At 38.2% G+C, this 60,948-nt stretch overlaps 4 protein-coding genes and 2 long non-coding RNA genes across 20 annotated transcripts; 2 read left to right on the top strand and 4 right to left on the bottom strand.

The window, feature by feature from the left end:
- Positions 1 to 1,576: 1,576 nt before the first annotated feature.
- Positions 1,577 to 5,306, bottom strand: LOC112167327. 3 transcript variants are annotated; one of them, XR_002923712.2, is made up of 6 exons: positions 5,180 to 5,306; positions 4,978 to 5,032; positions 4,634 to 4,819; positions 4,444 to 4,567; positions 4,232 to 4,347; positions 1,577 to 1,969 (listed from the first exon to the last, which is right to left on the bottom strand). It is a non-coding gene; the product is annotated as an uncharacterized LOC112167327 (long non-coding RNA). The 3 variants fall into 3 exon arrangements; XR_002923711.2 differs by having other exon boundaries at positions 4,444 to 4,551; positions 5,180 to 5,301; XR_005800228.1 differs by having other exon boundaries at positions 4,444 to 4,819.
- Positions 5,307 to 14,608: 9,302 nt separating this feature from the next.
- LOC112167127 (probable L-type lectin-domain containing receptor kinase S.7) lies at positions 14,609 to 17,054 on the top strand. Of its 2 annotated transcripts, none has more exons than XM_040505620.1 (2): positions 14,609 to 15,949; positions 16,010 to 17,054. In XM_040505620.1, the coding sequence occupies exons 1-2, from the start codon at positions 14,794 to 14,796 to the stop codon at positions 16,798 to 16,800; spliced, it is 1,947 nt and encodes a 648-aa protein (XP_040361554.1). In that variant the 5' UTR covers positions 14,609 to 14,793; the 3' UTR covers positions 16,801 to 17,054. The 2 variants fall into 2 exon arrangements, with proteins under 2 accessions (XP_040361554.1, XP_024159863.1); XM_024304095.2 differs by having other exon boundaries at positions 14,609 to 16,821; positions 16,866 to 17,054.
- Positions 17,055 to 21,962: 4,908 nt separating this feature from the next.
- On the bottom strand, positions 21,963 to 23,911 carry LOC112167363. Its single transcript, XR_002923743.2, has 3 exons — positions 23,556 to 23,911; positions 22,541 to 23,339; positions 21,963 to 22,441 (listed from the first exon to the last, which is right to left on the bottom strand). It is a non-coding gene; the product is annotated as an uncharacterized LOC112167363 (long non-coding RNA).
- Positions 23,912 to 24,959: 1,048 nt separating this feature from the next.
- Positions 24,960 to 30,222, bottom strand: LOC112167874 (poly(A)-specific ribonuclease PARN). 2 transcript variants are annotated; one of them, XM_024304963.2, is made up of 7 exons: positions 29,829 to 30,222; positions 28,481 to 28,611; positions 28,031 to 28,344; positions 27,611 to 27,724; positions 26,875 to 27,001; positions 26,524 to 26,794; positions 24,960 to 25,978 (listed from the first exon to the last, which is right to left on the bottom strand). In XM_024304963.2, the coding sequence occupies exons 1-7, from the start codon at positions 30,167 to 30,169 to the stop codon at positions 25,138 to 25,140; spliced, it is 2,139 nt and encodes a 712-aa protein (XP_024160731.1). In that variant the 5' UTR covers positions 30,170 to 30,222; the 3' UTR covers positions 24,960 to 25,137. The 2 variants fall into 2 exon arrangements, with proteins under 2 accessions (XP_024160731.1, XP_024160732.1); XM_024304964.2 differs by lacking the exon at positions 29,829 to 30,222 and having other exon boundaries at positions 28,031 to 28,361; positions 28,481 to 28,616.
- Positions 30,223 to 30,530: 308 nt separating this feature from the next.
- Positions 30,531 to 36,185, bottom strand: LOC112165846 (probable ribosomal RNA small subunit methyltransferase B). Of its 9 annotated transcripts, XR_005810935.1 has the most exons (21): positions 35,997 to 36,185; positions 35,778 to 35,840; positions 35,554 to 35,616; positions 35,233 to 35,387; positions 34,924 to 35,037; positions 34,541 to 34,606; positions 34,142 to 34,225; positions 33,974 to 34,060; positions 33,610 to 33,701; positions 33,419 to 33,479; positions 33,152 to 33,211; positions 32,840 to 32,900; positions 32,437 to 32,544; positions 32,192 to 32,310; positions 32,047 to 32,118; positions 31,871 to 31,956; positions 31,587 to 31,683; positions 31,275 to 31,414; positions 31,068 to 31,115; positions 30,837 to 30,935; positions 30,531 to 30,726 (listed from the first exon to the last, which is right to left on the bottom strand). XR_005810935.1 is itself a non-coding variant. In XM_040519756.1 (19 exons), the coding sequence occupies exons 1-18, from the start codon at positions 36,118 to 36,120 to the stop codon at positions 31,283 to 31,285; spliced, it is 1,644 nt and encodes a 547-aa protein (XP_040375690.1). In that variant the 5' UTR covers positions 36,121 to 36,185; the 3' UTR covers positions 30,531 to 31,115; positions 31,275 to 31,282. The 9 variants fall into 9 exon arrangements, 3 of the variants coding, with proteins under 3 accessions (XP_040375690.1, XP_040375691.1, XP_024158305.1); XR_005810933.1 differs by having other exon boundaries at positions 30,531 to 30,935; XR_005810934.1 differs by having other exon boundaries at positions 30,531 to 30,935; positions 31,281 to 31,414.
- A 6,748-nt stretch (positions 36,186 to 42,933) lies between these two features.
- On the top strand, positions 42,934 to 59,047 carry LOC112166717 (E3 ubiquitin-protein ligase UPL1). Of its 3 annotated transcripts, XM_024303606.2 has the most exons (17): positions 42,934 to 43,287; positions 44,026 to 44,121; positions 44,202 to 44,408; positions 44,728 to 52,219; positions 52,328 to 52,692; positions 52,782 to 53,099; positions 53,808 to 54,009; positions 54,099 to 54,385; positions 54,749 to 55,035; positions 55,171 to 56,305; positions 56,402 to 56,548; positions 56,740 to 56,820; positions 57,018 to 57,243; positions 57,328 to 57,467; positions 58,025 to 58,131; positions 58,260 to 58,428; positions 58,588 to 59,047. In XM_024303606.2, exons 1-16 carry the CDS (start codon positions 43,255 to 43,257, stop codon positions 58,360 to 58,362), a joined length of 11,226 nt encoding a protein of 3,741 aa, XP_024159374.1. In that variant the 5' UTR covers positions 42,934 to 43,254; the 3' UTR covers positions 58,363 to 58,428; positions 58,588 to 59,047. The 3 variants fall into 3 exon arrangements, with proteins under 3 accessions (XP_024159374.1, XP_024159373.1, XP_024159372.1); XM_024303605.2 differs by having other exon boundaries at positions 44,731 to 52,692; XM_024303604.2 differs by having other exon boundaries at positions 44,728 to 52,692.
- Positions 59,048 to 60,948: the final 1,901 nt, after the last annotated feature.

Below are 60,948 nucleotides of genomic sequence, written 5' to 3'. Positions count from 1 at the left end.
AAACTTCAGCCTCAAAATTCCAAGTTTGCCACCCAACACTTCTTAAGGGTCACACTCAAAATTCTCCAAACTGCTGACTCTGCCACCACAAAAATCGAGTCCAGAGATCCTAACTTCTGTTGAGTGAAGCGAGTGGTGTGATCGTAGCTTCTAGAAATCTTGAGAATTAGCCAAACTCACAGTCAAGTAATAAGAAGAGTAAGCAGGAAAAAGAAACAGAGAACATGGTAGCAGTGAGATTTATGGATGTTGATAAGAGTGTGAACGAGAAGGCCCATTCATCCACTTCAGTTGGGCCTGAACCAAAATTAAACCGACCGGAAAGTCAATAACCAACAGTTTCGGTACCAACTTCTTTGGCATGGTAGTGGTATTGAGTTTCAGCATACCGCCTGGTTCCGATCGGTAGTTGGCCTTGCCCCAAAAACCCCGTAACCGTACCACAACGAGCCCTAATATTTTTCATTAACTCCTGCACAAAATTAATGCGATTGATCGCCATGGCTTCCTGCTCTTAGTAAAATATACATTCTACTATTTACTTCAAAAGAAAAAAAACAAAAACAAAAACAAAAAACATAAAATATCTGCATTTTCAAGTAAAATTAGTCATTTTTTGACAGTTGGGTCTCTACGAATCTCTATTAGATTTCCCTAAAGACCTAATCGCCAATAAGTGACCTCATGTGAATTGATCACACATGCAGGCAAAAAGAAAAAGAAATTTATCACTAATAAAACTTTACTATAACCGGCATTTAGTTAGTGGTAAGTCATGTATTTTCAACAAAAATGTTGCTAGAGAAAAAAAAAAATATATATATATATATATATATATATATATATCACTCTTTGCTTTGATTAATTAGTGAAGCATTCTAAGAGAAAAAAATTGACCCAAAAAAATCCTAGAGAAAGAAAAAATTATGTAGCCTAGCTCACCATTCCCTATATAAAACTGCATTTTACCATAAATTACCCGAACCCAAAATTCTAAAACTGCAAAACTCTAATTACCAGGAATATCACGCCGGCGATCACTCAGACTCTCTCTCCAATCCCGCCGGCGATCACTCAAACTCAAATTGGGCAACTATTCGGTGAGTATGACTCTTTATTCTTGTCGTCTTCAAGGGGCCCAAATGTATTTGATTTGTGATTGTTTAACGGATTCCAGAATTTTTCGAATTGTTAATGCTGTTCTTGATTTCGTCTTCGAATTGTTTATCCTATTCTGATTTTGGCGCCAAAACGCCCAATCACAATCTGTGGATTTTTTATACAGAAAATTGGATTTATTAGTCTGTTCTTGATTTCCCGCGAAAACCCCATCACTATCAGAGTAGCGTCTACAGTGATCCAATTTCTTAATTCTGTTCTTGATTACGGGCCTAAAAACTCAGTATAGTAATTTGTATATGCAGATCTAAGTTTGTTTGGTGTCGCATAATCCCTGGTTTTTGGCCGAAAGATAGAAAAACAAAGACAATTCCATACCAAAGTTCTGTATAGTAATTTGTATATACAGATCTAAGTTTGTTTGGTGTTGAATAATCCCTGGTTTTTGGCCGAAAGATAGAAAAACAAAGACAATTCCATACCCCAGTTCTGTACCAAAATAAAGGAAATTCAAACCATAGTTATCGCAAAATTACAGATAATATATCCCTATATTCTTGATGCATTTCAGTCATCTTTGTAAAATTACAGAACAGAATGTGGTAAAAGATGATCTAGTAACTAATAAACCATTTGCTTTTGTACTTAAAGAGCATGGCTGTCCGTTGTCTACCTGGGAAGCTGAGAACATTAATGCAGAAATTGAGTACCCGTGAGTTCAATACAACTGATGCAGTTCAACATGTGGCAAAGCTCATCAGAAACAAGAATGTGAGAGGATACATTGCAAACGGGGCTGTTCAACATGTCGGAAAGCTCATCGAGGACAGATATGTGAGAGGGTTCAACACTGTTGGGCCAAATGAGTAAGAGAATGATGTGAGTATTTGCTGATATGTAACACTATACAAATGCTCAAAAAATTATTTACTCATGTAAAATAAACTTGTTTAACCAAGGACACTAGTTTTATATCTGCACTTAATACAATTGTAACAGGATGACAAGTACATAAACTGGGAACCCTATCTGAATGATGAAGTCAGAATGCAGGAGGATGGTAAATATCACAACTTTACTCATACTGCTTTACAATTAATATATTATCACATTCTGATATAAACTTGACTATAAAATTTTTAAATCATTAACAGATCATTGCTGGACCATTGGTCCAGTTGACTGCCTGGAATCTGTATACAAACTGTACACCAACGAGACTGTGGTATTGTCTGCCAGGCATATTGTAGACAAGGCACCAAGGGAGAAAGATAGGAGCAAATTTGAGGAGTATGAGAAGGGCCGCCGCTCAGAGGGAGGCTCAGTACGTGATGCGTATAACTTTATTGCAAGCAATGGAGTGGCACTAGAATCAGACTGGCCATATTCAAAGGGACCAATCAAGGTAAATAGACTAAATTTCAAAGTGTAACAAAATTTTATCCTTGTATAATCAATCGTAGTACAATCTGACTCATGTACCTCTATTTCTGATTTAAGGAGGACGGAAGAAAAATATTCATAGGAGGGTACAGGAGAGTAAAGGGAAGAACTGAAATAAAGAAGACGCTCAAATTTCATCCTGTAGTAGGGTGCACAGCAGTCCATCCTATATTGCAGTTTTACAAAGGTGGTGACATAATAGACTCGAGTCACCTACCATTTTTCGAGGGAACAAGATGGGCTGATAACGACCTCCCCCGGTGTAGATCCACCACATGTCCAAACAAAGGGAACCTTGTGTATAAATTCTGCCACATATGTGGCTATTCTAAGGGATACCATACTGTGGTTCTAACTGGATACAACACAAGGGTAGCTGGACAGCATCACTGGATCATTAGGAACACCCATGGAAAGGAGTGGGGGCAAAGGGGTTATGGATTCCTCAAAATGACTGAATCAAATGAGGATATAACTGAAGATGATGTTGATGAGGCAGTGAAGTAAAACCTACCACTTGGCGTGCTCAATGTTGAACACTTTGCAGTGTATCCTATTCCCCACTACAGTTGGAAGAAGAAAGACAGACTCAAATGGAATCACTACTAAAAGTACCTGTTCTCGAGAAGCCACTGCAGTTGCAGGAAGCTGTTGCTGGTGCAGGAGGCCGTACTGTTTAACTCAATGCACAATATTATTGCTACGATCAAATTCTAGTAGAAAATCTCCAGATTCCTATTTTCTTTTGACCTGATTCAGAATTTAATGCTAAGATGCTAAGTTCAAACAATTTAATATTTTCAGCTCTGCACTTTCTTCAGCTTAATACTGTGTTCCTATAATCTGTGAACTTGTGCTCTTCCCTTTGTGATCAACTCAATGCACAACATTTGAATATATTGCTGGTGCAGAAGGCCATACTGATCAACTTAATGCATGACATTAGGATATACTGCTAAGATCAGAAGAAAATCTCCGGACTCCTATTTTCTTTTGATCTGCTTCAGAATTATTGCCAAGTTCAAACACTTAGAATTTTTCAGCTCTTCGCTTTCTTCAGCTTAATACTGTGTTCCTAGAATCTGTGAACTTCTATTCTTCCCCTTCTGACTCAAAAACCTAGAACAGCTTGTATAGCTATGATGTTGCTTAGATTATTAGCCAATTTGTTGTGACCTCCATACACAACAGACTGACTAAATTAGAACCATTTACACCAGAGCATACAACTTACTCTAAAAATAGACAAAGTACTGCTAGAAGTACTGTAAATTACCATAGTGAAAAAAATGTTTCCCATAAGCAAATCCATGTTAAAAATTCCTAGCAAGCCACAACATCTGAATAAATAAACCACTTCCTTCCCATAAGCAATGTTGTTTCAAAAGGTATCAAACTAGCATGTTAGCTAAAGCTAACATGGATAAAGAGCTTGCCCCCAGACGAGAATACAGATGCCACAAAACCATAAACATCCAGTAGGAATTGGTATTTTTATATATCTACATATATACATATACATATATGTTTAACTATAAACCCCCTACTTCCAAGATGAAGTTGGAAGCACCATAATAAAAGCAGTAAGTGACAAAAGGAGAATATTGATATCTTAGCCATTCCATTTACAATTTTTTGCAGCAGGAGAGAGGGGGATAAGAAAAATTACCTACTAGGCGGAAGGGTTCTAGGTGGTAAGTTACTTGCTATTGTCACCTCATGTAGAACAAGGGCAGAAGAGATCAGGGCTTGCCCAACTTCACAATTGTCAGTTCACGAATAAACCTACAAGGAAACCACCAAGGGAAAAGTAAACAAATGACTGCAAGTCACCACAAGAAGCTGAAAACCACACAAACAGCAGACAACTAATTTTAGTACCAGCTAGGTAACACAGCATCTAAATGAAGTGACTGAATGCCACCCAGTCGAGGTGTGAACTAAAAGAAACAGTGGGCTTGGAATCATAACCAAAAAGAAGATCCATGGCTGCAAAAGCAATACTCTACACTCTAGTCAGAGGTTGAATAATCAAATTTGAAAACCAAAAGATGTTGGCTGAAAGATATACCTCGCTACAAAGGAACTGTGATATTGAAACTGAGATGAAGCCTAAACTTATCTAGCACCTTTGGCAAAACGCATCAAAGTGGGTCAATACTCAATCAATCAAGCAAAAAATCCCATCAGATTTAGCAATCGAGACATCGAAGCTGAGTTTCAACAGATGATACCTGGCCCTAGATTTATCTAGCACCTGGGCAGGAAAAACATAAAAAGTTGTAGACTTTAAACAACAGCATGACTGGGCATCAAAGTTGAAAACTTTAAATAACAAAGGCATCAAATCTGAATCAGAAATTATTGATAAAGAGTTTTACTGGGCTAATTGAGATGGTTGACTGAAAGATTTACCATGGGATGAGAATGAAGAGTACCCTTTTTTGCTTCTGAGAAGAAGAAGCCATTGCTGCAAACAAAAAGGAGAAGGAGGAAGATAAGATAGGTGCCCAAAGATGTAAACTTCAACAACAGATCCGTTGAAATCTGATTCGGAAGATGTTGATAAAGAATTTTACTGGGCGGATTGAGAGGCTTGACTGAGAGAGATTTTTACCTTGGATGAATGAAATTCAGGACCTTGAACACCTGTTGTCTGCGGTGAAAGATTGGGGCTTTTTTTTAGGGACTGAGTTTTTAAGATTAGGTTTTTGATTGAGGTTCTGGTCGGGTTGGGTCTCTATACTCCCTAAACGACAGGACACGTGGGCCTGACACATGTTTTGGTAATTTGCTTCTTTAAACTGCCCCTGTCCTTTGATTCTTCTTTTTTTTTTTTTATAATTAGTGTTATGCTGTAAATAAAGCTCTATTCTTTTATTTGACCAAAAAAGAAAAGAAAAAAAAAAGCTCTATTCTTTTATGTTATGCAGGTCCAAGTTTTTGGGTCCAACCATCTCTTCTTCCCCCAAGAGGCTTGTGTAGTTTGGAATTGGAGAGACTAGGTCTTGAAGGTCGGATGTTTAATCAAATTGGAGTGTTTCATATTAAAATTTCGAAATCGAGAGTCATCAAATTGATGATTTTTGCTACAAAGTTCTTTGCTTTTTTGAAAGACTCGTTTGGGTAAATGTTCATTTTGTTGCTTTTGATTGCCATTTGCTATTTTTCCTCTAGTAACTTTTTTAGATGATAAAGTAATGCAATTTACCTTGGATTGCCCAGAAGCTTTCAGATTTGGGTTTTATATTTGAAATTCACTAATTTGAAAGAGTAACTGAGAATGGCTTGAATGAGTGTACCAACAGTCTAACAACACACCACCTGTATGTAAATGTCCTTTGTCACTTTCATTGTTGGTGGGACTTGTTCCCATGGCTTATTTTTCATTCTCTTGCCTTCTTCATCAGTGTTGGACCAACAAGACCAAATGGTTCATTGGTTTGAGCACAGTGTTTTGCCACTTGCCATATCTAAATGTGACGTGCCTCCAATGGCGTTCCTCAAGATCATAGAGAAGAGGATTCTTATGTTTTATCTTAGACGCGGAGGCGAATCTTGAATGTTGTTGATGGTTATGCTGTGGTACTATTAGGTGTGTGATATCTTACCCCGTGGTCTGGAACTGGAAATGTTGATGACTTAAACTTCGGCAATCGTCTTGATGCAAGTGATAGTCATTCTGCTGGAAGAAGCAAATAGGCTAATTTCAGATTAAGGAAATTGATGCTGGACCATTTTCTCTGGTGAATTACAAGATCTAAAAGCTCTGGCCAACAGGACAGCTCTTTGAAGAAAGTGGCTCTCCCTGTATTGGTAGGAAAAACCGGGTACATTTGCAGATTCTATTGGGATAGGTCAAGTCTCATGATATCACTGGTGAATTGTTGAAGTTGGTGCACTCTGCTGACAGCTTAAAGGAAGATAGAGTTGGCAGTTCAAAGCAACAACCCAATTTTACATGTCGATGAAATTATGGGTGCAGTGCAATCTTGTGATGATATCACAACCAGTTGTGAGAACTGAAAACAAAACATTGGGATGCCACAGCAGGGAATTCACAACCAGTTGATCACTGTGGCAGGTAACAACATCAACAAGTTCTTCCCCGCCGCCAAACAATGTTAAAAATTTTCCGAAGCTAGTTAGCTGTTCTAGATTTTTCAAGGTTGATAGCGAAACAAGCATTCCTCTGGTTACTCAAAACAATTGCATTAGCCTTTGAATTGGAATAGGGGAGATACTGAATTCTGTGATCCACAGGCGTTTCAACTGTCCACTGTAATTTCTTACCTGCTAAGAGAAACTCTAAATCTATTGGTTATAAATGTGTCCAATCTTCTTTGTCAGAAGTGTATGTGCAAATGTGCAATCTACTTTTAAGGGTAAATTTCTAGTCATTCTTTAAACGTCATGAAAGTTCATGAGTGGATATTGAGTTTTCAGAAGAGTTCTTAGTGTCAAGATATACTTACCAAATTCAATTCTTTCCCTGAAATCCTATCTATAGCATTTGTTAGGTAATATATTTAGGCATTCTAATACAAGTTTGTTGTGAACTTAATATCTTGTTGTCAACTATCTTTCGATGAATATACCCATGTTTTGAATACTTGTAATGCAATATCACTATCTAAGGCCTAATTTGCAATGCTTAAATTTTGTATGAACTCGATGAGTTCAATGGTTTGACATTACTTGATGCTATAAACCGATTGCTACCAGATAGCAGCACATGGGAATGGTTTGTGAGGGCAGCACGACAGACTCCAAATAGCAGCATTGTTGATTCTGATATTACCAGCTCAATTTGTTTCCTAACCGGCATCTGCAGAGGCTCAATCTATGTCATAGTTGTGGCTGCTTGGACAGTCACACTGCACCAAAGTATAACAACCCCCATTTCCCTCCTTACATTCTTCATTGGGTACTACCTTATGATTGTGGCCATTATTTGACTAGTCTCCAGTCATACTGTCATTTATCTCATGCATATAAACAATAATGTGAACAAATTTTAGCTTCTTTATCACATGTTATATCCATACAATAGATCTAAGTTGATTTATGTTTATTGATTGGAGTTTTAGACCAGGATAGCAAGGGCACTACCCCATGCCATGCCTGTGTTTACCATGTTTACGATACTGAGATTCCAAACAACGAGTGTTGATAGCAAAATGAAGGATTGTCTTTGGTAGATGATATATGGTTGAGAACTTGAGATGTAGTCGTCCCATGCCTCGAGTCCTCTACCAGTTTGCAGCAAGGTGATGCTGGTAGTATTTGTTGAGTTCGGTGTAGTAAATGGAGAAATAAGAAATTCAAGTGAGAGAAATTGTGCTGAGCAGTATGTATCTTAAAGTACTAGGTCAGAGGCTGTGCATAATATTGAAAAATTGCAACAGAAATGATGCGAATCCTATATACATGGTCAAAGAGACAAACACTACCACTCAAGGTTTACCTGCATGATTCACATAGAACTCAAATATCTACTAGAAGGTTCATTCTTGTACAGAAGGATCTGGACCTGTGTCAACTGATTCCTCTGAAAAGGAAAATGATGCAGAACAGTATGATGTTAGTTAAGGAATGTCAATTGTCAAAGTCAATTGGCAGAAAAATTGAGTCAAGACCAGTTTGAGTTCTATGTGGGTATCAGGATATGTCGAGTAAAAGATGTACCCCCACTTTATGCCCAAACCAGTTTATAAGCTGTTAAGGCAGCAAGTGATGGATATATTGAACCCAAGTCTCGCTCTCAATCACTTGGAAGGTACTGTGCTCAAGAGTTGGAGTACGTGGAAGCTTTAGTCTTGAGGCAGCTAGCTGATCTATTGTAATGCATGTGTATGTGTAGCCACACAACCTCACCCGATAAAGTTCTTAAATGGAAGGGCAGTTTCATCCGTAAAGGTAACAATTGATGCTCACACGGATTAAGTTGTTAATACTATGGCAGAAAGTGGCAAAATTCTAAAACAGAAATGTTCTTTGAGAGATCACCCATCCAACACCTTGCAAGTTGCTTGGGATGGTTCAGTTCAAGGCCCATTAAAAGATTAATATCGGTTGGGTTCTATTTTGTCTAATGTTAATTAATGCAGCAAAACCAACTGCCTTGGGCTCAGAGGAGAGTGCACTCACTGCAGTGGATTCTCATTCCCTTGGTAATCCTAGCAAGTCAACAGATGTTTCACAATGCTTCAGAGGAGAGGTTTCTCCCACTCTGAAGAAATTAATGTTCTATGTGTGCAAACTTTGGAAAGAACACAGTCCAGTTGTGAGATGCTGTGAAATCAATATCACAAGGACTCCAGGCGAAGAGGTATATCCCTTGTGTCTTTGTTATTATACAAGTTGCTTGTTTGCTGTTATTTGATACTTAACAAGGCATAATATTCATCTTTAACAGGGTGGAATTGGCTTCGAAAATGTTCATACTTGCAAATGCGCCTTTGACCTTTATGCATAAAGAGTTAGAAGCATCCTTGGTCTTCTTCCAAATTTGATCAAGCAGCTGGCCGGCCATCCTCGAGATTGTTTGGAGGAATCAAATTACAGGATAGGAGATTAGGAGCAGCACATCTACCGTCGATGGAGGAGGTCAGTGCATATATAGAAGAGGATGCTGGGATTTATGACTTATACTGAAGAACCCATCCAGGAAAGAGATTTTGATATCGAAGGTAAAATTTTCAGTTGGTTCCCCACATGATCAGTCCTTGAAAATTTTCAATTGGTCCTCCATAAATCATTAAAGTATATTCGATCATCTTGACATATCAATCTTTGAAGTACCACTGCTATCATGATGTCATGCGATAAGGAGATCAAGCTTTTCAATATGACATATTCATCTCACCAATTATCTTCTCCTCAATTATTATTGATAGAGAGATTTAGGTAAAAAGTTTATGATCTTGTTGAAGAATCACTAAAGCACCACATGACGTTCTCATTTGCCTATTGAACAAACTCGCTTGTTGGTTAAACATTCTACCAAAAATTTCTGTAATTGTAGCCAATATCTTATTACAAATAATTCTGACAACTTCAGGAGAAAAAGAGGCATTCACTTATTACGGAGACGGTGAGGAGCCGTATGAGGTTGAATATCTCATGTACGGTTCTATAACGGAGATTCTTTGAATAGAATGACGACCATAACGGATGTCGGCTCAATCCGAAGGAAATTATGCGGAGGCTTTAAAAAATTATTATGGAGCTATGCAACTAGAAATTGGTCCTTATGATCGAAGTTATATACTCTATAACATAGGTCGTATCCATACAAGGAACGGAGAACGTACATACAAAAGCTTTAGAATATTATTTCAGGCACTAGAACGAAACCCCATTCTTACCACAAGCTTTTAATAATATGGTCGTGATCTGTCATTACCTGCGACTATCTCCACTATAGAAATAAAAAAAGGGAAAGAAAGAAGAAATCCGTTAATAAATACTATATAAAATGATAAAGAAAAGGTGGGCTTTCTACATATCTATCGTTCAAAACAATGATTTTTATCAGCTGTAGAAAGGAAATAAACTTCATAAAAATCGAAATATTAATATGAAGAAATAGGTATGCCTAAATACTTTATTCCATGGATAAAGGATCTAATTGATATAGGAAGCGCCGTAAAGATCAATTCACGAGGTTTTGGTCTGATACAATATGAACTGCTTACTTATGCCAAGATATATATGAGATAAAAGTTAGGAATCAACTTATGTAATAAAGTTCCAAGGTGTGAAGTAGAGAGAAGGGATTTCATAATTGGACTGGGGTTTTGAATAAGACAACCCTTTCATTTTTCATTTTTTTTCTTTTTCATATTGAAAAAGTAAAAAGAACGAAGGGTGTCTTTAATTTAGATTTGGAAAACCGTACACTAAAATATGATAAATGAAGCGAAATTTACTAAAGTATTACAAAGAATAATTAGTGGAATTCATGCCTATCGGGGTTATACTTACATTAACTGGTTGTGCACAGTTGTTGGGCCAGTCTTGGTAGATCATAGCTCCTTCTGATGATAGGAAATCTAGAATACAACAGATGCAATTTATGTTGCTGCACCTTCTGATGATACTTTCTGTTGAAAGTTCCACTTCTCTGCCTATGATTTTTAGTATCTTGTGTTCCATAAGGTGGACTGCTGCACTGACCATTGAATGTTCTAGTGTCCTGGTTGTGTTGGGCATCTTATGCTCTATGTCAAGAAGAGGCAAAGATGATATATATCTTGTTGGATACACCTACAAATTTACTAAAGTATTACAAAGAATAATTAGTGGAATTCATGCCTATCGGGGCTATACTTACATTAACTGGTTGTGCACAGTTGTTGGGCCAGTCTTGGTAGATCATAGCTCCTTCTGATGATAGGAAATCCAGAATACAACGGATGCAATTTATGTTGCTGCACCTTCTGATGATACTTTCTGTTGAAAGTTCCACTTCTCTGCCTGTGATTTTCAGTATCTTGTGTTCCATAAGGTGAAAATCTCATGTATGATTCTAGAATGGAGCTAGATTCTTTGAATTGAATGATGACCATAACGGATGTCGGCTCAATCCGAAGGAAATTATTGGGAAGCTTTAAAAAATTATTATGGAGCTATGCGACAGGAAATTGGTCCTTATGATCGAAGTTATATACTCTATAACATAGGTCGTATCCATACAATGAACGAAGAACATACAAAACCTTTAGAATATTATTTCGGGCACTAGAACGAAACCCGTTCTTAGCTTGTGCTTTTAATAATATGGCCGTGATTTGTCATTACCTGCGACTATCTCCACTATAGAAATAAAAAAAGGGAAAGAAAGAAGAAATCCGTTAATAAATACTATATAAAAGGATAAAGAAAGGGTAGGCTTTCTAAATATGTATCGTTCAAAACAACTATTTTTGTCAGCTGTAGAAAGGAAATAAACTTCATAAAAGTCGAAATATTAATATGAAGAAATAGGTGTGCCTAAATACTTTATTCATATATATGAGACAAAAGTTAGGAATCAACTTATGTAATAAAGTTCCGAGGTGTGAAGTGGAGAGAAGGGATTTCATAACTGGTCTAGGGTTTTGAATAAGACAACCCTTTCATTTTTCATTTTTTCTTTTTCATATTGAAAGTAATAAGAACAAGGGGTGTTAAGCCTTTTATCATCCTAGCGTCGAGCTATTTTTCCGCAAGACCTCTCCTACACTATCGTCACCACAGTAGAGTTTAACCACCAAGTTCGGGATGGATTGGTGTGGTTCCTCTACACCTAAGACACCAGAATATCAAACCATGAATGAAGAAAGGCATGAGAGAAAAGCATATTGGCTAGTGATTGTGAGGCCAAAATTCTTGCCTGGAGGGGACATCAAAGGCCTCTTCCCTCCCTTCTATCTATCAAAGGGATAGGAGGGCAGAGCTTTTGATTTTTCACGTTGTCAAAAAGTTGAACAATGGTTTTTTCGTGTTGCCAAAGAACTGAACAATGAATTTGTCCATGAATCTAAGAAATAGTGAGAATTCTTGATCTCTCTCAATTCGAAAATGCAGGATTTGAATTGATGCCCTTTCATTGAGTCCTCCTAAATTGCATTGATTTATCCCTAAAGATTTCATTTCAATTGGAATTTTATTATTCACCATGTATAAGGATCCCCGCTAGGCATCCATGGTTGAATAGTTATAGCGCCCAACTCATAATTGGCGAACTCATAGGTTCAATTCCTACTAGATGCATAGGTTCAACCTCTTTCAAATATATAACATGGATTATGGCAATGCAATGTAGTTGGACTCTCATATTGATCCGAATGAATTATCCTTTCCATGGAGGTAAATCTTTGCCTGCTAAGCAGGGGGATAGCAAGTTCCAAATTCTGTCTTGGTAGGACATGTATTTCTATTACTATGAGATTCATAAATCATAAATGAAGTAGTTAATGATAGGGTTACCATTATCCTTTTTGGAGTGACAAATATTGTATGTGTTCCTAAGAAAAAAAAAGGAATTTGTCCATTTTTCGAGGTCTCAAAAAGGCGTGGAAACACACAAGAACCTCTTGAATGAAAATGGAAAAGAAGTGTAACTCAAGTTTCTTCGAAAATGATAAGATCTTTGGCACAAGAAGAAGGAGCTGATCCATATCATTTTGACTTGGTTCTGATTTTTTTTTTTTTTTTTTTTTTTAAGAATACTGAGTCGGGCTCTTCTCTTACCTGTAATCCGGTATCGAATAGAACATGCTAAGCCAAATCTTCTTAATGTAAAACTTACTTTAATTTAGATCGAGAAAACCGTGCACTAAAATATGATAAATGAAGCTAAATTTACTAAAATCGGGGTATCAAAAAACACATCCACTTCACCGAATACTTCTCCTCAAATTTAGGGGAATATCTCCCTAAATTAATGTAACTATTATTAAAAGCTATACAGTTTGAGAAAGACACATGTAACTCTAATATTTTGTAACGGCTACATGACGTGTAGGTTTGTATTATTCCATTCCTTTTGTTTGAGCTATCCGCACATGTAGGTCTTGATCACATGATGGCCCTTCATATTTGTCATTATTGAAATATCTGTAGTTCTGGCTTTCTGGTCTGAAGTGCATAGTAATGGGGAAATAAAGTGAACAGAACTTTGATTTGAATGGAATTAACTAATCACGAGAAGAGAATACATCACGCTTGAGTTTCAGTGCCAACTGAGCCTCGCATCTTTTCTTAATCATTTTAGTTGCTTCGGTTGGCCAATCGCGAGTTAATGCGACTCTGTGCATGTTATTAATATTATACTTGGTTTTGCACAAGACGAAGCTAAACTATGGCAAAATCATTATAGTACTCCACTATTATGGGTAATCATACTCAATTCCATTCTTATGGTATCCTATGATCCCATGAACAATGTAGTAGGTTGGCAGTTGGCTAAGCTATTACTCTACTAGGCTACTAGCTAGCATAAGAATGTTACATTGTCATTGTTAGATTCTGAATTTAGCAATCACACCAATATTCAAAGAAAAAATCGATCAAAATTTGAGAAATTTTCGATTAATGCTAAAAAAATTTACAGTAGAAAGAAGAAATTTTGATTAACACTTCATATTTTTAGACCTCAATTAACATCTCCTTGAATTCTGATTACACTTACCTTTTAAATGAAAACTATCTAAATAATAGTCGTCACCCCCCCCCCCCCCCCCCAAAAAAAAAAAAAAATCCCTTAATCAATGTGTCTCTGTGACATGTACTTGGTTTTGCACAAAACTAACCTAAACTGTTAGCAAAATCATTATAATACTCCACTATTATGGGTAATCATACTCAATTCCATTTTCTTATGGGTATCCTATGAATAATGTAGTAGGTTGGCAGTTGGCTAAGCTACTACTCTACTAGCTAGCATAAGAACGGTACATTGTCATTCTTACATTTTGAATTTAGCAATCACATCACTATTAAAAAAAAGGACAAAAATTTATGACAATGTTCTAATTAAGGTCAGAAATTTTTGTAACAAGATGAATAAACTCTGATTAACACTTCATGCTTTCAAATCTCAGTCAACGTATCCGTGAAAACAATGCCTAAATCAAGATTTGACCATGTCAAAATCGTCTGAAAACAACGTCGTTTCCAACTCTTTCCACTACAAAAAGTCCTTAATTAACGCTTTATGCTTTCAAACTTCACAGACCTCGATTAACGTCGCCCTCAACCCCGATTAATGTCACATCCACTTTCCAATTAAGGCCAAAAAGTTTTACAACAGAAAGAATAATCTCCGATTAACGTCACCTCCATTTACCTTTTGAAAAGAAAACAATCTCAATAACAGTCATGTCCCCCCATCTTTAATCACAAAACAAAATCCCTAAATCAAGATTTGACCGTGTCAAAATCGTACCAAAACGCCGTCGTTTCCCCCTCTTCCCACTACAAAAAAAAGTCCCTCATTACCGTTATATAACCCCAACAAAGTCCAACAATCCCTTTCAAACCGACCCACTACGCTCCCTTTCTTTCTTCTCCAACCGTTTAAACCCCACTCCCTCTCTTTCCCTCCCTCCCTTAAACCCCTAAACACCACCCCCACAATCTCCACTCTCCATTCTCCAATCTTCAATCTTTTCCAAAACCCAGAAAACCCATTTCCTCTCTCTCTCTCTCTAACCCAAAAGGTCAAAAACCCAAGAAGCCATCATGAACCCAAGAAAGCTTCTTGCTTTCTTCTTTTTCTTCTTCTTCCGCCGCTTCTCCTCCGCCTCCGCCGAGAACCTCAGCTTCGACTTCCCCTCCTTCAACTTCCGCAACCTCACCTTCCTCGGCTCCTCCCACATCCGCAACGGCGTCGTCGGCCTCACCCGCGACCTCCCCGTCCCCACCTCCTCCGCCGGCTCCGTCCTCTACAACTCCCCCGTCCGCTTCTTCGACCCCGACTCCAACACCACCGCCTCCTTCTCCACCCGCTTCACCTTCTCCTTCTCCAACCTCAACCCCTCCTCCTCCGGCGACGGCATGTCGTTTTTCCTCTCCCCCAACAACCAGACCCTCGGCAGCTCCGGCGCCTACCTGGGTCTCCTCAACTCCTCCCTCCCCACCCTCAACCACTTCATCGCAGTCGAATTCGACACCCGGCAAGATACCCACTTTTCCGACCCGAACGACAACCACGTCGGTCTCGACATCGACACCTTGATCTCCATCAAGACCGCCGACCCCATTGACCAAGATGTTGACTTGAAGAGCGGGACGGCGATCACGGCCTGGATTGACTACAAGAACGACCAAGAAACGCTTAAGGTGTACCTGAGCTACTCCGGGTTCAAACCCGAGACCCCTGTTTTGAACGTGGGGATTGATCTTTCTGGGTATCTGAAGGAGGTTATGTATGTGGGTTTCTCTGCTTCTACTGAAGGAAGCACTGAGCTTCATGAGATTGAGAATTGGAGCTTCAGGACATCTGGGTTTGTGCCGAAAAGGCCCACATTGCATCCTCACAATGTGTCTGATACTTATGTGATTGTCAGTCCAAGGCTGCCGGCGCCGGAGAAGGGACACAAGAGGCGGCTGGGGCTGGGGCTTGGGATTGCCGGGCCGGCGTTCTTTTGTGTTGCGCTGGTGGTTTTCGGGTATGTGAGTGTGAGGAAGTGGAGGGAGGTGAGGAGGGTGAAGAGTTTTAAAGCAGAGGTGGTGGCAGGGCCGAGGCAGTTTAGCTATAGAGAGCTGAGGGCGGCTACAGGAGGGTTTCATGGGAGTAGGATTATTGGGCACGGTGCATTTGGGACTGTGTACAAGGCGTTTTTCGTGGCGTCGGGGACTATTGCGGCGGTGAAGAGGTCCAGGCATTCTCATGAAGGTAAGACTGAGTTTCTTGCTGAGTTGTCTATTATAGCTTGCTTGAGGCACAAGAATTTAGTGCATTTGCAAGGGTGGTGTGTTGAGAAAGGTGAGTTGCTGCTTGTGTATGATTTCATGCCGAATGGTAGTCTTGAGAGAGTGCTTTACCAAGAAAGTGAGGAGGGTAACCTGTTGGATTGGCCTCATAGGCAAAATGTTGCGATTGGTTTGGCGTCTGTTTTGACGTATATGCATCAAGAATGTGAGCAGCAAGTGATTCATAGGGATATTAAGACTGGTAATGTCTTGCTGGATGGGAATTTCAATGCAAAGCTTGGTGATTTTGGATTGGCAAAGCTCATGGATCATGATAAGAGCCCTGTTTCGACGCTGACAGCTGGAACAATGGGGTACCTTGCGCCCGAGTATCTCCAGTATGGAAAAGCAACTGAGAAGACTGATGCTTTCAGCTATGGTGTGGTTATACTTGAATTGGCTTGTGGGAGGAGACCAATTGAGAGAATTCCGGATTGTCACAAAATGGTGAATTTGGTTGATTGGGTTTGGGGACTGCATTCTGAAGGAAGGATTATTGATGCAGCTGATCAGAGGTTGGCTGGGGAGTTTGATGTGGAAGAAATGCGGAAGCTGTTGCTTGTCGGTTTGAGTTGTGCTAACCCAGATAGCTCCAAGAGGCCTACAATGAGGAGAGTTCTACAAATCTTGAGTAATGAGGCAGAACCTCCAGCTGTGCCGAGGGTTAAGCCAAGTCTCAGTTTCTCTTGTGGCGTGTCTTTGTCTGTTGATGACATTGTTTCAGATTGTGATGGCAGCCTCACCAGCTCAATGTGCGAGATTGTTGTCAACTGAAGCAGGTTTTATGGTGTTTTTTTATATTTTTTTTAGGCTATATGAGATTGCAGAATTTTAGGCAGTTCAATTCTTTTATTTGTTACGCTCCCTTTTACCTGCAATTTGAAGATTAGAGACTGTTAGAGTTCAATGGCCCAAGTTCAAGCCTACTTTTGAACTTTGTGGTCTCTGCTTAGATCCAGGATAAAAGAAGCTTGCTTGAATATATCAATTGTAATCCTCATTCAAGTAACATGTTTCCATAATGGCAATGAAAGGTCCTTGAATATTGATTTCTACACTATTTTGAGCTTGATCTGGTTGGTAGTTTCTAAAATTGAAGTTTATGATTCGGGGTTATTGACTCTTGAGTCGCTCTATTACTAGAAAAAGTAGATGTGCTGCTCTCAAAAGACTTTCACTGAAAAATAAGAGCTTTTTGATAGTGAAATGTTCAGGAAATAGATTATGCATGTATTGAGCACATATTTTCTTCAACCCTAGAAGACTTCAATCTGTGTTGAGCACATTGGTACTTGCAGCTTTTAAACTTTTCCAATCCCATTTAAAAATTTCCTTCAGAGAACTTAAGAATCTCGATCTCTGAATGCAGTCTGTCAGCCTCATATGCGGATAACGACCTAGGAAACCATGTACAAATGTTTCTTATAAAAAGAGGAACCAATTTCCAGCTTCTATCAATACTTGTTAATAAGATGAAAAAAATTGGTGAGCAGAAGTAAAGATTTGGATGAGTTTTTCTCAGCATATTGGCAGAATTCTTATATCTGATTACTCAAAGAGTGCAACAAATTGTCTGCATTGAATGTATAGAATTCTGTATGGTGCTAAATGTTAGGGGATTTAATCCCTCCACCACACAAGTACTAGAAATAGAGATGGAAAGAAGAAATAACCAAGCCAAGAAGACAACAAGATTTAATGAGGTTTGGCCAATATATATCATTGCCTACGGCGTCCTCGAAGAGTTTCACCTTCACTAATGAGAGAATTACACAAGTACAAGATTACATTGTTCAAGTTTACGCCCAACCCAAGCCCTTGTATCCAATAGGATAACCCCCTTGTATATCCTCTCTCAACCTAGAAGATCACTCTACCCCAAGATTCACACTCTTGAACACAACTCACTTTGCTTCTATACATGAACAAGGGCGGAGCCACGTTGGGGCACAGTGGCTCCCGTGCCCCACTAAGGTTTTAGTATATATATGTATCTGGTTTCATAACAACATTGAATGAAGCCTTGTTGTAGTGGTAGAGGCATATATGTATGTGAGGCTGGTCCCTGGTTCGAATTGTGGTAGCAGCATCGTGCTATTTTTATTTCTTTTCTTTTTTTTAACATTAATACCATTATTTCTTCTCAGCAATGTGCTAATATTTTTTTTTCTAACAATAATACTATTATTTTTCCTCAGCAAAAAAATATTAATAGTATTCTTTCATATAGTTTCAAAGTTCAAAGATAGATTATATTTCTATTATGAAAAATTGTCTAAAATCTAAAAACTATAAGTTTGATCAATAAAATATGTAATTTAAAAAAAAAATCGATCTTTTTTAGTACAAAAAAAAAATTTTGATCTTTTCATAAGCTTATTCTAATCATTATTTTTATTACAATTTTGATATATTTTAAGTTAAAGTTTCAATTAAACAAAAAAAAAAAAAAAAGCCTTTTGAGTGCCCCAGTTGAGATCAATTTCTGGCTCCGCCACTGTACATGAAGACCCTTAGAGTTGCTCTTTACCTCTCCTTGCTTGCCTCCACACAAGCTTCATCTATTTATACCATTGATGGAAGTCTCTAGACTCACTTTATCAATGTTCATACATGAATCAACCACCCATCTCCCACATTAACTCCGATCCCTAGGAAGACTAAAAAGGTCAAAACATGAATTTAGCTATGCATGCACTTGACTATGCATTTATACCCAATGCATGCACTTGACCATCACCAATTTTCCATGCATAACTTGTCACCTTGAATGCACAAACAATTAATACCATGCCATGCAATATCTCCACCAAGGAGGGATAGGCACCAAACCCAACACTAAAGTACTAGATCTCCTTAGTTAATTTCGATTCTGATTTTGTGCTTTTCTTCTCCGGAACATCTGCTGGTGGTGGTGCTGAAGTACTAGATCTCCTTCTGATAAATTGTGAAAGGTTGCTGTTACTGCTAGTGTTTTTTGTGATCATCATTTTCTGCAGCTAGTCCTAACCCTAACCTTGCTGTGGTTATTCTGATTCCCATACCTCCCCACAAGGCCTAATTCTTTTCTTGATAGTTGTCCTAGGCCCAAGCAGGTCTCAGTACGGTCAGCTTGGTCAATCCTATTACTCCGATTTTCAATTATAACGCTTAATCAACTAAAATCAATCTTTTCTTTGTAACAGCATTGAAGATCCTGGACTGATTTTATGCGAGCTTAGTTGGTTAACCTCAAAGCCTGAGAGATAAGTACTAAGAATAAGGTTCTATTGATCGTATTCAGTTGCCACAATGTGCAGCTAAACCGGAACTGAAAAGAATCTGGAAATGGGCTTAGCAGTCGCGAGTCAAAAAACACATCTAATTTCATACTCAGAGTGACTAAAGGTCGTTCATATATTATATATCCCTCCTAATAAAATTCAATACAGAACAATCTTACAGAAACATTGGTAATATAACTTGACCCAAGATATAAAACACCTGCCGGCTGATTGGCTGGCCACCAAGAACACCTCCGGAAATCCAAAGCAAGATCTTCATTCATCCTCATCATCATCCTTGGCACAAGTTCTTTCAATGCTACTCCTGTTATGTAGAGCACGATAAATCACAGTCCACACTCCACAATACCAAAATGAATCACATAAATACGGAATGAACAGCCCATCTTTCTTCACAAAGTAGGCCTAGTAATTAACCATGAAACCATTCATCTTCAGGACTGCTTGTAACAGATTACTGACATTTTCCTCACATATTACGTTGGGGTTTCCTGTAGTTAGAAGCCATTTTGTCCATCAGTCATAATTTTTAATCTTGTCAATCGTATCCATCTGATCTAGTTAATTAACAATTGCAATTAAAGCCATATCAAGACCACATTTATGACTACTTCAATCATTCTGAGTAGGCAACTACTATGATAAGCTTTGAGGCATTGAAATAGACTTGCAACTATTAATAACTAGGCACACCCACACGAATCAAAGTGAAAACCAATACAAACTATAGGGGTAAAGATATGGTATGTTAACATTTCTCATACATCAACTATTTTTACCCCTTTAAGGACTCATGTTATCACTTTGAGGACTAATATTACTATTTTCAGGACTCATATGGTAAACTAAGTAAATTTACCACTTTAAGAACTCATGTTACCACTTTGAGGACTCATATTACTATTTTGAGGACTCATGTGGTAACTAAGAAAATTTACCACTTTAAAGACTCATGTTACTACTTTGAAGACTAATATTACTATTTTGAGGACTCATTTTACCATTTTTAAGGCAATTGTATGCATATCATACGTTAACACATTGTATAATTTTCCCAAACTATAGATGCTAGCATTGTAATTTAGCATTTTTCGTGGCAGCAAATGAGAAAACATATTGACATGCAAAACCATGAAGAAAATGAAGTAGTCCAATAGCCAATGTCTCGTTACAAACTTTACCCAAAAAACAAGAGTCTTTGGATCTCACAATGTTCAGCAATGAATATCAGAAAGAAAAAGTGTGCCACATATTTTCTGTTCCATAATCAAGCTTTTGAGGACTTAGCACTTCCCATCCAACCAAGGACTGAAAAATCGATAAAATCCTTGAAATTTCCGCGATATTTCTTTTTTTTTTTAGGGTTTCGATATATCTTTGACTTACCAAGAGAATATCGGGAGAAATTTTTGAAATTTCATGATATTTTCTTGAAATTCCGAGATTATCGCCACCTCTCGCGATATGTGGCTCATGAAACCTAACTCTTGTTCTTATCCAATCCAACTAAACTGATAACATCTAAAGACGAAAACTTTAAAAATTTATAGGGTCATGTATTGTTCTTTGTGTCTTTTCCCTCCATGCTTATAAATCTTCTAATTATCTAATTTGCTAACTAGTAAACATTTGGCTTTATTAAAAAAAAAACTTTTCTATGTATTTCAATGGACCATTTTCTACTTCTTTTTCTGTTTATTTGAAGACCGATTTTTTTTTAACATATATATTTAATTGTAAAATATTATTATAATTAATAATTAACTCTCCTAATCTCTTATTTAAATCATTTTTGAGAATTCTCACGTAGAATTTCATATCTTTGTCATGTCAGTATATCTTATTATACTCTAAATACAATTAAGTTCATCAAACACTTGTTTTGAAATATTATAGGTAACTGATCATGTGAACATTTCATGAAAATTCATTAATGATTTCCGTGTTACTTTCTAAATTTCCATAATTTTTTTCAAAAATTTACTTGGATCGAAATTTCCTCGATATTTCCATCGAAATTTTCATTTTTTGGACTATTGATATTTCCTCGAGATTCGATATTTTAGTCCTTGCATCCAACAAGCAACAACCTTAGCCTACTAACCTACGGTACTTCACAGACTCAAGATATACGAGAAATAATAAGTCCTATAAGAGAGGACAACGGAGTCCAGGTTTATTAGCTTCTGTTTACGTCCAGTGTAGATCTCCTTTATAATCAGACTCGTTATCCAGGTAAAAGACTGACTCACTAAGACCAAAGAACTACATTATATATGCAGGCATACAAACATAAACATGGCCACACTCGAACCGCCAAACTATACACTTCCATGTACAGCGGCCAAACCACCAAACTTATATTGAAGGCGCGCAATGTTTTTAGACCCTATTTAACTAAAATTACCCTGTTTCGAGACAACTAATTGACCTTGTAAGGGTACTATTAGTAGTCTAGCATCTTCTTGGTGATAGACTGACATATAGATAAACTGTTGCAAGAAGGGTATGGTTCGTCATACAGGGTAAAGCTCTTGACTACTAGAAAAAGTAGATGTACTGGTAAGCTAACCAAACACAGAAGTAAAAATTTGGGTGAGTTTTTATGAGCAATATATATTTTCAAAATTGGCAGAATTCTTATTTCTTATTTTTTGTTTTTTTGACAATCACAGAATTCTTATACGCTTAAATTGTCTGCAACAAAAATACCAAAACCAAACCCTGCGTGGGCTCTTTTTTCAAGACACATACATGAGAAAGGACATTTTCCTGGTAAGCTGTAACTTTCTACTTGATGACAGTGTGGATACCAGATCATCAACTTCTGCTCAATAATCTTGAAAAGTCAAACTTCCTCTGTACAGTAATTCTCTACAGTTGACACATACTTGCTTCAATTTTCCACAGCTGCTGCCTCTTTGATTTATTTTCCTTCCTCGAATGCATCACAACTCTGATAATCTCAATAATCTTGAAAGGATAAATTTCCTCTGTACAGTTCTCCACAGTTGACGTATACTTGCTTCAATTTTCCACAGCCGCTGCCTCTTTGATTTATTTTTCTTCGAATGCATCACAACTCTGATAATTGGCATCCTCTTAGTCTTTTGCCAGGTCTCTTTTTCATACTGCCGAAAAACACGATTATTTTGTCTATAAATCAGAGGTTTACACCAAACTCATAAGAAAGAATAGCAATGACAGTTCCACAAGGAAGATAACTTTACCTTTCTATTTCCTTGGCAACTATTTTATGGAGCTATATTGGATGAGATCATGAGATCATGAGAAGATTTAACATTTGGTCTGATGAAGATCAGATGGTGCTGCAGACATGATTAGTGATGGGAGTTACTGTTAAGTGATGATGACAGAAGAAGAAAGGGCACACTCCCAACAGTGACAAAGCTCTCTTCCGCCAATGCCGGGTTGTGCTCCCTCTCTTCTGTCAACATAATTCCTCATAAACCATCCACGGATCAATCATATATTCATATCCTCCCCGCACTGGAAACCATGAATCTCTTTAGAACGAGACACAGAGCACAAAAGCTCATAGATCATATGACATGCATACAGGTGTGTACAAACATGCATGTCATTTGCACATTAACATGTCTATCACTTGAACAAACATCCACATAGTACCACAGGCGTTCGAAATTCCATCCATCCATAATATAATGTAATTCTTTGGTAACAGATAGAGAATTGAGGTAATATAACTTGAGTCATTGTATATAAAGACATACATATATAGAGCATAAATAAGAATAACGTAAGAGCTTGAGAAGACTTCACATTATGTGTTGGATGAAGATCGATCATATCGTGCTGGTGATCGAGATGATTAAAGAGGGAATCAAGTGTAGATGATGATGCTGACAGAAGAAGAGTGGCACACTCCCAACAGTGACAAAGCTCTCTTTCACCAATGCCGGGTTGTGCTCACTCTCTTCTGTCAACATAATCTCGATCTCCCTCATAAACTATCTGTACACATCAATGATAGATTACTAATCTCCCCTGCAGTGAAAACCATGAATCCTCTTTAGAATGAAGCATAAAGCACAAAATCTCATAGATCATATAACATGTTTAATTCCTTTCATTAAATGAATGGTTTGCTTGTAAGTTTTGTAACAAAAATCAGATTCAGAAACATAAAGATCAACTCGGTAAATAGGTCATGACAGACTTAAAAATAAGAAGGAAAATGGAGAGATCAAAGACCCCACATACCCTTAGTTCTTCAAATTTGGAGCTAAAAGCCATGGTCTTCATATAGACATATAGAACATCGATCTGCGTAGGTAAAAAAACAAAAAAAATGATGGTTTTTGCTCCTCTCCATAAAACCAAGAGAAAGAAGAAACCTCAGAATTATAACCAAAGAGCTCCCTCATCTTATACCTTATACACAAGAGTACTCTATACTAATATACTAGAGGCTGGAGTGAGAGATACGTATCAGCTACAAACTCTACTTCGTATGGAACAGTTTGCTGGTAGTAGATAGAACACATCTTACAGGGACTTGTCCACCGGCTGCAGTTGGTCACTATTGGACCGTGACCGGCTAGTGAGGTAAAACTGGTAATTTTTCAAAACCTTTCACTGTCTGTGACGCATTATTTGGAGTTGTTTATATGAGAAGCGTATAAATTTTGTGTAACTGAAAGAGGGAGGAGGATGTTGACCGGTTATCCAGGCACTGAAGGTGGAGGATCGAACGTTCAAGAAAAGAGTCTGACCACACCTATTATGCATGATAGGTGGGAATAGGGAGGTACTATTTTCATGATTTTGGAGAAGATCATGAACGTTTAATGTCAGATAACGAAGGGTGGTTATTAATTATTATCTTGACCAGGTAATCAGTTTTGCATGGCAGAAAGCGACACGACACTTGGTTCAGTAACATAAATCTCGCCTTTTGCAAAGCCGGTCCGGAGGCGCTATTTTCATGATTTTGGAGGAGATCATGACCGTTTAATGTTGACATGAACGGTGGTTAGTAATTACTATCTTGATTAAATGATAATTTTGTATGATAGAAAACGACATGACACTTTGTCCAGTAACATAAGTCTCGCTTTTACAAATGAGGTCTTGAGTTTGACTTTCTTTATGCTCTTACTCACATTATGATTGTATTATCAATCAATCATCAACCTACTGATTCACGAGTTCTCTATAAATGATTTGTTAAATTGAAATAATAATAGTTGATACATGCAAAGTTGCAAACATTAATTGATGCTGTTTATCATTTCTATATCTTCTTCTTCGATAAGATCTCTGTCTTATTCTTGTAGCTAAAAATGGACAATCTGGCCTTTCTGGGCATCGATTCTTCTAGCTAAAAATGGAACAATCCTGGCCTCTCTGGGCATCGAGTTGACGATTGCGAACTTTTAGAGTGGGTAGGGGCAACCTACTAGAGTAGCCTTCATCAGTCTCATATTCTCAATCAACTTCTACCACGGCAAGTTCAATCAATGTCACAAATCCATTAACGTCCATTCGTGGATAGAGTGAGAAAATGCACAAGAAAAATGAAAGGGTAACTCTGATACACTAAATAATTTGATCCAATTGATAAAGGTGAACACTGCTGACTTGCCAAAGGCTAAAGCCAACTTAAATGAAAATCAGTAAGACATGTTATGATTACTTGGCTCTCGAAAAAAAAATGCCATTTTAGTACAGTGATTTCTTCTGTTCTTGATGCCACATTCCTAATTAAAGTATATATAATTCTCAGTAAATAGAATCTGTATAAATTAACTTCAGCAACTGATTCAGCAAAACCTAGAACCAGTCACAAATTAGTTCTGACCTTATCGCCTCTAGAAGCAATCAAAGAATCTATAATCTTATAGTTTGAGACACATGCAGTAGATGAATCACTCTGCACATTTTCCATGTTCTTTCTTTCGGATTTTTCATTGGATTTTGAAGCAGGATTCAAAGCTTTTTTTTCACCTGAACTCTCACATTCTAGGCACAATGCCTTAGCTTCGACCAACTTGGTTTTCCATTGGATACCAAATGCCTCTGCCTGATCTGCAAACAAGACTTTTGCGTTGGGTGAGCTACAAATTTCTTTGTAAGTTTCATAATCAGCAGCTCGGGTATTTCCACCTTCCAAAAGTCCTGCAAGGGGATGCAAAACCGAGACAGGACCATCTTTTCTCTCTAAAGTGTCCTTCAAACTGAGAAACTCAGAGACCAATTTCTCCTTGTTAAACTGAACAAACACTGCAGTTTCATCCAAGTGATAGATAGATACAACTGAGGTCAGGCCAAAGACTTTGGAGATGCATTCTCTTATCTCTCGTGCCTTGAGCTTGGTTGAAAATCCCCATATTAAAGCAATTTTCTCATATGAAATCTGCAAGTAACGTTTTTTGTTGTTCTTAGATCCCACAGACATCACATTCTTATTTCCAGTTGTTAAATCAATAACATCTCCTTTACTCCAACTAAGGAATAGAAGGTTGATGTGCTTCTGGAGCTTTTCATTGTGGGCCAACTTTTCAGAGGGCAAACATGCTTCAAAATCAATACCTAGATGACTGCAGGCCTGAGCAAAGACACATCCTGTCATAAAAGCATCATATCCAGCTTCATGTTTGGCTCCAGAATTCCAGTTGGAGGACCTGCAAACAGATCAATTTGATAGGAAAGAGTTATTGCTAAGGTGTCTCCTCTGCTTTTCTTGTTCTTCAATCATTATACTAACTGTTGATTTGGTAATTATTGTACTTTGGAAACTATGAGAGTTTCCTATATAAGATGCACCCAATCATGCATCCCATAAGCCAGTCAATAAAAACAAGCAGACAAATTTTTAAGAGCTGGTCACATCTCATGTATGTCATGCATAGTTGCTCCCTGTCATACCTCAACAGTTATAATTTCAAACCCTACGCCTTTGAAACATGATCATAAAATTCACATCAGAAAGTTATATTATTAATATCTGTTTTCACTATTTATCTGTCTTTATATTCTTTTTATAAATGTGGCAATAAAAGTCATTGGAGCTATTATGTAAATACAGTATTTTCACTATTTATCTTTTTTTCTTTCCACGTGGGCATTAAAAACAGTAAGACTAGTAACATGGTCATAGCTATTGGCATTGAAAAAGTAAGACTAGTAACATGGTCATAGCTATTGGCAGAGAACAGGAGAAGCAAACCTCAAATCATCAACCTGAACCTCAACTTTGACACACAATTGGAATGCCAGATCAGTGCTTTTCGCCCCCAGTGAAATTTGTGGACATAATGATGCAAATGCTGACGAGAGTGATGTTTGGGATTTCTTCATCCGTTGTTGAAGCCCAATATTAGCATTCAAGAGTACTTTGGTGTCAAGGATGTGCGGAAAACACTTGTTAACAGAAGATACAAATTCTTCAGCAGTTGAAGGAAGAGGACCTACAAATTTGCTGTATATATGTGCAATATCTGTATGACAGAAAAAAAGGCATCTTAGCAATTATATAACATAACTAACCTGTTTATGAAACTAAAACTGATATTTGTACCCAGAAAGCAATTGTGACCAACAATCAGCTTTTTTTCTGAGGAAAGAAGGTCAATAACATGACGAAACCCCACAGCAGCTTGAACCTTGGTCTCTGCTTGTCTAAGATGCTCATCCTTCACATCCTTCTGCAAAAGTTTAGCAAAGAGAAAACTTCAATTCTATGTAAGGTGTACAGATAACATCACATGACAAGAAATACATAATTGCGTTAATTCTATTTCTATTCTCCCTATTGCACTTGTTCTCATGTTTTTAATATCTCTTATGTTTCTTTGGATGGGTAAGTTAGAAACTGAGAGAAAACTTTAATACAAGGCATCTGTGGAACATTTAAAGGTCACACACATCACATTTCTGTCCAAAGTTCCCCATTTTGGAGAGAGCCAAATAAAGAGTATCCTAATAGAAAGTGAAGCTCCAGTTTCGACATATCTCCTTTCCACTGTTTCCCTCCAGATGTAATGATTCCCACAACAGAAGCTTCCAAGTTTCTCCTCTCTGTTCTTTTATCTCCATTTATCACTCCAAACATACTGTATAAAAGGCCCAAACATTTAACCACCAAGACCTTTATAAGGAAGGAGAAAAATCAAGGAAAAAGCAAAGTTCTAATGACTGAAAACTATTTGACAAAACATACTAAGTATCCATCACAATTGAAGCACATTTGAAAATTTCACATCAACAGGTACCAAGTCAAGAGCACATCCACCGAGGGGAAATAAATTACTTACCATAAGTGACTCCCTGTCATCCTTCGAATCTGTATGCACAACTAGTCGCTGTTGACATGAATTTTCCCCATTTACCTGAACATAAGAAAGATCTTGGAAATGCCTTCTAATGACCTGCATGAGTTCACTTTTATAATCAGCTTGCTAGAGCCACGATGGTGGGAGTTTTAGATCCATATATCATCTAGGAATAACTGGAAACACAAATAAAATAAAGTACTAGAACAACAAATTTGAAACCAAGTTAAAATTATATTTCCTTGAACAATGTATGGTAGAGGTGAATTGAAAAAGTTTAATTCACAAAAGAAAATTAACAAAAGACTACACCAAGAATGATATTCTGGACTGCATATCCAAGATATACTTATCAAAAGTAACAATCTTATAGTAAAAGAATTAGAATGTAAAAGCATTTACCAGTTGAATCAATTTAAGTTGATGAGATGTAAATCCATTTAGACTAAGAGCAGGACGCATCTTGAAAAAAATGGTTTCTAAATGTTGCTGGCGGTCATTTGAGATTCCCTGAAATTGGAACCCTCCATTTTTATTTCTCAACAACCCATCACGCCACTCGGTAAATGTATTCTTCATCCGTTCAGTGAAGAGAGTGTCAGCCATCTTAACCAAAGGGGCATCCCTTACTTCTTTCAACTTAGATCCATCCTCATATGCCAAATGAAAACATCTCAGTGCTTCATTTTCCTGCCCTCTAGATAAATAAGATATCCCTGAGCATGCCCAACAGCTCAATTTCAGAAACCAAAAGTACCATAAGAAGACTTGATAAATAAATATGCTCATCCATTACATAACTGTACCATTACTCATAAAGTTGAAACAAAATACACACCAAAACTGTAGTACCTTCATGTATACCCATATTGAAATCGAACTGGTATTTAGCTAAGAAGTCAATTGATGTAGTCTGGCAGAGAAACTCATAAGTGGGGCTTTCGACGGGAAGCTCTTGACGTGGAAAAACATAGAAATTGTGCCTGCCAAAGTACACATATTAGCAGGTAATAAAACTATATAAAACATTTAAACAAACACCTTCTCTATGCAGGAAAATTCTACAAAACAGGGAAAGCTAAATGTTATTATTGGTTGTCATGTCCTCTTGCGTTTCTTCAAACTAGAGCAAATCTCACCTAACCTCCAAATGTAAATGCTCTCATGAATTACTCTTAAAGATACAATGATGGGGATAAGTAGGAAACTAAACTTTAACCAAAAAAAGAAAAGAAAAAGGGAAATCGTTAATTTGCAGTTTTTTTTTCTGAAAATTTCAAAAATTGAGCTTTTCACTCCAAACACCATGACCAGTACAAAGAACACTCCAAATTAATCAAATTCTCTTTCCCCTCAGTTCTCTTTCCCTCTCAGAAATTTCTCAGGATACAAACATGATAAAAATTCTCAGGAAATAATGAGGAGACCTATATTGAGTATGAACGAACCCCTGCATTGCAAAGAAGAACTTTCCCTCCAATTCCATAACCATGAACTACCAATTTCTGATATCACAAAGGGCCAAGAAATGATGATGACTAAAGTGTGACAGAAGCAAATAACCCCTAAATTTCTTTCCTTTGTCCTCAATGTTCTAAGCAACCAAACAGAACAAACGTAAATGTCAACGAACCCCAACATTGCAAAACTAGAGCTTTGCCTCCAATTCCCTGCCATTACCTACCTATTTCTGATATTACAAAGGGATAATAACTCCATAATGACTAAACTGATTCCTCACTTCCAGCTGCATTAATCCCTAAACTCCTCATCTTTGTCCTCAATTTTCCATCCAAACAAGAGTATCCTTCTCATTACAAGAACGTGAACGAACCCCTGCATCGCAACACAAGAGCTTTCCCTCTAATTCCATAACCATACTGCCCCATTTCCGATATTACCAACGACTAAAAAATGATAATAAACTTAAGTGATTTCCGACTTAGCAGCTGCTTTTAACCCCTAAATTTCTCATCTTTGTAACTCAATTTTCTATGCAACCAAAACAGAGCAAACAAAAATGGCATTGCTACTACAACAAGAGCTTTCCCCCCAATTCCATAACTACCAGTTTCTGAAATTACAAAACCCTAAGAAATTGATCATGATAACTAAAGAATGATGGAAGCAAATGATCCCTAAATTTCTTATCTTTCTGCAAATGATCCCTAAATTGAGAGAGAGAGAGAGAGAGACTGACGGATGAGCAATGAAGGATTTCTTGGAGGAGTCCCAGCGAAAGGGGCAAACGCCGAACTGAAGCACGGCGAACTTCTCCGCCGAGTCCTTGACCTTGAGGTAGCTGACGTCAGAGCGGTCGAACTCCAAGGAGTCCCGCCACGGCGCGCTGGTGACTCCGCTCATTTCGAGGTCGACGGCCACGAAGTCGGCGGCGGCGACGTGGCGGCGGAGCTCGGCGAGAACCGGCTCGAAGTTCGATTTGGTCACGTTTTTCAGAGGGAAGGAGGAAGAGGAGGTAGACTGGGATAACGCACGTGACAGGGCACGTGAGAGCGCCCTCACCGGGCGGTGAGTGTTCATGGTGCGAAGAGCATTGTCTGAGCTCTCGTCTTGGGGTTTAAGAAAGAACTTAGCTTTTGTGTTTTCGGCAAAAGGTAGAAGATGAACACTCACATTTACCTAAACGACGTCGTTTTACTCTAGTTGGGCTGGCCCCCACAAGAGAAGCATATTTTTTCTTTTAAGAAAAAAAAAAAATTGTAATGGTCACATACTCACATACAATTAATCGATCCTTATGTAAAATGTGTACAAATTAGAAAATAGAAAGTGAGATTTTTGTTGAAAAACTATGTACTCACAAATACGGTGTAATTGCTAAGACCTTATATAAGGTTCATTGGTTTAGGGTTACTACTTCCTCTTCATGTAAAAACAGTCGCATAAAACCATACTTGATTATTTAATTAGTCGAGAACATGGATACAATATGCGATGGTTTTGGTTACAAGCATATACTAGCTAAACAAATCAGCTTATTCTCTCTTCTTTTCCTTTTATTCTGTTGCAAACTTACATATGAACCATCCTTGCAATCATTTGCTGTATCGACTCATCCATAGTTTCCACTGTGCTTCCTGCACAGGCAAAATTGGAGAATCCAACCAAGAGTCAGTGAAGACAGCTATGTCAATCTTGATGCCTAGTGATCCCTCTTCAATGTCGGTGTATAGCATTTTCACTGTACCAATTGCTATTTAGCACAAGTGAGTTGGGTCATCAGCGCAGGAACCTCTACAAGATGTCGAAATGGTTGTCTTCCACGCGCAACTTATCCTTGTGGTGCCTGTTAAAGGACCACTTTTGAAGTGAATATGGCTTTCAATCAAACAAAAAATGTGAACAGAGCTGATCTCAACTAGCTGTCAATTCAGTTCTTTTCCTGGGAGACAGTATTTATTCTCTCGGTCACACTCACCAATAAAAATTGCAAAACTTGTTCGAACTTATATCCAGAACTCAACTCCTGTTCAAGAAAACAAAGAACTCGGGTTATGTTCTCAGGATAACTTGTTCATAAGAAGTTTCACATACGACATGTAAAACTGTAATCTGATCACCGGTTAATATATGTTCATTGTAGTGGAATTCACTAACCAAATAAAAATGGAAAGCCTTATTTTACCTACATATTTACAAAGCTCGACTTAAACGAGCAGCAAAGGCCCCATCCAGGGAATGTTTCACAGGGTTGGAGGAATAGAAACCATGCTCCGTTATGAATTCAGATGGAACATATTTGTCAGCGGGATCTATGCAAAAATACTGAAACCCAAGGAATAGTAGTGATAAGAAAGATGCACAATAATGCATATTTAAAATTCTGAATATGCATTTAGCAGAAAATGTACTTTTGGTACTTGGTAACATGTAACCATCTACTTTTATAAGTTCAACATGGAAAGCACTATAAGAAAAATCAAGTGATAGCCCTTACTGGATGCCTGAGAAGAAATGCAGCAATTCTCTCTTCATTCTCTTCCGGATCTATGGAGCAAGTACTGTATACTAAAACTCCACCAGGCTTGACCAATCTGTAATTGAACATCAAAATAATGAGGAAAAACTAAAAAGGTAAATGCATTTGACCAAATGATATATATGTGATCGTGTCCTATAGAAAACTTGTAATTGTCAAAAACCAAAAAAGGGGACCGTGTCTACAGTTCATTAAAACTACTCTTACTGAAGAGAGAGAGAGAGAGAGAGTTTTGTTATTACTGAGAAGCTGCATCAAGGAGCTCATCCTGCAAATTCTTAAGCTCCTCCATATCCTCTAATCTCCTGTTCCAACGCAAGTCTGCCCTCTTCAAAAAGTCAATAAGAGATATAGCATCAAATAACTAAATAAAAGTTGGTGCACAGCCTAAATTAACTTTTAATTCTTATTCAATCACCTTGGAGAGAACACCCAGTCCAGAACATGGAGCATCCAACAGAACTTTGTCACACTTCATAGTATTATTGTCCTGGAGAAAAGATAAGGACCATAAGAAATTTGATGTCCCAAAGATCAAATGTTGTATAGAGGTGATAACTTACAGCATAACTACGCATATCAGCATGGATAGTGGTGACGACACCATCTACTTGGTGCAACTTAGCCGTTTCTTTGAGGATTCTCAACCGCCCTTCATTTATGTCAATTGCGTATACCATACCTGAAACCCAATGATAGTAAAATAAGATTAGAAAGTAAGATCCAATTCATGATACAAGAATAAGAATTCCAAAATTCTTCCACAGTAGGTTAATATAGAAAACTAATAATTTAGATAATGAATTACCTTGGCCACTCAAAAGGGACGCCATGTAAAGAGTCTTTCCTCCAGGAGCAGCACAACAATCAATAATGCTTTCACCCTGTTGCGGATCTACAACAGAAACTACCAGACCTGCAATGAGAATGCATTATACAGTTTAATAAGATAGCCATATAAAAAGTCAACCAATAATAACTTAAAAACTAGAATATACTCCGAGCAAAATAGAACTCAGTATAAATTTCCCTCTGTATACATGAATACATGGACAAATGACATTATTGAAAGAATTATCTAACACGCAAGACGTGTCTGGCAAGCAAAAATAATCATGAAAAAGCCAGCAAGTAACTGAACCTAAAAACTTATTCAAATATACTAGCAATTACTAAACTTTTGCTTGAATTATAATTACGAGATAATTGACCTGCACTCTCGTCCTGTACAGAACATAAACCTTCTTTTAGCAAACCAGCTTGAATTACAATCTGAATCAACAAAATTTAGGTAGTTAGTAATTAAAACCTTTAGCAGCTTCTACAAAAAGTATAGAAATACTGATAGAGAAACTTTAAAATAAAATTAAAAGTAACTAATTTTCACTTTAATTTATTCTCCTAAACTAGCAGCTGAAAATAGACCATGTCAGTAATGTCAGCAGCAAGAAGAGGATGGTGCATTGGTACTCCATAGACACAAAACTTGATGTACAGAGAGGAATTACATAGTAAACTCATACCTGCAACCCTTTTTTCATACGGACAAAATCATTCAAATGCAAAGAGAGCTCATGTGGGACCTGAGGTTCAAGAAAATAATATTAATAATCCAAGACCAAGTATCTCTGGCAATAGTTATGCCGGCAAAATCATGTATCCCGCACAATCATGCATGTAGGTTAAGTCCAATTAAAGCATATTATAAGAGGTGAAAGTAATGTTACAAACTTACAACAACTGTTCATTTCAAATTACAGGATTACAAACTGAAAAGGATAATCACGCACCTCCAATAAATTAAGCTTTGTCACAAGGTCAGCTCTTGAAATACCTTTCCCACTGTTTGCCCTGAAATCAGCACCAGCAAAGGCAATCAAGACAAAATCATGTCTAAAGGGCCAGTACAGAGAAAAAAAGAACAGAAAAGAAGATAAAGAAAAGAAAAGGGGGGAAAAAGAAGAAGGAAGAAAATAAAAACCTTAAGCTGAAACTAGGATCACTATTATTCCATGCCATCAATCTAATTGCTTCTTCTTGTCCCAGATGCTTTGTCCATCGCCTTATCATCCACTATAAAATCAATTAAAATGAGGGGAGGTGAAAACAGATTACCAAGCCAGCTATGCAAGGTTTAGCAACTTTACAGGAATAAGCTTTAAAGGAATGCTGCAAATATATTGCAGTATTAATTCTGAGAGGATTTCTATGGTACAGCATATATGATAGACAATAGTTCCTCAAATGAATAGCTGTTTACGTTCAATTGTTTAGGTCTATGACAGTCCCAGATTATCCTTCTATCCAAAAGACATGTGAACACACAAGCATGACTATATTCTTACTACAGGATGAGAGTACAGAGTGGCAAGAGCACGTGCTTGTGTGCGATCATCACCCTCTACTTTGGGTAGAGGAAGAGAGTTACTTTCCTGCAAACCAAATTCAAAGAAGTTAAATAATATCTTAAAGTAATCACATGATTATAGCATATCAATTTTAAAATGGCAAACCTTAAGTAGAACAAGCTTCCGGAGAATCCCATTGACCATGTTGCCAGCACCATGTCTAAGGGCAATCTTCGCAAGCCTCACATTCTGCAGTTGTTATAAGGAACATGACATTTAGAAAAATCACTCAATAACATACATTGGAGAAAAGTTATGGACATTGTCAATAAAATGGGGGAAGGGACATAGTACTAGAGCCAACATTGGCCAACTTGACAGAAATTTAGAATAAGTAAGCTTTCTGAACCCCATGTATGGTACTACAGAATCAGACTTCCTTGAATTTCTTTAAAATCAGAATATTCAGATAAAATTACACGAGGACTTTGTAAACTCTCCGGCTCTAAAAATAGATAAGAGGCAAAATCAAGAAAATTAAAAGAGGAACAAATAGAAGGTCACCTCATCCACAACAGCATACGGTGGCATATTAAGCTTGACAATCTCGTAGAAACCAATTCGGAGAATCTAGATACACAGGTAGAGAGAACCAAAATTAGCTACTTGGACAGAGCCTCCAACTATGACTTGAAAGTAACTGCAATTAATTGCATTTCCACTGTTAGCAGTGCTCAGCACTGATACAATAGATTAATAAATGAAAGGCATCCACCGTATCCTTCTCCTCCACACAATGCAACAATTGCTAAGATTACAAATAATTATATAAAAAATTGGACCACATTGTTGTGATTTCCATATTGCTCACATGCATAATAGTTGCTCACATCCATCACTAAATTGCTGTGAAAATTAGTATGTAATAAAAATTTGAGGGTAAACACCTGTAAAAGAAGTGGTTCCATCCTGCTAAATGTGTTTGCATCACGACATATCGAACTGATCAAATGATCAAGATATCGCTTCCAACGTATGGTGCCTCCAACAATTTCAGTGACCTATGGAGTGGAAATGAAAGTGAAATATAATTAGATCTTCAAGCAAGACATGAGTGCTATTTTAGCTTCAAGAAACTAAGATAAATTCATATTCATTTTTATGCTGCATAATTCAAACCCCATTTACAGGTAGACCTTGTTACAGTACCTAACAAACTTAAAGTGCAATAAAAATAAGAGGAAGGGAGAGCTAACCAGTCTAAGATCACGATCCTCTAAATCCCGTGTGCGAAACCCGAGAGTTCTTTCAACATATCCCATCTCATTTTCACCAGAGCCCTTCCCTTTCTCATTGAGAAGATCAGCAAAAGCACCTCCCATCTCTATTCTCATCAATCTCACCGCAGAAACTGAGCAAGCCAAAGCAATTCGAAACTAAGCCATCAAAATTCAAAAAACAACAAGAAGTCCCACACCCCATACTTCATACCAATTATCCTTACAACACCTCTTCTCATGTTTCTTTCAAAGCCATCGAAAAATGCAGATAAAAGAAACATCCAAACACACACTTACCAGCTCTGTGAGGAGAGATCTCCAAATTCAGCTTCTGGGTTTTGCGTGCCGGATTGAACTGACCTATAAAATCACATACTTTCAGTGACAGTAACAATAAACCACTCTATCATCATAATATTCAAAGCCAGCAAAACAATGCAGATAACGTACTCCAAGTTCATTTCACATTAAACCCAAAAGCACTTTCATTTCACATTGAAAATTCCCAAACACACACTCACCACCTCTGTAGGTAGAAACCTCGGTATTCAGCTTCTGGGTTTTGCGTGAGGGATTGAAATTACCTATAAAGTCACAAACTTTCAGTGACAGCAACAAAAATTTCAACCCTCTCATTCACGTGTAAATGAAATTCACAGTCCCAATATGAAACTAACAGTAAAGAAAGCATTTTGAAAGCCAACTAAGCTCAACAACCGTGGAAAGGAAAGGGTACTTACCTTTTCTGGGAGTAGAAATGGATGTCTTTGTTCTCTGCTCCAACTTGAGTGACTTGGAGGAAGAAGAAGAAGGCCTGTGGGTCTCTGCAGATAGAAGAACATGGAAAGAGAGGACCTGTGACATTGGTGCTGAGTCTCAACAACCTTTTGAGCGCGCAATTGGATAGAAGTGTTTCCCCACTTCTAAGTTCTAAAATCTAAATAATGATATTATCTTTTAGTTTTTTTTTTTTTTTTTTTTTGGAAAGGTAACACTACCCTCCTTTAGGGAAGGCATATTGGGCTGCACCGAATTGCATTGTTGGTTTCCGGTTTGGTTAGATGGTCGATTAGTTACTGACTGATAATTGTTGTTATGAACTGAAAGATTCTTCCTATGTTATTGTTCTCTTCTTTTATATAGTAGATGAGGAGGAAAATAATAAGAATTTCGTTAACCTCATTTTTCATATAAATTTGCATATATTGTGTTAAAAGCAAGCATTGTAGGCCTTTGAGCAGAATTAGTTGTTATCAACACCATTATGGTAATTTTTTTTTTTTTTGAGAATGCCATTGTGGTAATTTTAGTTCTAGCTTCTTCAAAAAAGAAATATCAGACATGGTGATGTGTTGCTGACTAGAGCAATTGCTCTTTGAGAAATATTGTGTCATGCTATTGCTCGTGGTTTCAAATATGTTCATGTGGAAGGAGATGTTAAGATCCTAATTAACAACATGAATGGTGTTATTCTAATCTTTTGACGCATCAAGTTTTTAATTTGAGACATTTTTACTCTATTTTTGTTAGTTGAAAAAGTCAATTTCAAGCAAGTTTTGAGATAGGTGAACTTCATAATGGATGAGATTACTGATATGGGTCATTTCACTGAGATTTCTTCCCACGATACTCATTGCCCCTGTCTAATGCTCCAACCTTTCATTTCGATTAATTAGGTTCTAGATGTATTTGAGATTTTCATCATAGTCCTTTGGTTTTTTTGTAACCAAAAAAAAGGAAGCATTGTAGGCATTGATGTCTGGGCCTGCTTCATTTGGCATTTTGGCATAGTTTAGATTTGACATTTTGACTGTTTTGGGGTTAATTGACTTAGACCCAAAGAAAGGAATAACCTACTTTAGTGGCATAACCCTTTTTCTCTCAACTTTTATCTTCTGGGAATCTGCTTCACCAAAGTAACAAGAAACATGTGGGTTCCTTCAGAAAGTTTAACACGTTCTATTTTTATTCCAAAATGAAAAGTTATGCATGTTCATTGTATTTAATGATATCTTTTTCTGGTTAAGCACATCTAATCAGAACTAAGAAAAGATGGTGGGATTCTTGCTAACTAGACCCATGAAAACATCATCATGAAGTACAATAACATAAGAACATGTATGACTTGAAATGTACATAAAAATGCCGTTATCAAATATTTATACAAAATTAAATGTATAATGTCTGATAAGTAAAATATTACTTGTTATTTATGAACATGAAAAATTGTTAAGTTAAGATGATTGTGTGACATATATTGTGTCATACAAGATAAAATTCAGTAAAAAATTGATTTACATAGTGAAATATTTTCAAAAGTTAATGAAAATTTATTTCTATAACTTTTGTTTTGATGCAGTTCATCCATTGCTATCGAGTAAATGGTCGTGATTCAACAAAGCCCCACATCACCCTCGTAATTTCATGTCTTAATTGGGCTTTTGACACTTGTCCCTACTGCAAAGTGTACCTGACTGCTTGGTTTAAATTTTTTGGTCAAATAAAGTTATAAATTTTCAATTGCGCCTTAAACTCGTTTTTACTTCGCTACCAAACAAACCACCCCCCAAAAAAAACAAAAGATCTATGAAGTCGGTATTGCCATCTCAACTGTGTAAGTTGACCATGAAAACTTCATAGAGAGGGTTTTATCACAAAAAGGTTGTTGTGCCCTTGTTTCATCGAATTAGAAAAATATATAATTAGATAACAATATACTATACGCACTATATTGATATATAAATGATAGATCAATTATTTACAACAGTAAATTACACGCAATCATATACTAACTTAAGTGAAAGATGTTTTACTTGATATATTAATATATTAAGGACGTGGTTATTGTCACCCTATTACTTTGTTCACCATACATTCTTAAGTCTTAACTCACCGTACATATATTTTTTTAATTTTAAGTGTACTTAGTTCACCAATTTGCAGTACCCAAAATTTCATTTTCTAATGTAGGGTTTAAGTCGAGTTATTTTTCTATTTAGCCAAGTAAGAAAGCGTTAGGTTTTAATGATGAATGAAAAAATTAAGGATGAAGTTTAAATACGCGTTCTTTAGGGTGTCATAGGAAAACAAATTGTAACTGTCCTTTAATGTAATTTTATGTTTAATGTAACAAATTGTAACTGTCTTTCGATAAATCCAGGGGCGGAACCAAGATTTAAACATTTGGGAGGGGGGGGGGGTGTCGAGACATAGAGTAACAAAAAAAAAAAGTAGGATGAGAATGCGTTCGGTGACCTATTTCGCAAAATACTTTGTTCACCGTTTATTTTATTTCACAAAATACTTTGTTAACCAAGTAAAAGTTAAAAGTTATATATTTTATTTTCTTTAATTTTTGTTTAATTTGTTAAACAACAATTAATTTTGGGAGATTTAGAGAGATAGTTAATTGAATATAGCCACCTTAACTAATATTTATAAGAGAAAAATTCAGTCACAGTCCTCAAACTATGCTGCCAAGGCCAATTTGATACCCGAACTCTCAAAAGTATCAATGTGATACCCAATGACCTATTTTGACATCAACGTGATACTTCTGTCCAAAATCTCAAACGGCTCCGTTTGTCTGCTGACGTGGCAAACACGTGGGTTTTATATGATATTTTTATCAATGGCAGAATAGTCTTTTACTACTAACTAATTTAAAAAAATAAATAAAAAAACAGAACGGAGCACAAAGCTCCATCTCTCTTTCTCTCTTGGTTCTGGTTTTCGGGTTTCTGGGTTTTGATGGCTTTGGAGGCTATCAGTCTCTCACTCTATCTCCTTCTCTCGACCCCCGTCTCATCTCTCTCACCAACTTCATCCTTGGTTTCTTCACTATCCACCGTGCCTTTATATCCATAGTAGCTATTGGTACTCCTCCATGACCAGTCGATTCAGACACCAACATCAACGACGACAATGCCACCGCAGCCGTCGATTCTAAAGAGGACGAGGATCACCATCCCCAAAACGACGCCGTTGTTTCCCACTCACAGCTGCTTCCCAACGGCGAACTGTGAACCAGGGGCAGAGGGGAGTGTCGTCACTTAGATTAAACGATGACGTCGAGGGTGATAATGGCAGTAGCAGGGAAGAAGAAGAAGAAGAGATTGGAGGAAGTTCTGATTCGACGATCACGATAGCGATCAAAGAGGATGAGAGTCTCCGGAATGCGCCGTTGACGCCGGAGAATGCGACAAGGGTTATAGGCGGCTGCTGGCGTCAGAGTCGCGGTGGCAAAAGTGGTCGAGCGGCTTGATGGTGGCGAACAAAATGAAAGACACGATTTTGAGGGGGGAGAAGGAAGAGGTGGAGGAGGAGGCCTCGCATGGTTTCGGGATCTAAGTCTGGAGGCGGTTCATCTGCTTTTGCTTGAGGTGTTTGATTTGTAGTGATGAGAGGTTCTGTGATTTTCACCATTGTTGTTGAGGCAGTGGAGCTCACTCTTCAGCTTCAACTCTTCACTCAAATCGAGCAATTGACAGTGTGTGGGAGAAGCCAAAGGTACCAAGTACCAGATGCCAAATCTTTTTCTTGGTCTAATTGTGCTCAATTGCTATCTAGGTTGGTTTTGCTTTTTGGTTTATGCTGGGTTTGTTTTTAGTTCTGGTATACATGAATTCATAGTTATATGTTGCTTTGGTCCTATGATTGTGATTTTGATCGGAGTTTCTGGTATGTTACTGACATGACGGCGGCAGTGGAAGAGGAGGACGCTGAGGCTGTGGTGGCGGAGGAGGAAAGTTGCTGAGCGGAGAAGAAGGAGATAGGTTTTGGTGGATAAGCCATAGCAGTTTTCTGGATGCAGAAAGATTTGATTTTTTTTTTTTAATCATGTCACCCAACTTTAGTTTTGGGTATGTCCGCCGGCAGTTGAGTGCGAAGAACATAGATTTGTAGCAGGAATTGGAGAGGATGATGGCAGCGTTGGTGATGGTTTGGGCAGAGGAGGAGAGAGAAGAAGAAGAAGATTGAGGTTGAAGAAGAAGCAGAAGCCAGAAAATCCCAGAAGAAAAAAGAAGAAAAAGAAATGAAAAGAAAAAAAATGAATTAACCAAAAAAATGGGTAAATTGGTTATTTCACTTTTTTGGGGGACCACATGTTTGCCACGTCAGCAAACAGACGGCGTCGTTAGATATTTTTGACGGAAGTATCACGTTGATGCCAATATAAGTTTTTGGGGTTTTTGGGTATCACATTGATACTTTTGAGAGTTTGGGTATCAAATTGGCATTGGCAGCATAGTTTAAGGACAGTGACTGAATTTTTCTCTATTTATAAATGTTATTAGTTAATTGCAATACACACACACACACACACACTAAATATGATCAACAAAAAAAATGAGTCTTGTATTACCTATAGGGAGCTTCTATTCATACCTCCGAAATTGGTATTTGGACCTCCTCACTTAATACACCTCCAACTTATTTTTACAAATAACCAATATGCTATTTGCACCTCCCTAATTTTCCCACAATGCCCATTGTCTACTAAAATCTATAAAAGCCTTTTTTTTTTTTGAAAGAGAATAACCTCGGAGTCCATGCCCATGAATCAAAGTCGCCCACAACAAGCATGTGATCCATGAATTCAAGGACATGCGGTATATATAATTTTCTGTAGTCAGAGCGTCTTAATACGTTTACATACTTTTCTATAGAGAGGGCTTCTCTTCTTCTCCGTCAAATAATTTCTTTCATCTGCTAGATCTCTGATCTCTTTCTCTAGAACCTTTCCTTTCTTTCCAAAAGTATGATCCAACTATGCTAGCTTTTCTTTAAGTTTCTTGTCAATAGCATTTGGCTTTTCTAACAGTTTGTCATCTTTCTCCTTCATGTCATTGAATTCTTCTTGATCATCATCATTAACAGCTCGGATGATTTTTTTTTCTTTTTCAAATCCAGCATCTTCTAGAAGATTAAATGAGGGCTTCAGTTGTTCCTGAATGACTCCATAGTTAGCAGGATCATTTGGATCATAGGCTTCCGAGAAACAAAAACAATCTCATGAGATTTGATAGCTCAAAGCAATCTGCAAAAAGTTTATGGTGTTTTGCCATTTAAATTAGTTGGCAGGAGGGTTATGGAACTCTTTGAAACTCAAACAACATCACCATAATTCATCAAAATTCTCAGTCAACTTTCCTATGTGGGATCGTTTCTAGATTTTCATTCTTTTATTGACGTTACAAAAAAAAAAAAAAAAAATCAAAGCAAGAAGAAGACAAGGGGAAAGTTTATTTTCTCCCCAAAAAATCTTGGCATCCAATCAAGAAATGTTAATAAATGAAACAAAAACCACATAATTTCTTTAAATTGAAGACTACTGTTGTTCGTAGAGGTAAGAAATTTTTTTTTCTTTCTCCTCTTTTGTGTCTTTATTGGTAATTTAACATGAGTTGACAAAGTCAACTATCACTTGAAAAAATGAAGAGGTCCAAATGCTAATTTTGGAGGTATGAATAAAACCTCCCTTACCTATATAATCTTTGAGCCACATTTTGAGGAAAAAAAAAATAATGTATTTCTTTTTGTAAAACAAATTAAGGCCCATTTTGGCCCTATTCAGAAGGCCTGCCCTAGCGGCTCGGGCCTTTCGGATGAGTAATGGTTAACATATTTAAGCCTCAGTCCGACTCTAAATTTTGTTGACTTTAATTAGGCCCGGCCTGGTCCGAACTTAAGCCCTAAAATTTAAGGTAGGGCTGACTCTAGCCCGACCCATGATGACCCCTAAGGACACCTGGTATCATTCACGGTTACAAATCTTGCTCAAGTAGTCAAATAACTTGCTAAAAATTAAACTTAAACTAGGTTACTCAAAATATCTTCAAAACAACGAAAAATTTCATTAAGATTATGTGATTTGATCTCATCAATATTTGAGCAATGATGACACTAGTCTTTTAGGGCATACAAAGATGTATAGATATGTATTCATATGTCAACTTTCTCCAAAATTGCCTTAACTATGAATACCACAATTTTATTCTAAAAAAAAATAAAAATGAATACCACAATTTTCATGGAAATGAAATTCAAAAGTTAATAAAAGAAGAAATATGTTTTTCGAAAATAGTGCTATATTTAGCATAATAAGCTATTTCATGAAATTGCTGTATGTAAAAAACAGATCGATCTTGAGCTTGGATCAAACACATGCATGACTTGCTTAGACATATTGTATAATGTTTATATGGTACCTCTTTAGAGTTTAGCCAAAGGAATTGCTTCTCTCATAAGATGATGATATTGAATGTTTTGACCATGAAAAGTATCGATTGACCAAAAAACAACTATGAAAAATGTATAATCATCTATATGTTCATGATCTAATTTTTCTTTACATGCATGTTGTGTTCTTTGTTTTAATTTTTATAACGACGCCATTAATATCTATACATTACGATGTATTCACGATATACTTTCTATCTACTAATGAATATTGTCGTCTTTTCCTCCGATGTTACCCGCGAAGTCATCAATTAAGAAAAGAAACCTACAGTTTTTTTTGGGATTTTAGAATTTTATTTTACCATGAAAGAAAAGAAGAAAAAGACTTTAATACCATTTTTATTTTTATTTTTTTGGCAACCTCCTCTCTTTTATCCCTCACAGTTTCCTTCATAAACTCTCTCCCTCTATATATATACGACACTCTTTAGCTTCGTCTCAGTTATTTATTTCTCCTCAATTTCTCTCTACTTCTCTCTCTCTCTCTCTCTCTCTCTCTCGCTCGCTCTGCGATCTCATCAAAACCCTAATTTTGATCGCAAACCTTCAATTTCCTTCCGATCATCGGAGCTCAGCGATCCGATCATCGTGAAATTGCGTAAACAAAACCTTCACTCAGTTCGTTATTCCAATCACTGCTAGTTTTTGTTCCGAACCAATTCAGTCTCTGCTCTTCGATCAATTATTGATATTCCGGCGATTGATCGGTTCGCAATTCAAAGCCGTTCTGATTCGGGCAATGCTTTCAGTTCCAACATGAAGTTGAAGAGAAGGAGGGCCGTGGAAGTGGTTAGTATATTTACCAATGGAAAACCAATTTTATTGTAATGAAATACATATATGCTTGTTTCTTTGGATATATATATATATATACATATATATATGCGTATGAATGAAGTTATGCTTTGTGAAGTTGATGGTTTTGGGATATGTTCTTATTCCTTTTCGTGCTTTTGATAGTTTTGATGGTGTTTTTAGTGAGTGTTTCTTTATCTGTTTGCTTATTTTTGTTAGGCATATGTCAATTTGTTAACTTTAATGAGGTTAGGGATGGATAGAAGGTAGGATTGTTAATCTTTGGCAATATAATATACAATTTATACTCTTTCAATAAAATATAGAAAGCAAAACTGTACTTCTAAAATCAGTGCCTCAATTGCAGACGCTAGTTGATATGTGTGGGTGGATTAATATTTTTCTCTTACTTGGTACTCAATATTGTTAGCAATTTGAGTGAGGCTAAAGTATTATCAAACATATTACTTTCTGGGTTTGGATTCTTGCACTATGTTATATTGTTTGCATTACTTTGTACAGTCCTTTTTCAGTATTTTCCCTTCTTTGTATGTTGCTTAGTTAGTGTCACTCATTGCTGTGCCTTATTGCAATTTGAGAACTTTATCAACATAATCATTTGTTTCAAGCTATTTGTTATTTGTTTATGAGGTGGGATACCATATAGATGAATTTATCGATGCCTGGAAAATAGATGCAACTAGTATTAACTTCTGCCTTGTTTTATGTCAGCCTCCGAAAATTAGATCCTTCATCAACAGCGTCACTGCTGTTCCACTTGAGAATATAGAGGAACCTTTAAAAGGTTTTGTCTGGGAGTACGATAAGGTGGTCTTATAACCCTTACATGTTACATAGTTTTGGTTATGATTTGCAGTTTAATTTATATGCTTTTGTTTTTGGTGCAGGGAGATTTCCATCATTGGGTTGATCTGTTCAACCATTTTGATTCATTTTTTGAGAAGCATATAAAATCTAGGAAGGACTTGCAGGTTGAGGATAATTTTCTCGACTCTGATCCTCCTTTTCCAAGAGAAGCTCTTCTTCAAGTTCTCCGCGTGATAAGAATAATTTTGGAGAACTGCACAAATAAACACTTCTACAGTTCATATGAGGTAAATATGGCACCAATCACCATATCAGTTTCAGTTGGGTCAATTTTTGGTTGCTTGACATTACCTAATATGTTTTAAGATTTTTATCTCCTACATATTATTACTATTATTATATAAAATATATACTGTTATCATTATTATTTGTAATATGTTAATTGTTACTCACTCGGGTTGCCAACCATGATCTGCCCACCCAATTATACATGGAATGAAGGCTTTATTACGATGGGTGACTTGTCCTACCATCATGCATTTTGTTATTTTCCAGTTCCATTTGGTTTATATTAATTTTATGCCTTTGTTTGATGTGTTAATGCAGCAGCATCTCTCATCTTTGCTTGCTTGCACCGATGCGGATGTGGTTGAGGCTTGCCTGCAGACTCTGGCTGCATTTTTGAAGAAAACAGTAGGAAAGTATTCCATCAGAGATGCTTCACTAAATTCAAAGTTGTTTGCTCTTGCACAAGGTTGGGGAGGAAAGGAAGAGGGTCTTGGATTAATTGCCTGTGCAGTACAGGATGGTTGTGACCCTATTGCTTATGAGTTAGGATGCACCCTTCACTTTGAGTTTTATGCGTTGAAAGATGCAAGTGAATTACCAACCACAGAACAGCAGACCCAAGGTTTACAAATCATTCATTTACCTAACATCAACACTCATCCAGAGACTGATCTTGAGCTTTTGAGTAAGCTAATTGCCGAATACAAAGTACCCAGTAGTTTGAGATTTGCTTTATTGACAAGATTGCGTTTTGCAAGGGCTTTCGGCTCTTTAGCTACTCGTCAACAGTATGCCTGCATTCGTCTGTATGCCTTCATAGTTCTTGTTCAAGCAAATAGTGATGGCGATGACCTTGTTTCTTTCTTCAACACTGAACCGGAGTTTGTCAATGAACTAGTGTCATTATTGAGCTTGGAAGATGTAGTTCCTGAGAAAATTCGAATTCTATGTCTTCTTTCATTGGTTGCTCTTTCTCAAGATCGGGCCCGACAGCCTAATGTTTTGACTGCTGTCACATCTGGTGGGCATCGTGGAATCCTATCCAGCCTCATGCAGAAGGCCATTGATTCCGTCATCAGTGATACATCAAAGTGGTCTGTTGTTTTTGCTGAGGCTCTGTTATCTCTTGTTACAGTTTTGGTTTCATCATCATCCGGTTGTTCAGCCATGCGTGAAGCTGGATTTATCCCCACCCTTCTCCCTTTGCTTAAAGATACAAATCCACAGCACCTACATTTGGTCAGCACATCTGTGCATATTTTAGAAGCTTTTATGGATTACAGTAATCCAGCTGCTGCATTGTTCAGGGACTTGGGCGGTTTAGATGATACCATCTCTCGCCTGCAGCTGGAAGTGTCTCATGTAGAAAATGGGCCAAAACAACAAGATGAAGATTCTAGTACCTCTGGAAGTGCACAAGTAGTTGCAGGAACTTCCACTGAGATAGACAGCATGCAACCTCTGTATTCAGAACCTCTTGTTTCATATCATCGACGACTGCTGATGAAAGCTCTACTGCGTGCTATATCTCTGGGGACTTATGCACCTGGAAATACTGCCCGTGTTTATGGCTCGGAGGAGAGCCTATTGCCGCAATGCTTATGCATAATCTTTAAAAGGGCAAAAGATTTTGGTGGTGGGGTGTTTTCACTTGCGGCTTCTGTCATGAGTGATTTAATTCACAAAGATCCTACCTGTTTTCCAGTTTTAGATGAAGCAGGTCTTCCTTCTACCTTTCTGGATGCTATAATGGATGGCGTTCTTTGCTCAACAGAGGCCATTACATGCATCCCACAGTGTCTGGATGCCCTGTGTCTAAATAATAATGGTCTTCAGGCTGTGAAAGATCGCAATGCATTGAGGTGCTTTGTGAAGATATTTACTTCAAGAACCTATCTGCGTGCTCTAACAAGTGATACACCTGTCTCCCTATCTAGTGGATTGGATGAATTAATGCGCCATGCCTCCTCATTACGTGGTCCTGGTGTGGATATGCTAATTGAGATTTTAAATGTCATCTCAAAAATTGGACATGGGGGTGATTCTTTTCTCATGTCAACCGAACTTTTATCTTCTTCTACTCCTGTTCCCATGGAAACTGATGGAGAAGAAAGGAATGTAGTCATGTCAGATGATAGGGAGTCATCCAAGATGGATAGTTCGGAGCAGGGAACTGAAACATCTTCTGATTCTTTAGTGGGAAATGCTGAAGTATTGCTTCCTGATTGTGTGAGCAATGTTGCACGTCTTCTTGAAACTATACTTCAGAATGGTGACACTTGTCGTATATTTGTGGAGAAGAAGGGAATAGAAGCTGTCCTGCAGTTGTTTACCTTGCCTTTAATGCCTCTTTCTGTTTCAGTTGGTCAGAGTATATCTATTGCATTTAAAAACTTCTCACCACAACATTCTGCTTCTTTGGCTCGGGCGGTATGTTCATTTTTGAGAGAGCATCTGAAATCAACAAATGAACTCTTAGTTTCAGTTGGTGGGACTCAACTTTCTTTGGTGGAATCTGCAAAGCAAACTAAGGTTTTGAAGCATCTTTCCAGTCTTGAAGCTATTCTGTCTCTGTCTAATGTTCTATTGAAAGGGACGACTACTGTGGTGTCTGAACTGGGTGCAGCAGATGCTGATGTATTGAAAGATCTTGGGAGTACATACAGGGAAATCCTTTGGCAAATCTCTCTGTGTAATGATGTCAAGTCTGATGAGAAGATCAATGCTGAACAAGAACAAGACATTGCTGAGGCAGCTCCATCTAATGCTTCGGGAAGGGAGAGTGATGATGATGCTAATACTCCCATGGTGAGATACATGAACCCAGTTTCTATTAGGAATCAGCCCTTTTGGGGTGGAGAGCGTGAGTTCCTTTCAGTTGTTCGCAGTGGTGAAGGTTTGCACCGTCGTAGTACTCGGCATGGGATTACACGCATGAGAGGAGGAAGGACAGGCCGGCATTTGGAGGCTTTACATATTGATTCTGAATCTTCTTCCACAGTATCGGAGGCAACTACATCCCAGGATTTGAAAAAGAAAAGTCCTGATGTGCTTGTTACAGAAATTCTTAACAAGCTCGCTTCCACTCTACGTTCCTTCTTCACAGCTCTTGTCAAGGGATTCACATCACCAAATAGGCGTAGAGTTGACTCTGGATCATTGAGTTTGGCCTCAAAAACTCTTGGAACTGCCCTAGCTAAAGTTTATCTTGAGGCTCTTATTTTCCCTGGGCATTCTACTTCAGCTGGGCTTGATACTTCATTATCAGTCAAGTGTCGATACCTTGGAAAAGTTGTGGATGATATGATGGCACTTACATTTGATAGCAGACGACGCACTTGTTATACTGCAACAATTAATAATTTCTATGTCCATGGTACCTTTAAGGAGCTGCTCACAACGTTTGAAGCTACTAGTCAGTTGTTATGGACCCTACCATATTGTATGCCAACATCAGGCATTGATCAGGAAAAGACAGGTGAAGGCAGTAAACTGTCCCATAGTTCATGGCTGCTTGAGACTCTACAAAGCTATTGCCGTGTGCTGGAGTATTTTGTTAATTCTTCTTTACTCTTATCTACAACCTCTGCATCCCAGGCACAGTTGCTTGTTCAGCCAGTTGCAGTTGGTCTATCAATTGGGCTTTTTCCTGTGCCAAGGGAACCAGAAGTTTTTGTTCGTATGCTTCAGTCTCAAGTTCTTGATGTAATACTTCCTATCTGGAACCACCCCATGTTTCCAAATTGTAGTCCAGGATTCGTTGCTTCCATTGTTTCACTTGTTATGCATGTATATTCTGGTGTGGGAGATGTGAAGCAGAATCGCAGTGGCATTGCTGGAACTGCAAACCAAAGATTCATGCCTCCACCACTTGATGAAGCTACTATTACTACCATTATGGAGATGGGTTTTTCAAGGGTCAGAGCAGAAGAAGCGCTTAGGAGGGTGGAAACAAATAGCGTTGAAATGGCCATGGAGTGGCTTTGCAGCCATGCTGAGGATCCTGTGCAGGAGGATGATGAACTGGCCCGGGCACTTGCTCTATCACTGGGAAATTCATCTGAAACATCTAAAGCTGATAATGTTGACAAGTCTGTAGATGTGCTGGCAGAAGAGAGTTGTGTGAAAGCTCCTCCAGTTGATGATATTCTTGCTGCATCAGTTAAGTTGTTTCAGAGCAGTGACACAATGGCCTTCCCATTGACAGATTTGCTTGTGACACTTAGCAATCGGAACAAAGGTGACGACCGTCCTAAAGTTGCATCTTATCTAATTCAGCAGCTCAAGCTTTGTCCATTGGATTTTTCTAAGGATACCAGTTCTTTGAGTATGTTATCACATGTCATAGCATTGCTGCTTTCTGAGGATGGAAGTACAAGGGAAATTGCTGCACAGAATGGTATTGTGTCTGCTGCAGTAGATATCTTAATGAATTTTAAGGCCAAAGACGAGTCAGGCAATGAACTTCTTGTTCCAAAATGTATTAGTGCTCTACTGCTTATTTTGGATAACATGTTGCAATCAAGGCCCAGAATTTCTGAGAACATTGAAGAGACTCAGACAGGATCTCTGTCTGAACTATCTGGAGAGCGTACTTCCTTGTCAATCCCTGATGCAGTTACAGAGAAAAAACAGGATACGGATGCCCAGGAAAAAGATAGTGGCACTGGATTTGAGAAAATATTGGGCAAATCAACTGGTTATTTGACTATGGAAGAGAGTCAAAAGGTGCTGGCCGTTGCCTGTGATTTGATAAAGCAGCATGTCCCAGCTATGATCATGCAGGCTGTTTTACAGCTGTGTGCTCGTTTGACGAAAACTCATGCTCTTGCTTTGCAGTTTCTTGAACATGGAGGATTAGCGGCTCTTTTTGGCCTTCCCAGAAGTTGTTTTTTCCCTGGATATGACACTGTTGCATCTGCTATTGTTCGCCATCTCCTTGAAGATCCGCAAACACTGCAAACAGCTATGGAATTGGAAATTCGCCAAACACTGAGTGGCAACAGGCATGGTGCACGTACTTCTGCAAGGACATTTTTGACATCAATGGCACCTGTAATCTCTAGAGATCCGGTTGTTTTTATGAAAGCTGCTGCTGCTGTTTGTCAGTTGGAGACATCAGCAGGTAGGACATTCATTGTCTTAATGAAGGAAAAAGAAAAGGAAAAGGACAAACCTAAAGCATCTGGTGGTGAGGTTGGATTATCTTCCAATGAATCTATCCGTATTCCTGAAAATAAAGTACATGATGGATCAGGTAAATGCTTGAAAGGTCACAAGAAGATCCCTGCTAATCTTACTCAAGTGATTGATCAGCTGCTTGAAATTGTTTTGAAATACTATTTTCCAAAGAGCCAGGAAGATTGTCAGAATAACCTGTCTTCTATGGAGGTAGATGAACCTGCTACCAAGGTAAAGGGTAAATCAAAGGTTGATGAGACAAGGAAAGTGGAGTCTGAATCTGAAAGATCTGCAGGGCTGGCGAAGGTAACATTTGTTCTCAAGTTACTGAGTGATATTCTTCTCATGTATGTACATGCAGTTGGTGTTATACTTAAACGGGATTTGGAATTGGCTCAATTACGGGTAGCTAATCAACTGGAAGGTCCTGGACATGGTGGTATACTTCATCATGTGATTCATCGATTGCTTCCACTCACCATTGATAAATCTGCTGGACCTGATGAATGGAGAGACAAGTTATCTGAAAAAGCTTCTTGGTTCCTGGTAGTTCTGTGTGGTCGTTCTGGTGAAGGGCGTAGAAGAGTAATTAATGAGCTTGTGAAAGCATTATCATCATTTTCAAACATTGATGGTAATTCTTCGAAGAGCATCTTATTGCCAGATAAAAAGGTGTATGCTTTTGTGGATTTGGTGTACTCTATTTTGTCTAAAAATTCATCATCAAGCAACTTACCTGGTACGGGGTTTTCACCTGACATAGCAAAAAGCATGATAGATGGGGGAATGATTCAGTGTCTGACTAGTATTCTCCAGGTGATTGATTTGGACCATCCTGATGCTCCCAAAACTGTGAATCTCATACTCAAGGCTTTAGAAAGTCTAACCAGGGCTGCTAATGCTAGTGAGCAATATTTTAAATCTGATGAGACAAACAAGAAAAAGTCCATGGTGTTAAATAGAAGATCTGATGATCAGGTAACTACTCCAGCTGATGATACATTGGGGCATAATCAGAATACAAGCAGTGAGCAGGATGTCAGAGATGCAGTGCCAACTGAACAACAGGATCAAGGAACTTCTCAAAGTGAAGGTAATCCTGATGCAACTCCGAACCAGTCAGGGGAACATGATATGAGAATTGAAGTTGAAGGACCATTGGCTTCTAACCAACCCATGGAGCTTGGGATGGATTTTATGCGTGAAGAGATGGAAGAAGGCAATGTGTTACACAACAATGACCAAATTGAAATGACTTTTCGTGTTGAGGGTAGGGCAGATGATGACATGGGTGATGAAGATGATGACATGGGTGATGATGGTGAGGATGATGAGGATGATGATGATGGAGAGGATGAGGATGAGGATATAGCAGAAGATGGTGGCGGCATGATGTCTCTGGCTGATACTGATGTGGAAGACCATGATGATACTGGCCTGGGAGATGATTATAATGATGAGATGATTGATGAAGATGATGATGATTTCCATGAGAATCGTGTCATAGAAGTGAGATGGAGGGAAGCCCTTGACGGGCTTGATCATTTACATGTACTTGGGCAACCTGGAGCTGCAAGTGGTCTGATTGATGTTGCTGCCGAACCTTTTGAAGGGGTTAATGTGGATGACCTTTTTGGTCTACGAAGGCCGTTAGGTTTTGATCGACGTCGTCAGACGAGTAGGTCTTCCTTTGAGCGATCTGTTGCAGAAGCAAATGGCTTTCAACATCCTCTCCTTGTAAGGCCTCCCCAGTCTGGAGATTTGGTATCCATGTGGTCAGCAGGTGGAAATTCATCCCGGGACTTAGAAGCTCTATCATCAGGGAGCTTTGATGTAGCTCATTTCTACATGTTTGATGCTCCTGTTCTTCCATATGATCATGTTCCAAGCAATCTTTTCGGTGACCGTTTGGGTGGTGCAGCCCCGCCACCATTGACTGATTATTCTGTAGGTATGGATTCATTGCAGTTATCGGGACGAAGAGGCCCAGGTGATGGCCGGTGGACTGATGATGGCCAGCCTCAAGCAGGTGCTCATGCTGCTGCTATTGCTCAGGCAGTTGAGGAACAGTTTATATCCCAATTGCGCAGTCTTGCTCCTGTTGACACCCCTGTTGAACCACATTCTCAGAATTCAGTAGTGCAGGAGAAACAGCCAGATGTGCCTCCTTCAACTGATGGTCAAGTAGTAGTAGATCGTGGTAACACCACCAGCCAACAAGTTGAAGATCAGCACCAAGACAGGGGTGTTGAGGTGACACATCAAGATATCTCCAGGCCTGAGGGTATTCCTCGCCAAGAACAAGTCAATCAAGAATCCTTTGTCGAAGATGCAGGGGGCTGTTTGCAGGAACCTGAACCAATGTCAATCCAGGCACCTTCTTTGGACAGTACACGAAATGATAACATGGACATTGGGGAGGGTAATGGCACTGCTGAGCAAGAAGGGTCAATGCCGGAATTTGTCAACTCATCTGCAAGCACAAGGGTTGATTTGCAACAGGAAGGGGGTTCTGAAGTGCCTTCTAATGTCAATGATGCTACAGTAGAAGCTATGGGTCAGGATGGATCTTCAGGCAATCAAGCTGGTGACATGCCAGCAAATTTCGGCTTCAATGTGTCTAATTCAGGTGATTCTCATACTTCTCTGGTCCCAGAAAATGTTGATGTTGACATGAATTGCATTGATGAAGTAAATCAAACTGGCCATCCCATGCCTGCTTTTGAAAATGGTACAGATGAGCCGTCAAGCCAAAACACATTGGTTGCTCCAGAAGCTAATCAGGCTGAACAAGTTACTTTGAACAATGAGGCTCCTGGTGCTAATGCAATTGACCCTACATTCTTGGAGGCTTTACCTGAAGAGTTGAGAGCGGAGGTTCTTGCTTCACAGCAAGCTCAGTCAGTTCAACCTCCTCCTTATGCGCCACCTTCTGCGGATGACATTGATCCTGAGTTTTTAGCCGCCCTTCCTCCGGATATTCAAGCAGAAGTTTTGGCTCAACAAAGAGCACAAAGAGTTGCACAACAGGCTGAAGGACAACCTGTTGACATGGACAATGCTTCAATAATTGCTACTTTTCCTGCTGATTTACGGGAAGAGGTTTCCATCTGGAACTGTCATCTTCGTTATCTTGGGTGTGGTGATTCTCTGTGTTTTTATAGTAATTGTTTATTTTGCTTGTGTACCAGGTACTTTTAACTTCTTCAGAAGCAGTTTTGTCTGCATTGCCTTCTCCACTACTGGCTGAAGCTCAAATGCTAAGAGATCGAGCAATGAGTCATTATCAGGCTCGCAGCCTTTTCGGGAGCAGCCACAGGCTGAATAATAGGAGAAATGGATTGGGTTTTGACCGGCATACAGTAATGGACAGGGGTGTTGGAGTCACAATTGGCCGGAGAGCAGTTTCTTCTATTACAGATAGCTTAAAGGGCAAGGAAAATGAAGGCGAGCCACTTCTAGATGCAAATTCATTGAAAGCCTTAATTAGGCTTCTACGATTAGCACAGGTATAGCTGTTTTCTTCATCTTTCTTTAAATTTTTTTATATCTTTACCAAACAACTTGCCTCTACCTAAATAGTTATGAAAAGTTGGTGGATTTGATAGTTAAGTTTGAATTCAGCTTCACGTGAATGAAATATTGAGTAATTTGTGTCTAAAGTTCTGGGGTTTCAACAGAGTTTGTGTGTTCTGTTGAAAGTACTATTAACATTTTATATTGATTAGAAGAATATTGAACAAACTTCTTATAGAAAAGTGCCCAAGAGTCCCAAGTCCCAACCTTTTATAGTACAATGGAACAAGTGTTTTTAAAGTTTGTCTAATAATTGAACTCTTTCCAAGGTCTCATTTTCTGTTGCAAAAAATCATCAATATAAGATTTACATGAAAGTTGAATGCACACATAGGATGTAGGAACCATGATTGGCTGGAATGATGTGGAAGTAACCTGGTATAGAACTATTATGTTTTAGCGTGTAGTATTCCAACTCGTAACAAGATGTAGATCGGCATGAAAATCATCTCTAATATAAATTTCATCTCGAATATAAAATTCATCATGAAAATTGCTTGCACACATTCATGTAGTTATACATGTGCATCACCTACAAAATAATTTACTTATTGATCGTTTCTATTGTTAAAAAAAAAAAAGCGGAGAAAAAAAAAAAACGATGTTCTAATGTTTTTTGTTTTGTTTTTGTGTGCGGTTAGCCCCTTGGCAAAGGACTCTTGCAGAGGCTCTTCTTAATCCTTTGTACACACAGTGTTACAAGAGCAATTTTAGTGCGTCTTTTGCTCGATTTGATCAAGCCTGAGGCTGAAGGCTCAGTCAGTGGATTAGCTACTATTAATTCCCAAAGGCTTTATGGTTGCCACTCAAATGTTGTATATGGCAGATCTCAGTTGTTAGATGGTAATTCAACTGACTTGACAAAAATTAATTAAACTTTCTTTGTTATTGATAACCCACCAATTAATTTGTGTTATTTTCATTTTCAACAGGTCTTCCTCCCTTGGTGTTGCGTCGGATCCTTGAGATCTTGACTTATTTAGCTACAAATCATTCTGCAGTGGCAAATATGTTATTCTACTTTGATTTCTCAGGTGTTCCTCAGTCTTTAAGTCCCTTAAATATGGATACCAAGAAGGACAAAGGCAAAGAGAAAATCGGAGAAGGAGGATTTTCATCTAATCCTGTCAACACCCAGGATGGGGATGTTCCCCTGATATTGTTTCTGAAGCTCCTTAATCGACCTCATTTCTTGCGTAGCACTGCTCATCTTGAGCAGGTATAATTCACTACTTTAGTCTGAATCACTTTTTTAAATGTTCTGGCGCGGGAGTTTTGTTTACTGTATTATAGAAGTATTGAATTCCTTAATATGTCATCCACTTTCATACCAAGTCATGAGACTGGAGAGCACATGTAAATTTCAGATTTAATGGTCAAGAGTAATCCAGTTGTGTAAAGTTTCCTGGCTAAAACCCATCTTGGGCAAACCCTACTTAGTAGTTCCTACCTTTTATATGCCAGAGATGTGTATTGGTTGCCATATATCCAAGTATATATTTGGCCTCCCAATCTTGCTTTGTTCCAATATTGATATAATACCTGGAATCTAATGTTAGGGGTTTTCTTAATCTCTCTACAGGTCATGGACCTGCTTCAGGTTGTTGTTGATAATTCAGCTTCAAAATTAGAGGTCCATTCTCCCTCTGAAAGGGTTGATGGGAATTCCCAAAATCTATCTATAAGTGAAACTTCTGGAGATGGTCAGAATGGTCGTCCTGTGGAACCAGAATCTCAGCAAGAGGTTAAACCTGATGGTGTTGGATCATCAACTTCAGATGCAAACAAAAGTACAGATACCCATAGTATTTTCTTGAAGCTGCCAGAATCCGATTTGCATAATCTTTGCAGTCTTCTTGGTCGTGAGGGGTATGGTTTATTCTCTGATTGTTTTAGTTGCATGCTTTGATTTATTGTGTGCTACTTTTAAGCTTGTAACTGCTGTGACTTATATGAGCAGTTGCTCTTTAAATGAGTTGTAATCTGGTCCTTTTGTTTGATCAGGCTTTCAGATAAAGTTTATATGCTTTCCAGTGAGGTGCTGAAGAAGTTGGCCTCAGTTGCAGTGACCCATCGAAAGTTCTTTATCTCAGAGCTTTCAGAATTAGCTCATGGTTTGAGTGCCTCAGCTGTCAGCGAGCTTGTCACTCTCCGGAATACACAGATGTTGGGTTTGAGTGCTGGTTCTATGGCTGGGTCGGCAATCTTACGAGTATTGCAATCACTTTGCTCACTCACTTCACCTGGTACAAATGAGAATTCAGTTTTGGAGAATGATGCAGAGCAGGAGGAGCATGCCACCATGTGGAAGCTAAATATTGCACTTGAGCCATTGTGGCAAGAATTGAGTGACTGTATAAGTGCCACTGAAACACAGTTGGGCCAGAGCTCTTTTTGTCCAACCATGTCCACTATAAATATTGGGGACCATGTACAAGGTTCCTCTTCTTCATCTCCTCTTCCTCCTGGAACCCAGAGACTGCTTCCTTTTATGGAGGCATTTTTTGTGTTGTGTCAAAAGCTACAAGCAAACCACTCTATTACACTGCAAGATCAAGCTAATGTGACTGCAAGAGAAGTCAAAGAGTCTGCTGGAAATTCAGATCCTTCAGGTACTAAGTTTTATAGCTGTGGGGATTCTCAGAGGAAGCTTGATGGTGCTGTCACATTTACAAGGTTTGCAGAGAAGCATCGCCGTCTTTTGAATGCATTTATCAGACAGAATCCAGGGCTGTTGGAGAAATCCCTTACTATGATGTTGAAGGCACCACGGCTAATTGATTTTGATAACAAGAGAGCATATTTCCGATCAAGAATTAGGCAACAGCATGAGCAACATCTCTCCGGTCCGCTGCGAATAAGTGTTCGTCGTGCTTATGTTTTGGAAGATTCTTACAATCAGTTGAGAATGCGTCCTAATCAGGACATGAAGGGACGATTAAATGTCCAATTCCAAGGGGAAGAGGGTATTGATGCTGGTGGTCTAACGCGAGAATGGTATCAATTACTATCAAGGGTTATATTTGACAAAGGTGCATTGCTTTTCACTACTGTCGGAAACAATGCAACTTTCCAGCCAAACCCCAATTCTGTATACCAGACGGAACATCTTTCTTACTTTAAATTTGTGGGCCGCGTGGTAATTATTCTGGACTATTGGGATTTTCGGAATTGTTCTTATGCTGTCTAATTAAGATGTCATTTTGAGTTTTTCTGCTTTGGTTTTTTTGTGCAGGTTGCAAAGGCAGTATTTGATGGGCAACTTTTGGATGTTTATTTCACTCGATCCTTCTACAAGCACATACTTGGTGTAAAGGTGACATACCATGATATAGAAGCCGTGGATCCTGATTACTACAAGAATTTGAAATGGATGTTAGAGGTGAGTGGGTTTGTCAGCACAATTTGGTTGTTGACAGTTAGTGTATGTGGGGCTGGTTTTGGTTGTGGCCTCATATCGTTTAACCAATATATAATGTGTCCTTTTGGTACTTCTGAAGTTCCTTTTTGTGCTAGTTTTCTGCACACAGGATTCTCACTATTGTTTCTCTTTGTATATTTTCTTTTCTATAGAATGATGTGAGTGATATTCCTGACCTGACGTTTAGCATGGATGCGGATGAAGAAAAGCATATTCTTTATGAGAAAAACCAGGTATGTGAATATCAACTTTTGATTTATATGTGTGTTTCATTATTTCTTTAGTTTTGTCTTCAGAGACTTCCTTTAATATTCAATGTCATACTTATTTGACTTAATTTGAACTTTTGAGTTCATAGGCTTTGCTATTTCTTCCTTTGTTGTTTTGTCTAATATATGTTTCCTTTTCCATGTATCTTCTTCTTGAACAGGTGACTGATTATGAGCTTAAACCTGGAGGACGAAATATCAGGGTTACGGAAGAAACTAAGCACGAGTATGTAGACCTTGTAGCTGATCATATTTTGACAAATGCTATTCGTCCACAAATTAATTCTTTCTTGGAGGGGTTCAATGAATTGGTTCCACGCGAGCTTATCTCGATTTTTAATGATAAAGAGCTTGAGCTACTTATCAGTGGTCTTCCGGAGATTGATTGTGAGTTGGATTCTGAATTAGCTTACTTATTTAATGTTCTTTTGCTTCTGATGAGGTATCTAAATGGTGGCATTGGTTTTGCAGTGGATGACTTGAAGGCAAACACCGAGTACACTGGCTATACAGCAGCATCTAGTGTTGTACAATGGTTTTGGGAGGTGGTTAAATGTTTCAACAAGGAGGACATGGCAAGACTGCTTCAATTTGTAACTGGCACATCAAAGGTAGATATAACACATTGTTCTTGCTCTTCTCCACAAGTGCTGGTTCAGTACCTGCAACACGGTTTATTCAATGCTACTGGATGTAGCAACAAGCATTCATGTTTTTTTTTTTTTTTCTGGCAATATATGCAACCCCCCAACCCTCCCCAAAACAAACCCCCCTCCCAAAAAAAAGAAAGAAAGGGGGCAAACGTGCACATACTTCTCTAGGGGAAACGGACAATCCCCCACCAAAGCCGACCTCTGTCTCCTACCATTTTAATGTTTTTCAACTGAATTTTCTTCACGGATTATCACTCCAAATTGACATTTGATTTGCATGCTTTTTGCCTGAGCATTGCATTTTGGCCTTGCTTTTAGCCGTCTGTGTCCTCTATGTATATGAATATGGGGTTTACCTGTGACTACGTCTTTGTCTCATTGAATTTTGCCATTGAGGAAAGTTATATCTTCTCAATGATACTCAAATTATATGTACTGAGTCCCATAATAAGGCTGTGAGCTTCTCTGAATGGGTTAATTTGAAGTTAGTAAAACCAATTTATTTGTGGTTCCAGGTTCCATTGGAAGGTTTCAAGGCTTTGCAAGGCATCTCTGGTCCTCAGAGGTTTCAGATTCACAAGGCATATGGAGCTCCTGACAGGCTGCCCTCTGCTCATACATGGTTAGTGTATATGTAGTTTGCTTTGGCCTGCCTCTTACCAAGGACAAATCAACATAATTAGCTTTTCTCTCTCTTTTTGTGCTTGTTAAGCTTGATGTTGTTGTTAATGCACTCTCATTTGTTGCCAGCTTTAATCAACTAGACCTTCCTGAGTATACCTCTAAGGATCAGCTTCATGAACGGTTGATGCTTGCTATTCATGAAGGGAGTGAAGGATTTGGCTTTGGCTGACCGAAAGAGTCTCGACTGATTTGTTGCCCCAGTATGCCAGTCATCTGTCTCAAGTACCATGTACATGTCAGTGAGATATCTTTTTACTCTGTCCACATTCTGTTGTTAATCTTTCCTAGCTTCTTCTCCGAATTATCTTTTGCTTGCAGCCAGTTACTATAGTTGATTCAAGTTAATTCTATCTGTTCTCCATCCTTCGTTTCTGATTGGTTATTCTCTCTGCAGATGAAAGAGCCGGTACTGATTTAGAGCTTTCAGAATTACAATCACCAAGGATACGAGGATGGTTTTGGTGAATGAAAGCATCGTCTGTTTATTAGAGGGCGGTGAAGGAATGATGCTTTTAGATGATCATACTATTCTTGCTGGCTCATGTGTGCTCCTCAATGGCAATGGCTGGGAAATTTTATTCTTTTGCGAATTCTTTACTTGTCAGAAAATTGGGGAGCGTACGAATGTTGATAGAAATTATGTTTTATTGTTAATATATTAGTATTCATGTTATGAGTTCAATCTGCTTTAGATTAGGCAGTCTCTTTCTGTGGCCTGGAAGTTGGTAATAAGGTTAGGTGGAAGTTGGTAATAAGCTTAGGAATCTGTATATGTAATAGAATCATTTCCAGATGGATTCATTTTGGGTTTTACTTATTCAAGGCCAGAAAGGTGATTCCAGTTTTGCTCTTCATCTTCACTCATCTTTTTCGGTTTTTTTTGTTTTGTTTTGGTTTTTTTTTTTTTAGAGTTTCCGAGAACACAGAAAGAGTTGCAATCACAGGACAAAGCGTCCAAAAAAATCAGGGTGGCGATTGAAAAGCCTCTCACACATTGCTTATCTGAGTTACTTCTAAAGTTCTAAGCGCCCAAGTAGTTAACGGTCCGCTACTACATTGCGTTCCCTATAATTTTTTTTTTTTGGGTGCCCTAAGAAACTCAAGTGCTCAATTCTTCTATATCCCCCCGTCTGAGTTTTAGAGGTGGGTTCGCGAAACCGAGAACAGAGAAAAAATCAAGCTGAAAAAAAGGGCACCGAAATTGGTTCGGTTCGGTTTTTAATTTTAGTGTTAAAAATCGAATCAATCTAAACCAAATCTGAGTTATCAAAACGTCGTTTATGAGTTTTAAGAAAGAAACCTTGGAGTCGCCATATAAAAGCCCCGATTACAATCACAACCTCTCTTCAATCAATCACCATGGGTAATCATCTGAGCCGTCTTATTATTTTTCGCTGTTTTGGTTACAGCTCTTATTTCTCTCTATTTTGGATATTAACCCATGTCTTTCATTCGAAACTAAAAGTTCAGATTTTATTTTTTGAGGAAAACATATAATATTCATTGATTATCAAAGTTAGAACGGTATGAATCTTAAACTCAGACCATATATTTGAGGGTCAAGCAACTACAAAAATGAACGCCGCTCATTCAAACTTGGTAGCTCGCATCCTATTAGATAATATGAAATTAAAATAGTAAGTTCACCTAGAGACTACAAAATACAATCAGCCAACTCCAGGTCAAACCGTCAAAGTACACAAACCGCAACTCTGCCCATGGAACGCTGACACTTACGGCTAGAAACGATTTGCCACCACACACATTACACATATGCTGTGTTTAGTACCATGGATTAGATGGGATTAAAAATCCAATCTTGATCAGACTTGACTAGATTGGATTGACGAGCTCGAGCAGCGAGAGATCACCATCAACCACAGTGACATATTGCGCTCGTCAAGGTCGAGGAGAAGCCCACTCCGATGACGAGTACGGCGAGGTGGATAATAGCGAGGGGTTGTTGATGGAGATGAAGTCGCTATGCTTGAAGATGGATTCGGGGCTAGTTGCAGAGAAAGAGATGAGCTTTTGTAGTTTTGGCTAGGGCTGTCAATAGGTCGTGTCGGATTGGGTTCGTGTCGGGTTAAGGTATTTGTCACGTTGCAAGATACAAATCCAAACCCAACCCATTTAATAATCGTGTCAAAAATCTAAACCCAAACCCAACCTATTTATTAAACGGGTTACCCGTTTCCAACCCGCTTAACCCATTTAACAAATAGGTCATGTCGTGTTAGACAAAATGACCCATTTAAGGGTTAAAAATGCGACCCATTTAACTAAAAAAATGCATAAATTGATTAAATTCACTAAAAACTCCACAAGATGAATAATATAAATAATTATATATATTCATAAATAATTAAATCCAATAATTATAAAGAAAAATATTTCAAATTGTCTGATCTTATGATCAAATACTCCCAACGTCCAAAATTTCAAGAAGAAGTATAACATAATCGGGTTATACGGGTTCACTTCGTGTTGGCGGGTTGACCCGTGGCCGACCCATTTATTAAATGGGTCATGGCGGGTTGACCCACGGCTGACCCGCTTTTTAATCGTGCGGGTTCAACCCGCTTTATTTCGTGCGGGTTTCGAGTCATGTTATCGGGTCGTGTCGGAATTGACAGCCCTAGTTTTGGCGTTGTCGGGGATGCATCGAAACGAATTCGGATTTAATTTAATGATACCATTTCAACTAGACTTGTAATCCATGTCAGATAGGATTCAAATTTTCCAGCCCACCCAT

Source organism: Rosa chinensis, chromosome 5 (genome assembly GCF_002994745.2).
Source record: "Rosa chinensis cultivar Old Blush chromosome 5, RchiOBHm-V2, whole genome shotgun sequence".
Taxonomy (NCBI): domain Eukaryota; kingdom Viridiplantae; phylum Streptophyta; class Magnoliopsida; order Rosales; family Rosaceae; genus Rosa; species Rosa chinensis.
The sequence above is the reverse complement of the archived record's forward strand: the minus strand, read 5'-3'. Positions and strand labels throughout refer to the sequence as shown.

Excerpts from the sequence above, each read along its gene's own strand:
- LOC112167127 (XM_024304095.2), top strand. The coding sequence starts at position 14,794 with ATGAACCCAAGAAAGCTTCTTGCTTTCTTCTTTTTCTTCTTCTTCCGC.
- LOC112167874 (XM_024304963.2), bottom strand. The coding sequence starts at position 30,169 with ATGAACACTCACCGCCCGGTGAGGGCGCTCTCACGTGCCCTGTCACGT. Across the intron at positions 27,725-28,030 it reads AACTTAAATTGATTCAACTG|GTCATTAGAAGGCATTTCCA; the intron begins GTAAATGCTTTT and ends GAACTCATGCAG. Across the intron at positions 26,795-26,874 it reads TGGTCACAATTGCTTTCTGG|ATATTGCACATATATACAGC; the intron begins GTACAAATATCA and ends TCTGTCATACAG.
- LOC112165846 (XM_040519756.1), bottom strand. The coding sequence starts at position 36,120 with ATGTCACAGGTCCTCTCTTTCCATGTTCTTCTATCTGCAGAGACCCAC. Across the intron at positions 32,119-32,191 it reads CTGATATGCGTAGTTATGCT|GACAATAATACTATGAAGTG; the intron begins GTAAGTTATCAC and ends TCTTTTCTCCAG. Across the intron at positions 31,684-31,870 it reads CTCCTTGATGCAGCTTCTCA|ATTGGTCAAGCCTGGTGGAG; the intron begins GTAATAACAAAA and ends GTTCAATTACAG.
- LOC112166717 (XM_024303604.2), top strand. The coding sequence starts at position 43,255 with ATGAAGTTGAAGAGAAGGAGGGCCGTGGAAGTG. Across the intron at positions 54,386-54,748 it reads GCACTGCTCATCTTGAGCAG|GTCATGGACCTGCTTCAGGT; the intron begins GTATAATTCACT and ends ATCTCTCTACAG. Across the intron at positions 58,132-58,259 it reads CTGCCCTCTGCTCATACATG|CTTTAATCAACTAGACCTTC; the intron begins GTTAGTGTATAT and ends ATTTGTTGCCAG.